Below are 72,089 nucleotides of genomic sequence, written 5' to 3' on the forward strand. Positions count from 1 at the left end.
ATAAGTCTTTTCTTTTCCTTATACTGCTTGTAGCCTTCTTCAATTCACACTCATCTTCTTCTTACTTGTTCACATACTTATTACATTTGGATATGATGCAATGTATTACATATATATCAATCCACTTAATTACCTTTTGGAGTCAGCTATAATACTAAATTCATCATAATTCACAAATTTGTCCCACTACTTTAGCCTGGGTTCTGAAGACAACTCGGTAATATTTTGACACTCGATAAACATTGTCAATAGTCAAAAAACTTTAAAACTTAGTTGACATTGAAGCTGGGTCCATACTAATCACTTTGAGTAATAGGAACTTATTTATCACTATATGACTCAGTGAATACTAAGAAACTTGATAGGTACTAAATTACTCAATTGATACTACATGGCTCAGTCAACACTGAATTCTCTTTGTTAACATTGCAAGCTTGGTAGATACTGACATACTTGGTCAACACTACAAAGCTTGATTAGCACTAAGATCTTCATCACTTATGCTAGAAATCTTGGTAGACTATGGTACACTCAAGAAATACTATAAACTATCTCAGATTCTTAGTAGATACTATGAAGCTCATCATGAAGTGTAGTCTGATTGATTAGCTTGGTGGAAAATGAAACACTTGGTTGACACTACTAGAAGTATGGTAAGCTCAGTAGAAAATGTAGAGCTTGGTAGCAATGAAACCAACTAAGTGTTAAGTTATGAATAGAAAAATTGACCAAAATGTCAACAATCTCCCCCTTTGATATTAGTGACAACAACACTTATCATACCAAAAGTCTAAATTCTCAAAAATTCAAGTCAAAACTCCCTTATCAAAAATTTGAATCTTCAACTCAATTTTGATTGATGTCTACTACCGCAACTCAGTAACCTCTTACTCTATTTTTTTGATTTGTCAAAATTATTTTTGTAAACATATTTTCTACTATCTATACATGTGTTTCCTTTCATATTACTACTCCCCCATACATATATCTCTCCCTCATATATATATATCTAGAGTAAGATAATATTCTTCTTCTATATTGACATTATCTTCTCCTCCTTTTTGACATAAATTCCAAAGGTGCAAAATGTTACAAGTTAATACCAAAATGTGGGAAAAAATCACTATGTACCTTCAAAATAATTGTCATGGCCTTGTCCCAATTCTCTTGCAATATATTATATGTATGCAAGGCTATGTGTACTTTTGTTGAAAGTTCTATCATGTGATCAGCTATGGAGAAATTATTGTCATGGATCAATGTCTTTGCATGTGCCATATGCTTTTGCGGTGCATCTATGTTGGGAAGGATCATGTCTTGAATATCTGCAAGTGTGGCCCTAATCCTAGCTTTTTCCCTTAATAATTGTACTTGAAGATTTTTCAAGTACTTGATCTTCACAAAATGTGTAGAGCTACAACTAGGATCAAGTGATAATTGTTGTGCACTTTCCTTCATGTCCTCATCTATCTTGGATAGTTTATCCTTTATTTCCTTAGTGAAGATAGATGTATCACTTAACTTGAAAAATAAAGAAACACCATTATTTACATAAGTTTCAAGTGTAGCAAGAATAGTAGATAATTCTAATTGGTCAATAGCTATCTTTTGTGCTATCTACTCCAAAAATTTGTTTATAAACTTTCTTTCTGTTAGTTTCCAGAATTTGCTGCAAATGTAATGGAATTGCCTTGTAATTAGGTATATGTTTTCCATATGCAACATCCTCTCATTTATATTGAGCATGGGTGAATGAATAGACATGTCTATTCAATAAACAAATAATTAATAATACAAACTTAATTATGTTATATATATATATACAATAAGCTTATATCTCACATAATAATATATCTCATATATAATTATATGAATAACCATAGAGTTATCCAATAGAAGCTACCAAACATTAACACTCCCTCTTAGGAAAGGAGGATAAACACAAGACAAATATTACACCATTGGTAATATCTCAGAAGATTTCCATCATTAATATCGCATACGATATCAAGAGTATTGATCTCTAGAATATCAACATATGATATTCATTAATTACTCAAACTTATGGTAAGATATCACATTTGATATCAAGAGTATTGGCCTCCTAGAACATTAATGATATTCACCACTTACTCAAAATGTTTAGATATCACATTTGATATCAAGAGTATTGGCCTCCTAGAATATCAATGATATTCACCAAGTACTCTAAGAGTAATGGCCTCCTAGAATGTTGAGACATAAGACATTCACCATTTACTCAATTTATTAGATCTCATAATACAAGTTGATTATAAGATCATCACCTTACAACAAATTCTCCAAAAAAAAAGTGATTATCATTTTGGAAGTCATCACTTCCTCATGATATACATAGGGGATAGGCCCATACATAGCCACAGTCCTCATAATTGTGACAACTTATTGAATGTTAGAGAAACCAGCTCAACATGGTTTACTCCCTCTCAATCAATAAGATTGGGTTCACTAAAGGTGAACCAAATAGCATCCTCAGTCTTCTCCCTCTCTTTCAAGATTTCCTTAAATGAAATTTTATTCTCCTTCTAAATCTCAATCTCCCTTTTCTTGCAATAACATTCTTAGAGGAAAAGATCAAGGCACATAGCTCTTATATATATAAATACAAATAAGAGAGAGACTTTAGTAGTTAAGTAAAATACTCAAGAATAATAATTCTCCATAATAAAATCATTTCAATGTAATATAGATCTACCTTAATCTATATTTTAACATATCATTTTCTTATTAATGCTACATAATAATCTAAGTTGACAAATTTCCCAATCTATATTCAAATATAATAATAATAATAATGGGAATAATCAATTATCATAAAATCATAATAAGGCAATATTCTCTCATCCCTCAAAGTAATACTTATTTTAATGTTCAAGTGACATTTTATTTATAATTAATCATATTCACTATTTATAATTATATTATATATTCTTAATTTGACAATATTAAGAAAGTCATAATATTTATAATAATTCAAATTATTAAATAACTATTAACATAGTTCTACTTACCTTGGTGGTTGATAATTGTGCAACAATATGACAACCTTGTGCATTTAAGATGCTCCATAAAAAATATGTGAGCATTACATATGTCATCAATATGAACTACTCCAATGTTACCCATTGTCAATTCAACAAACTTTAAGGCTTCTTAGTACCATCATTCTCTCCAATTAGGCATAGTATTATTTAGAAAGATGTATAAGTAGACGTATTTGTAAGCCAACATACATCACTTGAACATAATATTTCCAGACAAATTGTTAGAAGTTGTAATATTTCCTTGGTGTATTTGTAAACCAAGATTAGACCTCCTTTATTTATTATTATAATATATTAGGATATAAGCCAAGGTATCCTAATATATTTCTTTTTTGTCCTTTTTCCACTACATCTTATTTTGTCATCTAGTGGAATATGTGAGGATAAATATGTATTGTAATTTCTAATTTTAGATTATTCCTCCTTAAGAGAAATCTGACACTTGGTCTCACACACTTATGAATGGTGGCATTCATAGACATGGGAGTTATATTCTAACTCCTCTCTCTCATCTCTATTTAAGAGATGACCCTCCTCTCTCATTTAACAATGAGGTTTCTTCCTCTTCTGAAATATTGTATGAGTATTGCTCTCTATCTCTCTCTCTCTTCCTTCTTAGGCTTTTCATGCCTCATTCATAATGTCACAAGGGGTTTTCTTTGCTTTCCCCTTTCCAAATATCTTGTCTCATGGTGTTGGAGCTTGAAGCTTTCTCTCTCCTATTTTATGGTAATATCTTTTCATGCATTTACTCACTTAGATTCTTTCCTGGTATTGCTTATTTACAGATTTCTTTTCCATTTCTAACATGGTATCAGAGCAGTTTAATCTTTGTTTTGAGTGTTTTCATGAAGGTACGATTCTTGGAGACTCTTGAGAGAGATTTCACTAATTTCTTCTTTAATCTTTTTAAGATGGAAGAAATTGAATTTTTTTTGGATTTGGTTGGTTTACTGCCAAACCCGTTTAACTTTTATTTGCTCTAATTTGTGCAGGTTACTTCTTATTTTTTTTTATCTAATCCCCTTTGGCAGGCTTGCTGCCAAAAGGTTTTCCTATCTAGATATCAATTTTATTTACTCTTGTTTTGTCTAATCTATTTTGTTTATGGTTATAACATTTACTTACGATGGCAGAAATTCACGCTCAAGTGAGAGAAAGTGTTCACACTTTGTTTTCTAAAACTTTTTGCTTAAAAAAATGACTCTATGGCTGTTACTCTATATTTTCTATTACTCTGTATTTTCTCTGAGAACTCATGTATTTATTTTGGATGTCAAATGTCCATGAGAGAAATTGGTTTCCATGTCTATTGACATCAATCCAATAGCACCCAACTTTCTTCATACTTCTTTGTCTTTCGAAATTTATCTTAGCTTTCTTGATTGCTTCATAGTTCATTGTCTTTCAATTTTTTTTCTTAGCTGTTCAATGTCACTCTTTCTAGAAAGTTTGTCCCAATTCTACATTGTTATATAATATACATCCTCCAATTAAGGAGTTCCATATAGAAACATCAGCCTTTGTTGGCATCTTGTTAATAATAGCAGGTGCTTCATCAATTATTCAGCTCGGGCAAGCAGGCCATCATATAGCTATTGTGACGCATTGTAGGTGTAATGTGGTAATTTTCATACATGCCACTGAAATAGATGTGCCCTTCCTCCACTAGACCAGAGTGGTAGCATGCAAACAACACAAATTGAAGTGACATGATTTGGGTTAATGCCACAATGTTTCATTTGCTCAAAGATTTAAGGGTTTCCTTGCCCCAACAATGAATAGCATATTCGGCTACCATTGCCGTCCATGACACATCATAAGGTTTGGTGCCCCACATCTTAAATTCTGGTTTGTTTGGAATAAATGCTCTGACTTGCAATTTATTAATAGCATGTCTACATGAAAGCAAGTCAGGTCTTCATTATGGCTTTACTAGTTTACATTCCTTTTTCTTTCACAACTGTGATAACAACCCTAGCTTCACAAAGCTTTTCTTCTGCGACATCGAATTCAAGAAGTCCCAAGCGATCTTTGCTTTCATGGGCATGAATTCACTGCCTCATATCCAACTTGTCAGTCCAGGCAATGCTAATCTGAAGGATTCTCCCGCAATGGAGATGTCGAGAGGAGACACGACTGAAAGCATGGCTGCTTTTGTTGAAGGGAAGACTGGCTTGCATGTAGGGGAGATCGAACGCCCTTCTCCCATTTCCAAAAAGTAGCTTCCTAAAAATTGACATGGCTATCTCTACTATTTTTGGTATATCATGACGAGATTGGCAGCTATAACAAATCTTTACTATTCTGAAAACTATTATTTTAGTAACATTTTTTTTGTCTTTTCATTCAAGATTCTTTTCTCTTTTTTGAGCTCTAGACAGAGGTATCTTTTGCTTTTATTATTGCCTTTTGCCAACCTATTTTTGGCATGAAATCATTCATTGTCAGACAAGTGCAATATTCTATTTTAAATCTCTCTTTCTCATTACAAACTTTTATTAAAACTTTTTTTAGAAAAGTTTTTAAACTCTTTTTAGTATATTCTTATCTGCCAGATCTGACCTCTATCATTAATTACTAAATTTTTTTTAGTTATATCTTTCTTAATGTTTTATTTCAAAAAATTCTTTTTGAATCACTTTCCATCTTGAAGGCATAGTATGAGAAAAATGGGGAGATCTTTTTGCCCCATGCCTTTATGTTCTTATTACTTTGAGGTTATGTTTTTGAACCAAGGTAAATATTGTGACTTTTTATTGTGACTTTCCAAAATATTAAGTATGGAAAGGTGATTATTTTCTTTAACCAATCTATTTTTGTATATTTATTTGAGTATATATGGGGGCCCACATATATGCCCAAATAAATATATAATTTATGACTATAATATTTCAAAAATTAATATATACCTTTGCAAAATGAATTAAATACTCATGTTTACCCTTAATGGAGTTTTATACCTGATATCTATATTTAGTTGATCTTCCTTAAATCATTTTACTTAATTGGATTATGAGTAATCTTATACATTTGCCTTCATTTTGATATTTTGATGTGCCCATAGTTTCACTTTTATGCTTTTATAGCATTGTTCTATACCGGTGTTGGCACTTTATGGTTTTATACCATTGATCTACATGATTTATATGATATTTGTTTTGAGTTGCATAGGGAGCCAATTTTTTCAAGGATAACTATGTAGGTCCCCTCAGTATAAATGATACATAGTTTCCTTATCTAGCCCATGGAGTATCCCTCCATCCTATATTGGTATGCACTCATTTATATGGAGTTTCCCTCCATTTGATCCTATCTATTCCATTTTGATAGAATAATATTTTATGGAATTTCCCTCCATGATTTTGTTCCTCAATGAAGAGGATATTATTATTGGAGTTTTCTCTCCAAATTCAAATGATTTGATCCAATTTGAAGGCAATATGTTGTTATATCCTCATAATCCATTCTTTTGATAATTCTAATTTGATCAACATGTCTCTCCTTTATGTTATTTTCATATATTAATGTGATAATGATCTGCATACATTATTGCTTAGATCATGAGTCATGCATGTTATGGAGGGATGCCCCCATTAACTTGCAGTGAGATGATTCATTAAGTGGACTGTCTATATCCGCATGATTGATGCAAGATTGATGCAAGTATCATTAGTTGGCCTTGTCCGTGGTCATTTGTGCATTATTATAATATACTTTTCATGAGAGCATTGATCAAGCTTTTTACTCAAATTATCCTTGTTGACAATTTTTGAGCATATAATTTATCTTGATATCAGGTTATCTCCATTGTTTTGTGGTAACATGTTTTACTCATTGTTTCTCTATGAGAGTTTTATTATCCTTATTCAAAAGGATTTCTAATTTTCATATATGATGACATTCTACTTGTGGATATTTGTCTTCTTGTTCTCTTTTTTTTTCAGGTAATCCATCAAAGAACCTTCTTGGAGATGTGTCTATGCTTCCACATTCAAAGGACTCATGTGCTTCTCTTGGCCCTAAAAATGGCTTGAAGACAATCAAATTACTTCATATTGAAGATTAAATTGCAGATTTTTGTAAATTATGGGTTTAATACCCTTTGATGTAATTACCCCAAGTAAAGATTAAAGGGGGGTGTTAGAAGTTGTAATCTTTCCTTGGTGTATTTATAAACCAAGGTTAGACCTCCTTTATTTATTATTATAATATATTAGGATATAAGCCAAGGTATCCTAATATATTTCTTTTTTGTCCTTTTTCCACTACATCTTATTTTGTCATCTAGTGGAATATGTGAGGATAAATATGTATTGTAATTTCTAATTTTAGATTATTCCTCCTTAAGAGGAATCTCACACTTGGCCTCACAAACTTATGAATGGTGGCATTCATAGACATGGGAGTTACATTCTAACTCCTCTCTCTCATCTCTATTTAAGAGATGACCCTCCTCTCTCATTTAACAATGAGGTTTCTTCCTCTTCTGAAATATTGTATGAGCATTGCCCTCTATCTCTCTCTCTCTTCCTTCTTAGGCTTTTCATGCCTCATTCATAATGTCACAAGGGATTTTATTTGCTTTCCCCTTTCCAAATATCTTGTCTCATGGTGTTGGAGCTTGAAGCTTCCTCTCTCCTATTTTATGGTAATATCTTTTCATGCATTTACTCACTTAGATTCTTTCCTGGTATTGCTTATTTACAGATTTCTTTTCCATTTCTAACACAAACCACCAAATATTATTACCCTTCAATGGAAAATATAATTTTATTCTTGAGCATATTTGTGTGCTAAAATAAAATATATGGTTCGCAATACTCAACAATTTCCTCTATTGTTTTTACTCCTCTTTTCCATAATCTTGTGCGAGGCTAATAAATTTGCATGCATATTTCATTTTGTCCCAGCTTGGACACCCCTCTTCAACAATGTTTTTGCGGTCCCTTATTATTGACAATGTGTAGGCCACTAGGTTGTAGGTTCTTTCCATTCACCCAAGCCCTAATTTCATATGTCTTGCTTCATCTTCGGTGAATGGCTTCAACATCTAGATATCGAGCATAATGGTAAGTTCTATCTTCGTTCATCACATGGAAATGATTGCTCTATCACACAGCTACATGATGGATGCCTAAGAAGCATTTGGGGACTGGCTCATCCTCCCTTCCTGCCACTCAGGGTCCTTTTCCATCTAATTCTAGTGTGCCTTGTCCATGCAAGGAGATGTGAGGACAATCTGCTCTATCTTGCTCCAATCATGATGCGAATGGTTGGTTCCTTAGTAGACCACATTGGCTTTCCAATTCAATTCAACAAAGCACAACAAAATATCAAACTAGAGGTTCTAATGATTCAGTGGTCAATTGCTTCAATATACATGTATTTGGGATACTTCCATGCTAATACAAAGCCTTTTCAATAAGTATTATAAGTTGCTCATGTGCATCAGCTGTACATGTATTCTCTATGATCAATACAAGTGTTTTGATCTTCATTCCACCACCAATTTATTGTTCTCTCTATTCCTGCTTTGATACCATGTTCGTTTCCAGGATCTATTGCAAATGTAATGGCATTGCCTTGTAATCAGGTATACGTTTTCCATATGCAACATCCTCTCATTTATATTGAGCATGGGTGAATGAATAGACATGTCTATTCAATAAACAAATAATTAATAATACAAACTTAATTATATATATATATATATATATATATATATATATATATATATATATATATATATATATATATATATATATATATATATATATAATAAGCTTATATATCACATAATAATATATCTCATATATAATGATATGAATAACCATAGAGCTATCCAAGAGAAGCTACCAAACATTAACACTATCTACCCTATGTAGTACTTTTTCTTGTCCATTCAAATCCTTATTATACTTGTGAACAATTTCAACAAGTTGTTCCAAAATTAGTTGCATCTCATCAACCTCAATACTTAGTGCATCAATGAATATGCCCTTGATATCTTCAAGAACTTGATTTTCTTTTTCCTCTCTTCTCTAAGATTTTTTAGTTTACCCCTTTTTCTACCATAGCTCACCCAAGGTATCCATTTTATTAGAAGTTAGATTGGAAAGATCCCAATAGATGGTATTACAATGTTCTCCTCTAGATCAATTTCTTTAGTAGATGCTTCTACTTTTTACTTTTCCTTCTAGACAACAAAGGAACAATTTCTTTTCCTTTTCTAAAAGAATCTTTGCTCGGTTGAGGATTGACCTCAACTATCATTGCATTTATTATGGATACGCTCGATATAGAAACAATAGTTGAATTAGTAGAAACAACAACAAAAGTAGAAGAAATAATACTAACAGTAGGAACACCTTGTTGTAGCTCAATAATGCCTGATGCTGGAGTGATTGGAGCTTATTGCTCAGTAGATGAAGTGAAGGAAGCTTCATTCACCATGATACTCAGTAATGTTGCTGCAAATATTGGTTAAGTGTTTGGTAATGAAGCTTTTTCCTCAACCAACTCGGTAAAACCCTTCGTAGAGCTAGGTTGCACTAAGGATTTTCTTAAAGGATGAGGAAAGGAGATCATAACCTTAGCTACTATCTTCAATACATTAGATTTGTGAATACTTTGAATCTCAAGAAGATCTTATCCTATAACTTCCTTATCATCTTCTTCTTTAGCATCATCTACTTCTACATTTTCTATTTCCTCATCTTGTGTTTTGACATTTCATTATCTTTTATCAAATCTTCTTCATCATCATCCTTGTCATCAATCTACACAACTTCATCACTAGGTTTTTGCATCCCATAGATGTTCTTCCATGCTATTGTGTTCAGCTTCACAACTAACTCAATATCCTTTGATAGGATCAACAATGCATTAAATTTTGGTGTCATCTTTGTTTCATTTTATTTTAATGATTTATTTACCTCTTTATCACTGAGACTTGACATGAGTTGTCTCAAGGTATATTATTTGATGTCTCTTGCAACATTTACTACATTTTCCCATACTAGTGCAACTGCCTTGACAATCGCATTAGGAACTTGAGGTTTCAATTCATCAGGAGAGTATTTCCATTTTACCATTTTTTCCACTAGGGCATTCTCAATCTGTTTCTTCTCCTCTACACTTCTAGTGTCATGCTTAAGAATTTGAAGTATGCCATGCAACCTCCTTTTAATCTTTTTAATCTAATTACAAATGTAGGGGCAATCTTCTAAAATATTATTGGTTCAACTTCATCTTCATCATCTCCACACTTAAGTTTCCTTCTTGGCTTGGTTTTCCTAGTGAATATTGCAGGGGATGATTTTGTAGGTTTTTCTATAATTACCTTCCCTTTCTTCTTGGGAGGCTCTTCCTCTTTAGGTTCCCCTTCCTCTACATCTTCTTCCTCACCTTCATCTTCTTCAAGGTCATCACCTTTTCCTTTAGTTTGCATGAGAGGGGAACTTGATGACTTGGTGTTCTTTAATATTTTCTCTACCTTCTTCCTTCCTCTTTTCATTTCTTGAGGTATCTTGATTTCAAGTTCTATTTTGGCCTTAGCCTCCTCATAGGTGGAAAAATAAGGTGCTTTGGGGTCTACTAGCTCATTCAAGAAGCCTGAATGATGTCCTTGGTATCATCTATGTTAACCTCATACCTTAGAGGTTTAACCCATGCTATGTTAGGAGTTATTTCCTAGATATAAACCTTGTCACAATCACCATAAAATAGATGTCTTGTTCATAGTCCTCTACCAACTTCCTTGGTATTTTGAATTTTTTTTTCATTTTATCTTTAAAGGTCTCAAAGTAGTTATCCATTATACTTTCAAAATTTTCACCCATCTCTACTATAAACTCATTGATTTGATATAACACTAGGGTATCATTTTTCCACATCATAGTTCCTTTTGAAGGGGAAACATTTTGTACATATAAGCATAAACAAGTTAATAAAGAACCAAAATTATATGCGTTGTTCTTCAAGACTTGAATGCTCTCCATGTTCTTATTGAATTGGTTCAACATTATCTCAACAAGATCAAAAGATAGGTTATTCTTCATCATATTTAACGCTAGGTCAACAACTTCCATGATACACTATTCAAATGGCTCGAGCCGTATATCTTATGTGATATCACATGGATGCCAAAATTTAGCTCCATGTCTATGACACCATTCAACTTCATTCCTCTGCCATCCTATTCAACAAGAGTTCTTTTAACTAGTTCAACCTGACCTAGGGGTTTTTTGGTCTTCACCTTGTTCAACATTAGTAGCCCAGTTATCTTGTGGATCATCTTCTTTGTAATGTGGATAGGGTGATACAACTAAAAATGCATTTTTTGGACTTGATTCAAGATGGATCTAATATATATTCCTTGAAAATCCCTTAGCATATGTAGAATATGCATCAAACCCTTCATCTCCAAAATTTTATGTTCTAGTTTCAAAACACCATCCACACATAACTCATTGTATGCCTAGTTCATCTATAGGGTTCCCAATTCTTGAATTAAGCATTGGTAAAATGACCTAGTGTCATGAATGAGAAGTACCTTTGTTGGAATATGAGATTACAATCTAGGAGTGTCAAGTGTCTCTACAATTTCTAGACTCAACTTGAATGTAGGAGCCTTGCAATCAACTCTATGAACCAACATTTTTGAACCCTTTTTCACCTTGCTACTAGAAGATGCCATTCACTTGGTAATGTTTCAAACATGAGAGAATCTCCAACAACAATCACTTGAATTTCTTGAGGGCTCTAAAATCACTCTTTTCTCTAAGATCTGAAAATCTATGGTCAAATAATACATTTAATTTCCTTCTTTTAATAAAAATTAGTCTTTACTATCACCATTAATGTTGAGATATGATTGAAAAGATCATTTCTGAAAGAGATTATTAAAAGAGGGAGATTGTTGATGACGAATATGTGTTTCAATCTTTGTTTTGTTACTAATGTCAAACTTACTATTTTCTAGTAAGACAAGTGCTTATAATATTCAAGTACTATCACTTAGTTGATTGATGAAGAGGATTTGATCAACAAGAGGTAACAAAAGCACCTAAAGGAAAGGTTGAGTTATGATTAAGTAATGAAGTATAAGGATCAGTTAAGACACTGATGACATTATGTATTCACAATCTACTTAAGGTTACAAATGTTGGCTACACAAAGAATCTTAGAAGAACAAGTTACACAAAGCTTGTTTGCCAAACTTGACTGAGTGGATAGTAGGAGCCAAGAAAAGTTAGTGAAATTCGAGCAAAAAGTTAGTTGGAGCCAAGTAAAAGGAAAATATCATGGATGTACAGCAAGACAGTTGATGCTAAGTAAAGTTTAGCTGATGTCGGGCATCGGTAAGCTTTAATTGATGCTGAGTGATTTCATAGTTGATATCGAGCAACACAATATGTGTCGTGCATCAAAAGGTTAATAGTGTCAAGCTATTGTATTATGTCAAAGATTGAAGATTTATCAAATTGAAGCCAACAAGTTTATTTTATTGAAACTTCTGAACCAGGAGAAAGATAAGGTTGATGAGCTAGTGGTATAGAAATTGATGTAAATCATTTTTGAGGTGAATTCAAATAGAATCTGGGAGAAGTTTCTAGAAGAGATACAAGATATGGGATAGATACATTGTATCCTACCTAATTTTTTCAAGCCCTAAAATGGATGATGGAAAATGACAAAGTATCTTAATTTCTTATTTATAGGAATATTTGGTCATAAAGTAAAGTGTGAGAGTGTAGAGAAGGGAGAAAAAGGGTTTGCTTCATCAAGTGATGTAAAAGGAGACTACATTGGCATGCTATGTAAGAAGGCTTAAGGAGATGAATGCTTGAAGGGTGAACAAGATATCAGAACTAAAAAGTACAAAAGCCAAGAAAAATTGAGGAATGAATAGAGATCTGTAATCTACAAGAGAAGTTGTAAGTTATATCAGATCAAAGATCTACTATTACTCTCTAACAATTGTATCAGTCTACGGTAAATCCTTTGGATTAAGGTTGACCTAATAGTCATTTGAAAATCCCTTAACCGGGTAGAATTTGAAGTGAATGACACAAATTCCTCTAACAAGGCTCACTTCTAACAAGGTGATTAAAATCCCTTAACTGGGTCAAATTTAATAGTGTGTATTGTAACCTTTAATAGGGTTGGCTTTTCATAGGGCATCACTTTAGAAGAACGAAAAGGAGTAGCATGTTACTGGTGGTTTTTCCCAAATTGGGTTTCCATGTAAATCATTGTGTCAAGTGTGTTAATGAATCTGTTATGTTTCATTCTTTATATTTCTGCAAGTTGATTTGACAATAACCTACAAGTTTAGGTAATTGCATATTCATATGGATGCCTGCATGAATAAGAATGTTTTATGGGTTCACTAAGCTAAGAAAAGTTTTATTTCTTCATATGGACCTTGAATAACTAATTTAGTCCCCCCTCTCTATTATTCTAAAGAATTCCAACAATTGGTATTAGAGCCATTTGCTTAAGAGGACTAGTTTGAAGGTACTAGAAATACAAAGATCAAGATGTCGAAAAGAGATGTGCCCAAGTTTAATAGAGATAACTTTCCTAGATGGAAAACTTTGATGAAGCTAAAACTTGGATGACTTGGAGATCATGCACAATCTACCATCTTAGTGAAACATGTCGATCTAGTTGAAGTCCTACTACTGAAGATATGAAGAAAAAGTAAGAACACAACCAGACAATGTTGGAGATTGTCTCTTATCTAAGCTATACCAAATTTGATGATATCAAAGGATGTGACACTACAAAGAAAATGTGGGATTACCTACACACTATCTATGGAGGAGACAAAAATGTTCAAAGAGATAAATCTAAGAGTCTTAGAGGTAAGTTTGATGATGTGAGAATGGAAGAAGGTGAGAATATTGCTCAATATGTTGCTAGAATAAAAAAAGTTGTTAGTGCAATAATATGAGCTACTCATCATATAGATGGTGATGCTATGTTAAGAAAAGTCTTAAAAACACCACTACCTATTTATGCTATTAGATTTTCTACAACCCAAGAATTGAGATGTATTCTAGGAAATAATCTAACCCTTGAAGGTATGATAGGTAGACTCACTACTTTTGAGCTATCTAACTTTGATAATTACAAACCTGAGAGTCTTGAATCTACTTTCAAAGCTAAGTTTTCATTGAAGGACTTTGATGAAGTGAAGCAGAAGAAGAAAAGAAAGATAAAACATATGTCTAGTGATACTGATACAGATCAAGAAGATGTTGAACAACTCAAAGTACTATTGGCAAGAAGATTCCATAGAGGTAAAGAAAAGTTCAAAAGAAATTTATCTATCATTTTTTTCAATTGCAATGAGATTGGTCATATTGCTACTAGATGTCCAGAGAAGAAGAACTAGAGAGCAAGTGATAAATTCAAAGGTAGAAGAAATGAAGACAACACGAATTTCAAAGAAAAAGGAAACAAATGCTACATTTATAAAGAGGATGATTCTGATGAACATGATGATGAAGTAGTTTATGTTTCAATGAAGGATGAATTTGATGAAGATGAGGCAACTACACTTGTGACTTATGTGAACAAAAATGATAGATGTATCATTGACAAATGATGCTCACATCATGTGATTGAAAAAAAAAAGTAAGTTCATTACCCTAAATTGTTATGATGGAAATTGTGTAAGATTTGGTAATGATGCACCATGCTTGATAAAAGGAAAAGGTTCTATCAAACTCATAAACAAGATTTTATGTGACAATACTTACTATGTTGAAGGACTAAATTATAACTTGTTGAGTGTGTCACAATTGAATAATTTGGGATGCAAGGTTGAATTTGAAAACAAGACTACTAAGATATATGACACAAATTGAAACTTAATTAGAAAAGGTGATCAAACTAGAAATAATCTATTCTATCTTGATATAGAGGATGCTACTTATTTTGTTGTAAATTTTGATGATGTATGGCTTTGGCACAAGAGGTTTTGTCATGTTAATTTTGATAACTTGGTAAGTATCAGTAACATGAAGAAAATTAGAGGTTTTCCTAAGTTGAAAAAGCCTAATAATATGATATGCAAATAATGTTAGCTAGGCAAAATGACAAAGTCAAGTTTTAAGAGTAAAGCTTATACCTCTAAATAAATATTAAAGATTGTTCATACTAAATTGTGTGGATCAATTGATGTGCAAAGCTACAAGGGAGATAAGTAGATTATGTTATTTGTTGATGACTATTCTGGAATGATGATAGTCATGTTTCTAAAATAGAAATTTGATGCTTTTAAAATGTTTAAATGGTACTTAGCAAGAGTTGAGAAGGAAATAGGTAAAAGTATTAAATTCTTGAGATCAAATGGAGGAGGAGAATTCACATCAAATGAGTTTGAGATGTTCGATAATGGAAGAGGAATCAAAATATAGAAATTTTCCCCTAGGACCCCTCCACAAAATGGAATAGCTAAAAGGAGAAATAGGTCAATAATAGACTGTGCTAGAACCCTCATGATAGAAAAGAATGTTGCTCTAAAATATTAGAGAGAAGTTGTTAGTACAACTATCTATACCCTAAACTATGTGCAAATCAAGAAAGGTACTCATTCAACACCTTTTGAACTATGGTAGGGATACTCACCCAATGTAAAATACTTTAAGGTATTTGGTAGTAAATGCTTTTTATTAAGAAAAATAGGTTTTATAGGGACCTGAAACTTGAAAGTTTTATAGCATAAAAGTTAAGACATTAAAGTCTAGCAAAACACAAAACATCAACCAACAACCAAAAAGAAACAAAAGGCCAAAGGCCAGGAGGCAAAACCCAACCACTAGATCGACAAGGAAAACCAAACCAAATGGTTCTCCTTATCCAGATCCTAGAGAGTTTTTGTAGCTTCATTATCCTTGTGCTTGTTTGCTCCTTCTTGGTTAATGCTCTAGGCTTCCTCCTAGTCCAAATGATCCACCTGGTCCCTGCCAGCATTCAGATCGGCCTCTTCCTTACCAATGTTTTGGCTAGTCAGCTTCCCTATGTTCCCCTTGTCACCAACTCTCATAAGAGTATCCCCCAGGTTGACAATTTTCTCATTCAAAGTGTGTAGAGTGTCCACAATTTGATTAGTTAGAATTTGGATGATGTTGTCTAACCTCTAGACTTTCTGTTCAACCAAGGAAAATCTATCCTTCTGATCATTTTTGGAGTCTTGGCTACTGCAATGCTTCTCACTGTCATCCTAGTCATTCATCCTAGTCATTCATCCTTTCAATGTTCTCCTGGACTTTGCAGGGGCTCTGGCTGCTATCCTGGATAATCTTTTCCTTAAGAGCCTCAATTTCCTAAAATAACCATTTGATAGATCGAAAGTTATCTATCAAGCTATTCTTCATGTTGTTTAGAAGGTAAAAGCTAGATTCTTGCATGTTATCAGACAAGACTAGAAGAGTAGGGTCGATGAGCTCATCATAATGGGTTCTACCATCGAGGTCCTCTAGCACTTGGATGTTCATTGGCTCTCTAACGATTCCCAACCTAGCAGTATCCATGTTAAAATTCATCCAAGCCCTCCTCCTATCCTTTCTTATCACCTCTTTACTTTTTCCATAGTCTTCTCCTCAGGTAGGGAAGATGGTGAGATAGGACCAGGGGTCTCGAAGGTCAAGGTGATGGGGTCTTCCTAAAGCAGGGCTTGGTCCACTTTTCTTTTTCTAGGGTTATCTAGGGGAGCATTGAGGGTATCGAGGGTTTCTTCCCTATCTCTCTCCCACCCCTTTTCCTCATCCTTCATAGTATCCTTCCCCTTCACCTTGTCCTCATCCTCAGAATCAGTCGCAATCTCCTCTTCTTCTTCACTGTCTTTTTTCTCCTCCTGGGGCTCAAGCTTGGGAAGAATGGGGGGGAGACCTCTAGGGCTCTTTCTGCTAGGAAAGTAAGGGTTGTGGGTAGTAGAGATGGCTTTGGTGGAATAATCCCTATCCTCAAATTTAACAACTTGAACATCCTTAGAGTTCAAATTGGTAGTGTCCTATGAAGCATTACTCACCAAGGGATTTTACCTTAGTTTGAGCTTTTAAAAACTCATAAACCAAGAGGAGAAGGCCTTAATGGAGGGTAGGATTAGTGATGGGCTCTCTCTTGAAACCCTCAATATTCTTAGACATGGAGGTGAAAAGAAAGAAAGAAAAGGGAATTTTAATAGCATGCCTAAAGTGGTTAAGCAACACAAAATAGTGTGTTCTTATCCTATTGAACCTAGAGTCAAGAGTGATATACTCAATGAGAATCCTGAGAACATACCTCCATAATTTTTTGATGGATTCCATCTCATAGTAAGTTTCTATCTTGATAAGTTTGTTCCTCTCAGCATCATCCTTTTCAAATTTGCTAACAGTATTGGCTGACATCTTTTTATCCTTGAAGAAGTTTATGCCAACCTAAGGGATTTTTGTCACCTCTATTATCAAGCCCTCAGTGATTTGATGGGTGACACCATCTATTTTGACTTCTTGTTGTTCCATGTTTCCACCATCCCCTTGGTAACCCCAGCATCAAAGCGATAAGGCTTCTCCATGAATCTGGTTATACCCCCTTTTTCAAGCTTGTGCCAAACCTTCTCCTTCCCCTTCCACTTCTCTATTTCCCCCCAAGGCTCTCTTTTGATCCTTGGACTTTGTCTCTGTAAACCCTATTCCTCTAGAAAAAATTTTGAGCTCATTTTTCCTTGAGATGCTAAAAACAAAAACGTAATTATGATTTTTGGTGGTTCTATTCACGCCAGCCCTCAAAGCCTACCATCCGTATGAGTGATTATGACTTGAAAAGAGCTCTACATGACTTCTAATTACACCCCTTCTGATGTGTGATTTGGTCTATCTTTCCATAATTAAAAAGGGTTGTTATTAATACCCTAGATTTGATCCTACCAGAGTAACTCAATTGCCGCTGTCCAGATTTCATCTTCGTTCATCCATGTCATCATCAAGTTTCTAGTAATGGCATCATTGGTGAACCAATCAGCAATTGAGTTGTCTTATTGGTAAGTGTGGTTGATGAAATTCCTTTTGAACTTTCCCAAATCAGATCTAAGGTCCTCAATGATATTAGCAATCCTCTAAGAGGGTAGGGCATGTCCTTTGATACAATTGATAATATTTAGGGAGTTTCCCTCAAGCTATAGGCTCTTGATCCTGGAAGCCAGGGCCAACTTAACAATTTTTCTGGCCAAATTGGCTTTAGCAAAGTGATTGGTCTAGTGACTAAGAGGGAAAGAAACAACCACAATTCCTCCTCTCAAACAATTTCTAATGATGCCACCACTATCTACTAGTCTAGGATTCCCCTTAGCCACCCCATCAAAGTTGGCTTTGTGCCAGTCCTCAGGGGGGAATGACCATCTTGTTTCCTATCTTCTATTGTCCCTATCTTTCTTCCTGGCTTTACTGTTCCCTCCTTCCTTGATGTTTCCTCCCTTTGTAATGAAAAAGTTCTCCATAGTTAGACCTTCAATTTTCTCTATAATTATGAACTCAAGAGCCTTTCTATCTCTAAAGATTCAGTTGTTGCACTCTTTCCAAATTCCCCAACAAAAGTGTGGGAGAATCCAGGAGCTAAAAAGCTGAGTATCCAAAATAGAGTGGTGGCTTCTCCACTGGCAAAAGAAGTCCTAGATGTTGGCAGGGGGGCACTAGCTGAAACCAAGATCCTTGGTTAGAAGATTCCACACCTTAGAGGAATAGGGGCAGAGGATGAATGGGTGATTTATTGATTCTAGGTTAAGCTTGCAAAGGCTACACCTATTGGGGATGAATTGGCCTTTCTTGGCTAAATTGTTTAGGGTAAGAATTTTGTCTTGTAGTAGCAGCCAGAAAAAGATATTAATTTTGGGAGTGAGGCCAGAAATCTAGGCATTGGCCCACAAAGGCTTCTCCATTCTAGCCCATAAGGAGAAGTAGCCAGAGGCAATAGAGAAAATCCCATCCAAGTTATCACCCCAAATGATAGAGTCCCTATTGTTGTTGATGGGGGTGGCATTTAGAAAAATCATCAGAGGGATAAGGTTTGAGGATAGCTCAGAGAGGTCCTACCAACCTTGACCAGTTCTATAATCACTTACTTGCATACCATAACTTTCAATGCACTATTCTGCCCATCTTCCATAAATGGTGTGGTTGATAAGAGGTCCTTGACTAGTCCAGTTGTCCTACCAGAATAAGATATTATTCCCTATGCCAACTTTCCATTTGGCCTTTGACTTGGCCAGGGGTCTATCCTTTGAGATCCCATTCTAGATATAGGACCCCTAGGGAATCTCGGTCTCTTTTATCAGGAAGTTAAAGAATTGTCTTCTTAGATATATCTCGGTTAGGATATCCCTCCAAACACCTGTGCTTTGAAAGATACGCCATAACTATTTGGCCAAAAGGGCATTGTTGAGGTGTTTAATATTTCTAATACCTAGACCTGCATAGCATTTTCGGAGATAGACAAGGTCCTGGATGATAAGGTGATATCTCTTATGGTCATCAGCCCTTGACTAGAGGAAGTCCCTCTAAATCTTCTCCATTCTATCTGCATGTTTGGTAGGGATTCCAAAGAGGCTTAAAGCATAAGTGGGGATGTTGTAGAATATGGATTTCACCAGGGTACACTTGCCAACTTGGCTAAGGGTGGCCCCTTTGCATCTAGCAAGTTTCTTATTGAATCTATTAATGATGCTATTCCAAAAGGAGTCCAAGGGTCTGGAGCCCAAGGGTAGGCCAAGATAGTTGGCTGACATGGATCCAATGCCACTTCCCAAAATTTGAGCAATTTTCCTCTATCTCTCAAAAGGGGTGTTGATAAAGAAAATTGAGCTCTTCTCCCAGTTAATAGCTTGGCCTAAACCCCTAATGTAGGTGTTTAGAATGTCCTTGAAAGCTCTGGCTTTACAAATAGAAACTTCTCCCCCCAAGATGGTGTCATCCACAAATTGTTGGTGAGAGAAGGTTGAGGGGCCCGAAGAGGGCTTGAGACCCTGCAGACTCCTGTCCTAATGTTTCCTCTAGATGAGTCTTCCTAGGAATTCAACTAGAATGATAAAGACAATAGGGGAGATGGGGTCACCCTGCCTCAGTCCTCTCGAAGGGAAGAAGAAATGAGAGGGGGAGCCATTAACCAAAATAGATAAAGACGAAGATGAGACAAGTTGAGATATAATCTTGCATACCTGAGCATCAAAACCAAACACCTGAAGGACCGCCATGAGAAAATTCCAATCCACCCTATCATAGGCTTTAGACATATCCAATTTTAGCAGAAAGCCTTCCTTCTTGTAGGCTTTCAGAGAGTGGATGACCTTGTGAACCATGACAATAGAGGCAAGAATCTGCCTGCCAAGGAAAAAACTAGTCTACTGAGGGGAGACAATCAGGGGGAGAATGTTGAGGAGTCTAGTTGTAAGAACCTTAGAGATGATTTTATAAAAATAATTACATAGACTAATAGGCCTAAACTTGTCTAGCGTATCAATCCCCAAAATCTTAGGAATGAGAACCAGGAAAGTGGCATTGAGCTCTTTCAAAAGATTTTTGGCCCCAAAGAATTCTTGGATATCCTTAGTAACATCCCTTTTGACCACCTCCCAATAGGTCTAAAAAAAGAAAGTCGAGAAACTATTCGGGCCAAGAGCTTTGTTCCCTGGAAGAGAGTTGAGAGCCTGGAAGATTTCCACCTGGGAGGGGATAGCTTTCAACATAGAATTGTGGTGTGATTGCAGCAATGAAGGGATTGTCAATAGAATTTTAGCTTGATCAATCATTGATAGAGAGGGGTCCTTGGAAGGAAGGGATGAGAAGAACTGAATAGCTTCATCTGTAATCTCATCTTCCTTGGATAGAAGGTCCTAGCCTTTCTTAATGCTTGTGATCCTATTGTTTGCAAAATGTTTAAGAATGTTCAAATGGAAGAAATGAGAGTTCTAGTCACCTTCTGTCAGCCAACTAACTCTAGATCTTTGTTTCCAATAATGTTCTTCCTTAGATATTATTTTGTGGAGGTTAGAGAGGATGGCTCATTCTTCTTTCCTATTCTTGTCATTATATCCATTGTGTTGAATTTCTTCTTAAATGATACCGAGCTGGTCTATCTTTTCATCTTTATCTTAGAAAATGTGACCAAAGTCAGACTTGTTCCAAACTTTAATGTTTCTTTTCACATTCTTCAATTTTTGGGAAACCCTAAACATTGCAATGCATTCAACCTCAATATTCCACCAGGAAGTTATCTTAGATTCTAGATCTAGGTGTGAAATCCACATTTTCTCAAAATGGAAGGGGAAAGTCCTTTTGACAGCCAAGGGGCTAATAGAGAGAGAAATAGGAGAGTGGTTAGAGCCAACTCTGGGGAGAAGGGAGAGTCTACAAGAGTGAGTTTGTAGCCACCTAGGAGAGATGAGAGCTTTGTCAAGATGGAACTAGATGCATTCCCCACCAACTCTTCTGTTAGACCAAGTGAATCTTCCCCCCAAGAGGTCTAGATCCATGAAAGCTAGGTTGAGGATGAAGTTGGAGAGGTCAAGCTTACTGTCCTAATCTGGGGGAAGACCTCCACTTTTTTTGCTATCTGTGAGAGGAGAATTAAAATCTCCCATAACTATCCCTTTGTTAATTTTGTAGTTGGCAAAGAACACTGAGATCTTGTCCCATAAAACTTTCCTTTCCCTTTTTGTATTAGGGCATACATGTTTAAAATGAACCAAGAGGCATCACTATGGATATGGGACACCTTGAAAAGGAGAACATTCCTTGCAACAAAAATGGGGGACATCTTGAATGCCCTACTATTATAAAGAATCATCACCCCTCCTGAGGCTCCTTCCAAATTCGTGGCTTCATTCTTCATGGATTTACTAAAAAAAATCTTGTTTACCAAATCCCTTTTCATCTTAGTTTCCTAGATCAGCAAAAAATTGGGTCTTTGATCTCTGATCAAATTTCTGATGAGTTCCTATTTATGAGCCCCATTAAGGCCTCTAATGTTCCAATAAATGACCTTCATTTCTTGCTTCTTGAGAATTCCTTGATGGTTCTCTAGCTCTCATCTGCTAGGTTTCTTTTGGTTTCTTCTTGCAATAGCTGGTTGGATTTCTTCCTACCAGGTTGCTTGGGAGTTATCCCAACATTAGCCTTTACCTTGCTCCTAATTGTTGCTAGGGACAAAGGGGGGGGAGGTCACAAGGTTGGTGCTTCCTATGATATTTTTTTTCATACACCAGCCATCTAGACTATCCAGAGAGTAGTTGTCTATCCACTCTTCCCAATGAGGAACCTGGTCAGGGTAAGAGTTGTTGATAAGTTGAAGGAGCTTTGCCTCCAATCCTTTAAGAGCTAGCATAGTCTCTACGTGATTAAAACCTGGACCTAGAGGTTGGGTCAGGGGGACCTTGGGCCTTGGGAAGATCTTCTAAGGAGAATCCAACCTACCATTTGAATAGGGGGACTCAGTCCTCTGGCCATTGTTCTCTTTAGAGAAGGGTGTCTCCTACCTCTCACCATTTTTCTCTAACCCTACCACCTCAGGACCTTCCTTTGCATCAGGGGATTCCACAACAGGATCAACATTAAGAGATTCAATGTGTGCTTGATCCTCCAAAATGGTATCAATCTGCCTGGGGGTATTTTGCTTAACTTCCTTGCTAATTCGCATCTCTGAAGACCTAGAGGGTTTACTCCTTTAGATCTGTTTCTTCTTCCCCTTGGCTACTAGGAAAGGGGGAGGATGAAGCTTCTTGGAATTGTCCAAGTTAATAGGGACCATCATCTTCTACTTGTCCACCTTAGGGCACTAGTTGGCCTTGTGACCTACCTTTAGGCAGAGAAAGTAGGAAAAAGGAATAGTTTCATAAATTAGTTTTTGAATGTGCACTCCAAGTCTAGAATGAAAGGCCATAGATGCAGGCATGTATTTGCCTTGCCTGACTCCTATACAGATGTGAGCATAGTTGAGGTAGCGCTTGGAGGCAGTGATCAGATCCATAGATAGGAGTTCACCAAAAGTCCTTGCAAGCCCCACAAAAACATCTTCGTTCCAAAATTCTAAAGGCAACTTAGGTAAGCTAACCTAGACAGGGGCTTGGACAAAAAAAGAGTCATTCAAGTTTAGATTGGAGGTCCACTTCTGAAGCATCAGGGTGGAGTGACCAATAGCCCACTGTCCCTCATAGAGGATGTTGGACAAATCTTCCATGCATGAAAAATAAAAAGACAAGAAACCCTTCACCATTGCCATGACTGAGACTTGACCTTTCAGACCCCAATGCTTCTTGATGAAGGACCTTACATCATCTACGTTAGGTCTCCACCCCAAAAATTTTCCAACCACAGTAGAGTCCATAGATGGAATGCTATGATCCACAATTTCATCTGGGATGGTGATAGCATAGGTACCCTTCTCAGATTCAAGAAGAGTATTAAAAGGCGAGAAATATGACTTACCTGAAGGTTTGACCTCAAATAGAGAAGACCAATTTGTTGGCAAATTTTCTTTGGGAAGTGAAGGAATCTTGACCACCTCCTTGGGGGGGATAATTGGGTCCCCATCCATGATCTATTATTGGTCCCCAGTGCCAGAAGATGCTTGACCATCTCTCGCCTATGACCCGTGTTCTAGACCAGGGATCTGATCTCGACATTCTTGCAAAATCCCACCCTTTCCTAAATTCAAATTTTGAAAAACATCGCTCCCTTCACTCTTGCTTGCCATTGATATCTTATTTGGCAGTAAATGTTACATTCTTAAAGATGTTAGGAATAAAAAACTTGATGCAAAAAGTGAAGAAGGTATATTCCTTGGCTACTCCACAAGAAGTAAAGCATACAAGTGTTTGATAACTAACACTAAAAAATTTGTGAAAAGTGTAAATGTGAATTTTGATGAATATACAAAGTACATGATGCTAAACCTATGAAATAACTAGAAGGATACAAGTCATTTGTATACTTCTATGAAGGAATTACTTCTAAAGACGATGCTACAAATCAAGTTGAAAACCAACAACAAGTTTTAGTGACTGCTAAGTCAGATCCTATGAATGCTGAGGTGCATTCAAGAATTGAGTTGCATTCAGATGTCGAGTTACAAAATGAAGTAGATGTAAATTCTAATTCTAAGGTTAGTGTACATGAAAGAGATGATGAAATACCTAACAAAGATATACATAGTGACTTTCAAGCAGCTAAAAGACAAAATGAAGAAATAAAAGTTGAGCCAAGATTGTCCAAATATGTCAAAAGACATCATCTTGCTTATCAAATCATTGAAAACAATGATGCTAGGCCAATGAAAAGGAATATATTGAGAAGTGAATCATGTTTGCTAAGCATGAAGGAACCCAAGATAGTGAAAGATGTTTTAGAAGATAAGGATTGGTACAAAGCCATGGAAGAGGAGATTGAAAAAATTGAGAAGAACAAAATATGGAGCATAGTTCCTAGACCAAAAGACAAGAATGTGATTAGCAACAAGTGGGTATTCAGAAACAAGCTAGATGAAAATGGTGAATTCATAAGGAACAAAGAAAGATTATTCTGCAAAAGATATGCACAAGAAGAAGAAATTGACTATGGAGAGACATTTGGCCCTGTTACTAGACTGGAAGGAGTAAGAACTCTAATTGCTTATGCTACATAAAAAGGATTCAAAGTTTATTAGATGGATGTTAAATATGCATTTGTTGAATGGCATATTAGAGGAAGAAGTTTACATAGAACAACTAAAAGGATTTGTTGATGACAACAATAAGAACATGGTATGTAGACTCCATAAAGCTCTATATGGATTGAAATAAACACCAAGAGCATAGTATGAGAGACTTCATAAGTATCTTGTGAAGATTGGATTTGAAAGGACTATTGATAATACGAATCTATACATAAAGACAGAGAAAGGAAAAGGTATTTTTTTATCTGAAATATTTGTTGATGATATAATATTTGGAGGACAAGATGCTTTATGTAAGGATTTTGCAAATCATATGAAGTATGAATTTGAAATGTCTATGTTTGGAGAGATCAAATTCTTTTTGGGATTGCAAGTATATCATATGAAATATGGCATATATACCACTCAGTCAAAATATATCAAGGAAATATTGAAATTTTTTAGACTAGAGGATTCAAAACCAATAAGCACACCTATGGTGATATGACACAAACTGTTAAAGAATGATGATTCTGTTGAAGTGAATCAAACAATGTATAGGTCTATGATTGGAAAGTTGCAATATGTTGTATAGATTAGACCTAATATTGCATTATTTGTAGGGATAGATGCAAGGTTCTCTATGAATCCTAGGGAGAATTATTTAATGGTTGTGAAAAGAATAATGAGATTGAAATATGGAATATATATTACTTAGTCAAAGTATATCAAGGAAATATTGAAAACTGTTGGAATAGAGGATTCAAAATTGGTAAGAACACCTATGATGACAGGACACAAACTCTCAAAGAATGATGATTTTGCTAAAGTGAATCAAACACTATATAGGTCTATGATTGGAAAGTTGCAATATGTTGTACATAGTATACCTAATATTGCATTATCTATAGGGATAGTTGCTAGATTCTTTGCAGATCTTAGGGAGAATCATTTAATGCATGTGAAAAGAATAATGAGATACTTGAAAGGAATAAAAGAGTTTGGCCTATACTACAAGAAGAATGAAATTTTTGACTAGAGAGCCTACACTAATGCTGACTAGGTTGGAACCATAGATGATACAAAGAGCACCAATGGAGGAACACTTTTCTTAGGAAAAAAACAAGTTACATGGATTAGCAAGAAACAAAGTTGTACTTCACAATCTACTACTGAAGTTGAATATGTTGTTGCTACTATAAAATACACAAACACTGTATGGATCAAGTAGCTACTCAAAGGAATGAAGGAAGAGATCACAAAACTAGTGATACTTTATTGTGATAATACAAGTGCTATCAATATATCAAAGAATTTAGTAATGCACACAAAGAAAAAGTGTATTGCAATCAAATATCATTAATTGAGAGAGCTAGTTCAAGATAAAGAGGTGAAGATGGAATATGTTAACCAAAGGAGAAAATTTCTAATATCTTCACAAAAATATTACCTAAGGATGCTTATGAATATCTAAGAGGTAAATTAGGGGTGATACTCCTATTAAAGGAAATCTAAGTAACAAGAGGACTACTCTGCATCAAACAAGATAATTGCAAAATGTTAGAAATTAATGTAGAGGATATTACTTTAGGAGCTACCTAAAGTAATCAAAATGTTGAAACTCCAAAATAATCACAAGGTGAAAAAGGGAGAAATCAGAGAAACTACAAAATTCCATATTTGCATGTTTTAAAGATGACAAGTTTTTGGTATATGTCTTTGGCATTATTGTCAAAGAAGGAGAAAATACATTAAACTAATCAACATCAGATAGAGAGATCTATTGATTAGAAAGAGAAAAAGCACATCAAAAAGAGAAAAGTATATTAGAGAAAGATATCAAGAATTGAGTCAAAACAAAAAGGGAGAAATTGATCAGAGAGCCAAAATATATAATTACAAAGGAAGATAATTTGTTGATCAATTCAGTACAAAAGAAAGAGGGAGAATTCCTAATGTACTTAGTAAGAGGGAGTTATGAAACTGAGAGGGAGTTATAAGAAATAATTTTGTAACCCAATTAGAAGATGGAAGTTCCTTATAGAGGGAGAAATTTTGACACAAGTTTTCTTTTTGGTATTGTCTTACTATTTAACTTAGTCAGTTTGTAGATAGTAGTTTTCCACAATCCATTAGAATTCTTAGCTGTCTTTTCTTGGTAGATTGTGTTACAATTTTTTTATTTTTTTTTTGCATCAACATTTCGGATCACACTCTATGATCCATCATTAGGATGAGAGAGCTGAAGGAAAAAAGTGAACAAGATGTTCATCATTTTATTGACTTAGTTGATCACTTTGGTTTGCCATCAATGCCAAAGAGGGGGATTATTAAGATTTGATTAAAAAGATCATTGCTGAAAGAGATTATTGAAAGAGGGAGATTTTTGATGAAGCATATGTATTTCAATCATTTTTTTGTCATTGATGTCAAAATTTCTATTTTTTGGTAAGACAACTGCTTATAAGATTCAAGTACTATCACTTAGTTGATTGATGAAGAGGATTTGATCAATAAGAGGTAACAAAAGAACCTAGATGAAGGGTTGAGTTATGATTAAGTAATGAAGTACAAGAATTAGTTAAGACAATAATGACATGATGTATTGATAATCTACTTAAGGTTACAAATGTTGGCTACACTAAGAAAGTTTAGAAGAACAAGTTACACAAAAAAAATTTGCCAAGCTTGACCAAGTAGATAGTAGGAGCCAAGCAAAGTTAGTGCAAGCCAAGTAAAAGTTAGTTGGATCCAAGTAAAAGAAAATTCTAGTGGATGTTGAGCAAGACAATTGATGCCAACTAAATTTTAGTTGATGTCGAGCATCAGTAAAATTTAGCAGATGCCAAGTGATTTCATAGTTGATGTCGAGCAACGCAATATGTGCCAAGCATCAAAAGATTGATAATGCCAAGTTGTTGCATTATGTTAAAGATAAAAGATTTAGAAAATCTAAGAAAACAAGTTTTTTTTCTTGAAACTTGTGAACCAGGAGAAAGATAAGGTTGATGAGCTAGTGGAACATAAATTGTTGTAAACCATTTTTGAGGAAAATTCAAATGGAATCTAGGAGAAGTTTCTAGAAGAGATACAAGATGTGGGATAGATACATTGTATCCTGCCTAATCCATCCAAACCCTAAAATGGAAAATGGAAAATGATAAAGTATCTTAATTTCCTATTTATAGGAATATTTGGTCATGAAGAAAAGTGTGAGAGTGCAAAGAAGGGAAAAAAAGGTTTTGCTTCATCAAGTGACCTAAAAGGAGACTCCATTGGTATGCTAAGCAAGAAATCTTAAGGAGATGAATGCTTGAAGGGTGAACAAGCTATCAAAAATGAAAAGTTCAAAAGCCAAGCAAAATTGAGGACAAAAAAAAGATCTGTAATCTACAAGAGAAGTTGTAAGTTGTATTAGATCAAAGTTCTATTGTCACTTTCTAAAAATTGTATTAGTCTAGGTTAAATCCTTTGGATTAGGGTTGACCTAATAGTCATTTGAAAATCCTTTAATTGGGTGGAATTCTAAATGAATGGCCTAAAGTCCTCTAACAAGGTTCACTTCTAATAGGGTGATTGAAATCCCTTAATCGAGTCACATTTAACATTGTGTGTTGTAACCTTTAACAGGGTTGGCCTTTCATAGGGCATCACTTTAAAAGAGTGAAAAGGAGTAGCATGTTACTGCTGATTTTTCCCAAATTGGATTTCCACATAAAACATTGTGTCAAGTGTGTTGATGAATCTATTATGTTTCATTCTTTACATTTCTACAAGTTGATTTGATAGTAACCTACAAGTTTTAGGTAATTGCATATTCATATGGATGCATGCATGAATAAGAATGTTTTATGGGTTCACTAAGCTGAGAAAAGTTTTATTTTTACATCTAGACCTTGAATAACTGATTTGCCCCCCAGTTATTCTAAAGAATTCCAATAATTAATGCTTCACACAAAACATCTAATTTCCTCTACTTGGTTTTTTTTTAATTGCTTGGAAGACACCTTCAACTATGTAAAGTCTCTTGACTCGATAGGAACTTCTAACTCATAGAGAAATTCAAACTTGGTAGGGTTACCACCTTTTAGTCTAAATTTGGCAGTTGGTAGAGTCACCAACTTGAAATCTTCATCTAGAACTTTGTAAGGTTATACATCCCAACCTTTCTCAGTAAGGTCTTGCAACCTGACCTTGCTTGGTAAAGTCTTCAACTGTCATCATAGCTTGGTGATACTTGTGCATCTTCAATGTTGATATGTATCTTTTGCTTGCTAACTAGAACTAGTATGGGATGTCTTCTTCTAAATATTAGTTCTAGTAATCTCCATTGATGATTAAGTTGAAATGGTTGAGTCACCCAACTCATTGGCTTAAGTATCAACACTTTCATTACTTTGATTTGCATTCTTAGGATATTTCCTTACCCATTTCTATCTCATCTAACTTCTAATATTGTCAACCTTAGCTTTCTTTTCATTTTCTATTCTTTCTTAGTTCATATAGTTATTGGCAAGATGTTCAAGTTCTATACATACAAAACATCTCTTTGTGGTATCTCTCTTCTTTGTATGACTTTTTATACAGTTCTCTCCAATGTGCCCAAACTCACCACAATAGTGACATCTACACCATGTATTGTAATCCCAACCAAATATAGCTTTGACAATTTGTTCTGCTAGGTTCCATTTCTTGGTCTTGCACTTTAAAGATTTATGTCCTTTTTTGTTTCAATTGTGACACTTTCCTTCAAAGTTAGGTTTCTCTATGCATTCATTTGCTTATGTCCTAGTTTATTGTAACTATAACACTTTCCACTAAACTTTGATTTATCATTTCTCCAACACTTTTTTGATGCATGTCCTATCTTTCCACAATAAATACATGTAGGCCTTTTTTTCTTTTGATATCCTTGTTGAGAAGATTCACTTTCTTTTGTATATCCTAATCCAACTTTGCCTTTGTGTCTAAATTGAGTGTGCTTATCCAACTGATTCATGCTTTCTTGTGAATTCATTATCATCTCACTCATTTGGTTCTCTATGTTGTGATCATTCTTCAATCTTCCATTTTCTATTCTCAAGTTGATAAGGGTAAAACCACAAACCTGTGTCACCCTTTTGTAAAGGAAAAGGCTAACAAAAGTATAACTGTTCACCTTAAATGACATAAAATTGGTATTATTATTTTGAATTTGAAAATGAAGTAAACTAATAAAATGTGTAGAAATGGATGAAGTTTGGGATTATAATTTTTAATAATTATTTGGAATAAGAATTGATATATTTTCTTAAGTTTTATATATAATTTTTTAGCTGCTGAAAAATATTGAAAATTAAAGGTCTAGTTCCCACCACAAAAATAGATGGAAATAAACTTATTTCCCTTTGATATTATACTATTCTATAGATAAAATTTATAGCTAGAAAAAAAAAATCAGCTTTAGACCTATATTTTCTCTTTTGTAATGATTCAAATTTCAACTCACTTGAAATTGATAGTTTTCATCTCCGGCCACATTTTTCAAAACAAATCTATTATAAATAGAAAAAAAATTATACATTCTAAAAGAGAAATCTCTCCTCTATAATGTCATATAATTTTAATTTTTTTGATATGACTTAATATTTTTTTCTTTCTCAAAATTGACATCTTTTCTAGTGTTAAACTACATGCTTGTATAAATTTCTAATTATAATATAATATATCTAATTAAAAACTATAAACTCTATATGATAATTTTCTTGATTTTGAGCTCTATAAAATGGTGTTTATATATTATTAAAAATATCATAAAAAATAGTAAGAGTTATTGAAACACCACTTTTCTAAAATAATTGTATTTCTTTAGTAATTGGATACAAACTAGTACAAAGTATGCATTTAATAAACATTTCCAATTGGAAAAGTGTAAGACCATATATAACTTAGCTAGAATAAATTTACTTAGACCATATGTTTGGAAAAAAAATATTTTTAGATAGAAATACTCAAGTTAGGACATTCTAATAAGTTAGTCTAAAAAGTGACACAACTTTGTACTTTTATCCATAAGCTCTTGATTTGCATCATTGATTTGATCAATCAAATCTACTTGTTGAAGAGATAGTTGATTAATTTCATTATCATTTTATTCTATTTATTTTTTGGCTTTGTCCTTTTATTCAATGAATTCACATAATTTGACTAATTAAATTTCTTGTTCTCTTTTCAAATTTCTAACTTCATGAAGAGTAATATTCTTGTCAAGTAGATTTGTGATTGTTGCATCAACTTCGTCTGAATTTCTTTCTTGACAAATGTCTTTGATTATTTCTTCAATGTATAGATTATCATTTATTTGTGCTGCAAGATCTTTTCTTCTTTTTAGGTATTGAGAGAGTTTCTCCTTTTCTTTCTTGAGTTGATCCATGGCTAATTGTAGATCCAAATTTTCATTTTCAATAGCTTTCTCTAGTCTATAAACTTCCATTGCCTCTAATATTTTCTCAAGTTGTTAAAATCCTAACGTGAGAACCAAATGCTTTGATATCAATTGTTGGAAATGTAATATAGACTAGGTTACTAAGATGGGGGGTGAATCAGGAACCAATAAAACTTTAAACTTAATTCACCAATCAAACCATCACCACATAATCTAATCTAGTTGCATGCATGTAAGGATGAAAACAATAAAACATTCATAAAAGTTTGACACAATATTGGCAACCCAAATACCTTCCAAAATAGAAAGTAAAACTAGGGTGGGGATGATACCCATAAGCCTTATGACTGTAGTATAATGTGGGCATGTTAAGGCTTATAATTGGTCACTTCTAATGACCTACCCTATTAGGAGCAATAAGGACTATTAGGTCTACCTAGTTAAAGGATTTACAAACATACAATGAAATATGCACTCTATTAGGAGATTTTAAATAAGACTGTTAAGTCCACCTTATTAAAAAAAATTGACTGATGCACCTATTAGAATGAACTAGTGATTGATCTCTTATCTACAACTTTGATTTACCAAATGAGATTCCTTGAATTAAAATGAGCATTTCACTATGATAGATAAGTCTCTATTTTCCTTATACTACTTGTAGCATTCTTCAATTTGTACTCATTTTCTTCTTACTTGTTCACATACTTATTACATTTGGGTATTGATATAATGTATTACATATATATCAATCCACTTAATTACCTTTTAGAGTCAGCTACAATACTAAATTCAACATAATTCAAAAATTTGACCCACTGTTGTAGCTCAAGTTCTGAAGACAACTTAGTGATGTTCTGACACTCAAAAAATAGTGTCAACACTCAATAGACTTTGGCACTCGATTGATGTTGAAGCTCGATCCACATTGATCACTTCGAGTAGTAGGTATTCAATCAATATTGTATACATTGCATGACTTGGTCAATACTAAATTCACTTTGTTAACACTACAATCTTGGTAGATACTAATATGCTTGGTTAACACTATAGAGCTCAGTTGACACTAAGATCTTCATCACTTACACTAGAAAGCTTGGTAGACTATGCTACACTCAGGAGATACTATAAACTATCTCAGATGCTTGGTAGATACTATTAAGCTTGTCATGAACTATAGTTTGATCGACTAGCTTTGTAGCAACTAAAATACTTGGCTAACACTGCTAGAATTATGGTAAGCTTGGTAGCAACTATAGAGCTTGGTAGTAATGAAACCAACTGACTAAGTGTTAAGTCACTAATAGACAAATTGACCTTAATGTTAACACATTGCCTTTTCATGATCATATATCTGTTCAAATCTCCTATAAAGTATTTAAAAGAGAAATTCATATTTAAAGTACACATGAGGAGGGGTCTTACAAGAAACAAGTGAATCCTCAATGTTCAAAAAGGCTAAGAATTTATTAATTAATGTTTAGAATTTTTTTTTTGGAAATGTAATGATAAGAAAGTGCTGGAGGGGGGGGGGGGGGGTTGGGGGTGTGGGGGGGTGGAGGCGGTGAATTAGGAACCACTTAAACTCTTATTGCTAAGATTACTTTAAGTTTACTACTTTAGACTATCTAATCTGCTTCCATGCATAAACATAAAGCAATATATAAATCAACACTATAACACATTCACACAAGATATGGACCCAAAAAATCTCCAAGTAGAAGGTAAAAATGGGGTGGGGATGATGTCCACAATGCTTCACTACTATAGTAATAAAATTGGCATGTTAGATTTTACAATTGATCACTTATGGTGATCTACTATGTTAGTAGTATGAAGGACTATTAGGTCCACCTTGTGAAAGGATTTTACAATAAAATGAAGTATCTACTATGTTAAGAGATTTAGCAAAGGACTATTAGGTCTACCTAGTTAGAGGTAGAAAATTAGGTCTACCTATTAGGATGAATCAACAAGATGATCTTTGGTTTATAAATTAATTTTTTGAATTAGATCCTTTGAATAATATGATCACATGATGCTGATGTATGTGTCTCTTCTCTACACTTTATATTACCTTGTAGCTTGATTACTTAAAATGCTCCATATTTTCTCCTTGTCTTCATATATGTCTCATATTACACTTCTTTCATATTTTTTACTTTTTACTTTAGACAAATGATTTTTATTTTTCCTTACATACCCTTCAAACAATAACTCTATAACAAGTCAACACCCACAATAGATATCTTCATATGAATCAAATTATACCTTTAGGTTGGACCAAATACATATGCTCAATAAATACACCACACTTGATGTTCTACTAATATTCAAGAAATATAATTAGCTTGAGTGACACTATGGCATTCAGGTAGCAATAGATTCTCATGCAATACTTGGAGCACTCAAAGCATATTGACTTGATCTAGATAGCTCAGTTCACATCGAGAGCTTGGTTTCACTAAAAATATTGAATGAATTGATTTATATTGGATCTTGATTAACACAATATACCTTCATCTGCTTGGGCTACACTAAAATCTACTCCTTGATGGAAAAATCAGTTGTAGTGTTGAACAACCTTCCTAGATAGCTTAAGCATTTTGTCACTAATTGACAATATGTCTTTCCATAAGGTCAACAATTTCCCCCTTTAGGATTATTGACAAAAGCACTTACCTTGAGTAGTTTTGTTAGTAATAAAAAAAATATTTTTCAAAATTTCCTGTCAAACTCCCCCTTTGCATGTGCTTGGTTGTGTAACTTAGTTTGAGCTAGAAACTATAGCTCAGTTACAACTTATTTGAATTTTGGATTTTACAAAATTATTTTTCTTTAACTAATCATCTAACCTACATCATATACATATTCCTCTATACATTTCCTTTCTACATTTTTCATATATATATTTCCCCTTAATTACACACATACTATGTTTTACCCTTTGTTTTTGTTATGAATGCAAAAACATATACTTACAAGATAATACCAAAATGTGTAAGGAAATCATTATGCACCTTCAAAATTAAAGACATAGTTTCATACCAATTTTCTTGTAGTACCTTCAATATGTGTAGTTTAATCTAGATTTCAATTGATAGCTCTATCATGAGATCTGCATCTTAGAAGTTGATGTCATGAACTAACATCTTTACATGTGCCAGATGCCTCTGCATCACATCCATGTGAGGAAGTATCATACTCTAGATGTTTGATATGGTTTCCCTTATTCTAGCTTCTTCCCTCAACAAGTCTACCTACAAATCTATTAAAAATATAACCTTCACAAAATGATTTGAGCTAGAATTCAAATCAAGTGCTAACTAACTAGAACCAATCTTCAAATCTTCATCAATCTTGTTCAGTTTGTCTTTGATTTCCTTGGTGAAAATTGAAGTATCACATAATTTTGTAAACAATGAAATAACTCCTTCAAGAGTTCCAATAAGAGAGGATAGTTCCACTTGATCAATAACAATTTTCTTTGCTACATTCTCCAAAAACATTATTCTCAAATATCCTTTCTACCCTTTGTAGACATTTTTCCTATCCATTTATATCCTTATTGAATTTATATACAATATCAACTAATTTCTCAATAAAGGGGGTTTTATTATCTACCTCTATTTGTATAACATTCAAAAATGTCCTTGATATCTTCAAAAACTTTGCCTTTGTCTCTTTCTTCCTTCAACTTTATCTGTTGTTCTCTTTTGCTCCATAGATCACTAAGAATCTACATTTGATTAGTAGTGAGATTGGATTGATCCCAATTCAGAATCACAATATTAGTATCAAGGTCAATCTCATCAGAGCTCATTTCCTTTTCCTTGACTTTTGCACTGGGAGAGACTATGACTGCTTTATCTTTTTCCTCATCCTTCTTCTCCTCTCCACTTGGTTGACTCTTAGTTTCTTGTTTGCCTCCTTTTTCAACCTTGTTTTCATCCTTTTGGTTTCTACTCCGTTAAAGTTTTCCCAGAGGTAGACTAAGTCAACAACTTGGTTCCTACTTGGTTGGATGGAAGACTTTGTTTCTTCTACTCTAGTCTTTCTACATTGGATGTAGCAATAGTTTTTATTGGAGTGGAGGGTAGAGATGCAATCACATCAAATACCATCATCTCTATATTAGACTCTTCTATAGTCTATAGCTCTTTCTCTTCATCCTTTTTCATTTTTCGATCTTCATTAAAAATGGTTTTCCACAAATTTTTTGTGGACTATACAACATCCTTAATATTGTTTGTAAAATTTGAAAAGCCATGAATCTTGGAGTCTACCTATTCTCATGCCTTTTCATGGCATCTTTAATTTATTCATTTAATAAGCTAGGTATAAAACTCTTCAAGGTTTTCTCTCTGATGTCCTTTTCTATTTTCACATCATTTGTCCATCTTTATGTAACTTCCTTTAATAGGACTTTAGGGGCTTGGCCTTTTATCTTATTTGGATCATATTTCCATTTGTCCATATTCTCTACTAGAGCATCCTCTATCTATTGTTATTCTTCTTCTCTTTTGGATTCATACTTGATGTATTCAAATCTTGCCATGCCACTTCATTCTCTTAATCTCTTTACTTGTTGCTCAAGGATAGTTGAGGCTTCTTTATTTGGATGATAGGAGCATTATCTTCTTCATTGCTATCATCATCTTGATGTTTCAAGTTCCTTTTGGAATTTTGTGCTATTGTGATTATAGGGGTTACCACCTTCTTGCCTTCTTAGGTTCTCTTATGATGAATTTCCCTTTTTCTTTGGAGGTTCTTGTTCCTTCTCTTCTTCTTCTTCTTCCTCTTCTTCTTCCTTTTCTCCCTCTTCTTCTTCTTCTTCTTCTTCTTCTTCATCTTCACCTTTACCCTTAGTGAGCATGAGAGGGTCACCTTTCACTTTCTTCTTTAGGGTTTCCATCCTCTTCTTCCCTCTTTCCAAGGCTTCAGGAATCTCTATCTCTAGAGATATCCTTGTCTTTGCTTCATCATAGGTACCAAAGCATACTACCTTGGGGTCAATAGGCTCATTTATAAGAGCCTCTATGATATTCCTTGTATCATCTATATTTACTTCATATTTCAAGGGTTTTACCCATGTGGTCCTGGGTATGAGTACTTGAATGCAAGTATTATTACAATCAAACAAGGAACAAATATCTTGAGCATATTGCTCAATCAATTGTTGAGGTATTCTATACTTGTTCTGCATTTTCTCCTTAATTTTTTCAAAGTATGCATCCATTGTGCCATCAAAATTTTCTCCCAACTCTTGAATGTAATTGTTGATTTGATAGATTATTGGCCTATCTTTACTCCACACCACACTTCATTTTGATGGAAATAATTTTTGAACATAGAATAATAAAAAATGAGGAGAGATCCAAACTTACACATGTTCTTCTTTGATACCCAAATGCTCTCCATTTTTTTCCCTAGTTGGTTGAGTTGCAACTTGGCAAGGTCAAATGTTAGATTATTCTTCACCATCTTGCAAGCCAAGCCAAAAACTTTACAGGGGATACTATTTGGTCTAATGTAGATCTTGTGAGAAATGACTTGAATCTTGAATTTGATCTCCATGTCAATGACATTCTTCAGTTTCATTCCTTTGCCATCCCATTTTGGTAGGGGTTTATTTTCCAGTTGACTACGAGCTAAGGTTTTATTCATTTTGGGTTTATCCATCATAGGGTAGCCTATAACTCAATGAACCATTTTCTTTGTGATCTTTACATGTTGCTCGAGCCAAAAAGACATGTCATGAACTCTTCTCAAAATGTATTTGATCTATTTTATTTTTAAGTCCTTTGACATGTATAGGGCACAAGTTAAACCCTTGATATCTAGATGTCTATATTCGTGCTTCAATACTCCATTATCACATAGGGAATTGTACACTTTGTTCATCTCAAATGTACAAAATTCTTGAATAATTCAATGAAAGAATGAACTAATATCATTAACTAATAGTAACTTTGGTGGAAAAGATGCATTCACTCCCATTGGATCCCTTTTCTTAGCAATTGCTACATAAAGCTTGAATTTGGGTGCCTCACAAACTACATTCTTTACCAATATTTTAGAACCCTTCTTCATCTTCAAAGTGGAGTTGGATGCCATAGTTCTCAATGAAAGATGGATTTTCAATAGCTTAATATTCATTTTGTAACTTCACTTCAACACCAATACACCTTTGATCACTTGCGGGCTCAAAATCACTTTGAATTTTGAATGCAAAGTAAGGATAAAACCCACAATTTTTCCATTTATAAAAAAAAATTCAAAATTTAGGGCCTCTTAAATGCACTATATAGTGGTACATAGAGTATCTTAGTTAATCATTCTAGCTTAGCATGAACTAATCATTGCATAACTTTGTTATAACTAATTTCTAACTTGTCTTGGTCGATGAAAACAAGAATCTTGGTTACAACTAAGTTGTGACTTGGTTAAAACAGAACTCCTCTTGTGCATCATATTATGCTAATTTGAATGTTCTTCTTGCACATCTAGAACTGGTGTAAGATCTTCTTGACTTCATAGATCCAGTCATCTCCTTGACTACTTAGTTGGATGGTGATGGTTCACCCAACTTATCAAATTGGATAATGATACGTTCTTTCCTTGGGATTTACTCTGATTTTCTTACCCATTTCTAATTCCTCTAAATTCAAATTTTTTCAATCTTAGACTTGACTTTGTTTTCTTCACCATTATTAGCTCTATCTCTATTCATATAGTTTCTTACCAAGTGACCTATCTTCTTTCATACATAACATCTTATATTGGTTTTTTTTTTTTTGATGTGAGTCTCAACATAATTTACACCAATGTATCCATAATCTCCATAATAATGACATCTTCCCCATATATTGTAGTCCCAACCAATAAATGCTCTTTGTTTGGTTCCATTGTGTTGATTATTTGGTTTAGATCATCTACATTATGAATATTTATGACCTTTTTTTTGACATGTGAAACAATTCCCTTCAAACTTTGATTTGGTTCTGCATTCATTTTCCTTGTGACCATATTTGTTACAATTGTAGTAGTGACCTTTGAACTTGGGTTGTAAGGTATTTGTCCAACAAACATTGGATGTATGACCTATTTTCCCACAATTTTGCATCTAGGCATTTTTTTCTTTTGTGTTTCTTGTTGTGATGAATCTCCTTGATTAATATACCCTAGGCCAATAGTGCCTTTGGGTCTATTTAGGGTCTTCTCATATTGTTGATTCACACTTTCTTGTGACCTCAATCTTCTTTCATTTAGTTCCTTTTTAGATCTAAGTTCATTTTGAAGTCTCTCATTTTCTATTCTCATATTGGTAATTCCTTGATTTGCATAATATAGTTGATTTTCCATGCTTGTTTGATGCTGAAATAACTATTGAACTTCATTGATCCTTTCTTCTAGTCTTTTAGCAAGCAATCTTCTATCTCCATCTACCATTTATGTATCATTTATTGATTTTTTCTTTTGTTCCATGATTTCACATAGATTAATCAAGTGACTTTCTTGTTCTCTTTTCAATTTTCTCACTTCTTCTTGTAGAGTAACATTTCTCACTAGTAGATCTTCCATGGATGCATCTACCTCTTTTGAACTTCTTTCTTTGTATAGATCTTCTATTGTTTCTTCTATGTAGAGATTTTCATTCATCTGTATAGCCAATTCTTTTCTTCCTTTTAGAGAGTGAGTTGATACTTGATTTTCTTGACTTGCTCCATAGCCATGTGTAGATCTAGTTTTTCATTGTACATAGATTTCTCTAACTTGTACACTTCTATTTCCTTAGATATTTACTCTCAATATGTTAAGCCTCTAATAGGAGAACCTTTCTCTGATAATAATTATTGGAAATGTAATGATGAGCAAGTGACTAAGAGTGGGGCAGGGGGTGAATTAGGAACCACTTAAACTCTTCTCACTAAGATTACTTTAGCTTTACTTCTTTAGATTATCTAATATAGTTTTAGGCATGAACATAAAGAAATCAAAAATCAAAACCATAACTCTTTGACACAAGATATGGTAACCCAGAAACCCTCCAAGTAGAAGGAAAAATTGGGGTGGGGATGACACCCACAATGCTTCTCTACTGTAGTAATAAAGTTGGCCTATTAGGGCTTACAATTGATCTCTTTTGGTCATCTAATCTATTAGGAGTATCAAGGAATATTATTTCTACCTTGTGAAAGGATTTTACAATACAATGAAGTATCTACTCTATTAAGAGATTTAGAAAAGGATTATTAGGTCCACTTGGTTAGAGGATATGACTAATGCACTTGTTAGGATGAATCTGCAAGATGATATTTCCTAAATTAGGATCTTTGAATAATATGATCACTTGACTATGATGGATGAGTCTCTTCTCTTCCCTTTATATTACCTTGTAGCTTGATTACTTAAACTACTCCATATTTTCTCCTTGTCTTCATTTATGTCTCATATTACACTCCTTTCATATTTTTCACTTTTTACTTTTGACAAATGAATTTTTCTTCCTTATATATCCTTCAAATAATAACTCTATAACAAGTTGGATCCCACAATTAATATCTTCACATGCATTAAATTATACCTTTAGGTTAGTCCAATTATTGATGCTTGAATAATATAGTGCACTTGATGTTCTACTAATGCTCAGGCAATATAGTGAGCTTAGGTGACACTGTGGCACATGGGTAGCACTGGATGCTTAGGAAACACTTGGGGCCCTCTGAGCATATTGACCTAGTCTGGGTATCTTGGTTTAAATAGAGAGCTTGGTTTCCACTAACAATACTGGATGTTTTCATTTATAGTGTGGGATCAGTTAACACAATATACCTTCATCTACTTAGGCTACACTAAAATCTACTCCCTGATAGAAAGGTTCAATTGTAGTATTAAAAAACCTTCCTAGATATCTTAAGTGGTTTGTCACTAATTGACAATATGTCTTTCCATAGGGTCAACATTGGTTGTCATTGTTGTCTCATTTGGGGAATGCCAATTTAGGATTTACGTCTAGGGGAGGTGACTTAATTTTAGTAGTTGGATTATAATGAATGGTTCATAAGAAACAATGCTTGCTGAAGGTTTTATAAATGGGGTTGCAAGAAAAGTGGGTTTAACTATGGAGGAATACCATAGTTAATTTCATTCAAGCTAGAATAGTACTAGGATAGGTGACCTCTTGAGACGTCTTGGTGCTCACCTCTATAAACATCACTTAGATACAATGAGTGTTAAGTATTCCATTCATTCTAATGAGAGATGAGTTCTTTGAATTGCTATTTATGAAATATGAGTCAATAAGTTTGACTGAAAAATTCTACATAGTTAAATCATGATAGCAGTATTACAATTTGACTTATTGTAGAAAATATCTCCTACTTAATAATTGATGAGATTAAGGGACTTTCTAGTTAATTGTTCATAAGCACAACACTTGGTGAAGGTTTTACAAATGGGGTTTCAAGAAAAGTGGGTTTAACCATGGAGGAAACATTGTAGTTAATTGCACTTGAGATGGAGTATTCAACATCACCTAGATCCAATGAGTATTAACTATTCAATGAGAGATGGGTTTTGTGAACCACTACTCATGAAATATAAGTCAATGAGTTTGACTCAAAAATACTACATAGTTAAATCTTGATAGCAATATCATAATTTGAGTTTCCATGGAAAATATCTCTTACTTATCAATTAATGAGCTTAAGGGGTTTTCTAATGAATCGTTCATAAGGCACAATACTTGGTGAAGGTTTTGCAAATGGGGTTACAAGTAGAGTGGGTTTAATCATGGAGGAAACTTCATAGCTAAACATGCTTGAGGTGGATTAGTATAAGGATGGGTGACCTTGCAAGAAGTCCTAGTGCTTCACCTTTGTGAGCATCACCTAGATCCATTGAGTGATAAGTGTTCCATTCATTATCATGAGAGATGAGTTTTGTCAATCACTACTCATGAAATACAAGTCAATGTGTTTGACTGAAAAAAAACTACACAATTAAATCTTGATAGCAATATCATAATTTGTCTTGTTATGAAAAATATCTTCTACTTATCAATTCATGAGCTTAAAGGGAATTATAATGAATGGATCATAAGGCACAACACTTGGTGAAGGTTTTACAAAAGGGTTTTCAAGAAGAGTGGGTTTAACAATGGAGGAAACTTTCTAGTTAAGTGCACTCAAGCTGGAGTAGTACTGGGATGGGTGAACTCCCAGGAATTTTTGGTGCTTTGACTCTATGAGCATCACCTAGATCCAATGAGTATTAAGTGTTCCATTCATTCTCATGAGAGATGGGTTTTTTCAACCACTACTCATGAAATATGAGTCAATGAGTTTGACTCAAAATAACTATATAGTTAAATCTTGATAGAAATATCATAATTTGACTTGCTATGGAAAATATCTCCTACTTATCAATTGATGAGCTTATGGGGTTTTATAATGAATGGTTCATAAGGTAAAACACTTGGTGAAGGTTTTTCAAATGGGGTTTAAAGTAGAGTGAGTTTAACCATAGAGGAAACTTTGTAGTTAATTTTCCTTGAGATGAAGTAGTATTGGGATGGGTGACCTCTTAGGAAGTTTTGATGCTTCACCTTTGTGAGCATCAACTAGATCTAATGAGTGTTAAGTGCTTCATTCATTCTCACAAGAGATGGGTTATGTAAACCACTAGTTGGGAAATATGAGTCAATGATTTTGACTCAAAAAAACTACACAAGAAAGGGGGGGAGAGAGAGAGGAAATGGATCTTATTATGTTATTTATAAAAATATAGCTTAGAGATAGAGGAAAAAGAGGGACATGATTGTGAGATACAGGAGAGGAGAGAGTGAGAGAGAGGTAGAGTAGGGTTTATATATAGAGAGAGAGTAAAAGGATACAGGAGGGAAGGGAAGATTGAGAGAGAGATGGGGAAGGGATAAAAAAGAGAGGGGGATAGATGTTATTGTAGAGAGTGGGAAGGGGGAGAGAGGGGGAAAGATGGAGGGGGGGTGAGGGAGAGGGAGATGAGATCAAGGGAGGGGACAAGATAGGGTTACAAAGAGGGATAGGATGGTGAGATAAGGAAGAGGAGAGAATGACAGAGAGATTGATTAGGAGGCATATATAGAGAGAGAGACTAGGAAAGGATGGGTGAGAGAGATAATGGTGAAAATAAGGAGAGAAGAGAGTGAGAGAGGGTGATTAGGGCCATCAATAGAGAGATTGAGAGAGATGTCAAGAAAAAGAGAGAGAACACAATTAATGGCCATATCTAGAGATATCAAGAAGGGAGAGGTGCAAGGGATCTTATTATATTTTTTCTTAATAGAAGAAGAGCTTAGAAATAGGGGAAGTGAGAGGGATTAGGGGAATATAGAGAGAGAATAGTGAAATGAAGAGGAAGAGTGAGAGGGGGTAATTAGAGGGCATAACTAGAGAGAGAGAGAGAGAGAGAGAGAGAGAGAGAGAGAGAGAGAGAGAGAGAGAGAGAGAGAGAGAGAGAGAGAGAGAGAGAGAGAGAGAGAGAGAGAGAGAGATCTTAGAGATAAGGATAGGTAGAATGATATGATGGTGAGATGAGGGAGGGGAGAGAGATAAAGGTTTATCAGGGGGCATATCTATTGACAGAATGAGGGGGGGGGGGTGGAGGAGGGGTTGATTAGAGGGTATATATAGAGGGAATTGATAGTAGAGGGTTGAAGATTACATGAAAATATGTGCCTCAAGAAGGATTACTCTTAGCATATATATATATATATGTATGTATGTATGTATGTATGTATGTATGAATATATATACATTTATATGTGTATATATGTATGTATATATATGTATACATATACATATATGCACACACACATATATACATACACACACACACACACACACACATATATATACATATATACATATATATAATAATAATAAATGGATCATCCTGGTCATACTATACTAAAGACATGATTCATAGGAATATCCCATGTTTAAGAATTGCATTGGTAGACATGTTTACAACATGTGGAAGCATAGAGAAAGCATCTATAATGTTTGGCAAGATGCCTCAAAGTATGTGCTCCACTAGGGTTACATAATTTTGATTCTTTTCTATTTTAGTGTTGCAAGATCTTCACATTGAATTTCAAATATATATGATTTGCATTTTATTTTGTGATCATGTTTTCATTGTAAGGAGCACCCAAAAATATTTTAAAAGGACCTTATTTTTATATGGAGGTAGTTAAATCAAATCATGTCTAGGTGTAGGCTAACAAGGTGGTGCTTGGGGTGGCCTATTTGTAGGAGCTTTTGAGCTCCTATAATAATGCCACATATACAATAGCGAAAGTGCCATCAATTTTTATTTCTATCAACCACACTCTTCTTTGTGCATGCATTTCCTTTGCTCATCATTCTTAGAATCCTTTGTCCCAAGCTCCTTGTCACTCTCCTAGTGGTGGGAATGATGGTTAGAGTGGTCTCTCATCCTCTTCACTATGGCACAAGTCTAGATGGTCTCCAATTTCTCTAGTTTTTGGTTGGCCCACTCCTTGTGATGGCTCTTCATGGCCTAATGCTACATTGTCCAAATGGTTATTCCCTTTCCTAAAATTGGTCATTTTTCCTTCTAGGATATTGATTCTTTCGGCCAATACACAAAACATATAGTTTCCAACCATTACAACTAACTAATTAGGCCTCTTTTACAAAGAAAATACCTTAAGATCTTATCTCCAAGACTCCAACTATGAAATAGTCTTTTGTTAAGCTCCAAAACTAAAAATTTAATAGGTTTTAAGAGGTTGTTGTCATCATCATTAGATACCAAATCCTCCTTAATATGACTATAAACTATGAATTTATCAAAATCTTGCCTCAAAAAAATTCTAAACCAATCAATGGATCTAGCACCACATTTTTTATCCCACTAAACATAATCTATCACAAAAATATGCTATTATTCAAAAATGATACACAAACCAATACATGGCTACCTAGGTTCGCTAGACCAGCATCTAACTCTTTACCCTAGGTTGTTAACTTCACATCTCTATGGTTGTCATCACACTTCCAAAGTTAGATAAACATATAATTAATTTCCCTAGATCCATTCCACAAGAAAATCACAAAAAACCAAGACATAAAATAGAATGGGTTAGTTTCTTATTGTGACCCTCAAAACCTTTATGAAACTATCATTTATAATAGTTTGTTGTACAATCAATATGGAATTAATAAACTTCAAAATAAACACTACATGAACATCAAGGAAATACTCTACCATATCCAATTCCATTCCAATCAATATGAAGTTCTAAAACCATAAATACTCACAATTTTCAATCAAAACAATTAGGAAAATCACACATTTGTATTATTCACTTTGTTATTTATATAGATTAAGCATCTCCAACTTTAACAATTACATACATAACCTCTTTTTGGCATGTACATGAGGTTTTAAATATTTTTCACCTCTTCCAATTGATACCAAATGTGATATCCTTGTCGAAATAAAATCCATATAATTAAGTCCATAGGTGTCTTCTCCTAGAAAGGCTTTCATCAGATTGTTAGGAAAATTTGACAATCTTATGCTAGAGAATTTTCAAACTATATGATGGAGCTAGAAAATGATTAACAAGTCAAGATTTTACAACATAGTCATTAAGAATGATGGGAGTGGCATCACCACATTACAAAAAGAAGAACAACTGAAGATAGGGACAAACCACAAATTCAAGAAATTCATGAAGGACCCCATCAGCTATGGCATGGTTAATCACAAAACACATCAAATCATATCAATTATTGACCCTAAAATATTTTCACAAAAAGAAGCCATTTTCATCATGTAGTTTTAGTTCATAGTAAAAATGTTAAATTTTTTGTTTGATGAAGAACTTTTTGACTTTGTATAGTTGATGGAAAAGGCTACAATAAAATTAACATGTGTGCTAGGAATGATTAGCATGTTTGCAGATTTAATGACATTGAATCAATCAACTATGTATTTTCTTGAGAAATAATCCATCACTTGCATAACAATACAAAAATTGAAGTATATTAAATTTCAATCTAATGGTACACTGATTCAAATGATTGAACGATTGAGATTTCATTAAAAAACATTAGATTTTTTGTACCAATTGACACATTTTATGACAAACCTTGTGCCAAAAACAACACTTCTAGCAGAGCTAAGGAAATGTTGGCCATTGGATGATTTGGTTTGAATACCTACAAATAGAAATACTCCATGCAATTTAAGTACTAGGTTTTTGAACTAGTTACTATTCATATTCAAATTGATCAAATGCTTTAGACCCTTCCAATAGGGCAAGTCATGTGCATTCTTAATTTTAATTATTTATTATATACAATAACATCGAGAGATATTTTTAATACCTGAATAATAATAGCAGTTTGAGCCACAAAAATGCCCACTCGTTGCAATACAAGAAAATTTTTAACACAGGTTATAATATCAAACATTATATTTTGGTGGAATGATTAGTTATGAGTGTTGACTGACTCTATGTTATTAGCATAGGGTTTTCATTGCACCAAGCACTCAATTTATAGTACATAGAAGCTAATTAAGCCCTTGTCATAAATCTTGAGGTGAGTGTTGAACATTTTTCCAACAATCTCCCCTTAGTGTTACTCAAGGGTTTGAGGATTCAAATTTGTGACTAGGATTTAGTACCACTTGTTAGAATGAGGTTTCCATTGCACCAAAAGATTGATTTGTTAGTGCCTGATACAACCACTTAACTTATAGTACATAGGAGACAATTAAGCCCTCATCAAAAATGTTAAGGGGAGCACTACAAATTTTTCCAACACTTTGGTGAGGACAAGAAAAAATATTTAAAATACCACATTTAAAAAAAAAATCTCACTATATGTTTTGACAAATGGGTATGTGTAGGATAATGGTGGGAAAAACTTTATCCTTAAGTGGTAGTGTAAAATTAAAAAATAAGGTTTATGTCAATTTGATGTGCAATTTTCAATTAGTTATGAAGTTTATATTATTAAGTTGTAAGAGTAGAATCTATAAGAAATTGAGTGTAGTTTCTAAACACTAGATCTTATCAAAAAATAATATAATCTAATCAATCAAAAATTCATATTTTAATACAATATTACAAAAATTTTAGGACAAAAGTAATAAGTAGGTGTATGTCTAATCGCCTTAATCATAATAAAATAATAAGACTTTTTAATAGGATTTTAGATATCACAAGTAGACTCATGATCGGATATGACACATTTTTTGGGTGTATTTATTCCAAAGAAATGATTAATTATGATTTTTCTACTACAACATTATCAAGAGAAAAAGACTTGTGTCTGACCACCTTAACTACTTCAAAATATTATCAAATAAGACATAGAATGTGATGCATCTTTTAGATTTCAAAAATGTTTTATGGTTTGAAAGTTATAGTTATTTTTTAATGAGTATCTAAGTCAACATCTTATAGATATCTTCATTTGAAAATAAGTAATAAATACTTATTGAACTAATATCTTGACAATAATTATATTGCTATAAAGTTGAGAATTTTTGCTACAAATCCTTTTCATTTCAAAAATTTTTGTTAGATTAGAAGTCATCGAATACCTTGTCGAAGTCTATAACACCCTTAAACACTAAAAATTCAAGTTTTTTGAGTTGACCAAGAAGGCTTGGCAATTACCAATCCTAATTGGATACTTGATATATCTGGTATCCAAAAATTTTGATACTAAATCTTCTCCCGCCTGAATATGTCTAAGAACATGAAAAATGGAGGGTGTGAATTAAAAGCTAAGGAGTGGACCTGATTATCTCTTCCATGATCCTTATGATTTCCAAGTTGTGTGTTTGTTATTGTTATAGATGAGGTCCCAATAAAACAATAATATATAGTCCTTTTAATTAAAAATTATGATATTTAATATATATAGTTTATAAGATATAAATTTATAACATATTATATTATACATAGTAAAGCATATTATACTATAATATATTATATTAAATTTTTAAATATATTTTATTATATGATATGATATTGTATTATATTACAATATATTTTAATATATTATATAAAATTTTAATATATTACATCATTTTTTAATATATTATATCATATTATATTATATTATATTATATTATATTATATTTTATGATAAATGTTAGAGTGAAGGATTTATTTTATTTTATTTTATTAAATTACCTTTACTCCCTTCTTAAGATTTCCCTTTATGCACATGTATTCCCATTTAATAATTAAATATTAATTATTAAATGTCTTTCATTTCTTAAGGTTTCCCTTTTAGGTTTTATGATCTCCTTCTATAAGCATTGATCAATTGTATATTTCAATTCATTCTCTTAGTCTGATAATATATTCTTGCATATTTTCAGAGCCAAACCCTTGCCTTCTCTTGTCTTTTTCTCCTTTGTTATAGGTTCTTGCATGTCTGTGTTCTATTCGATCTATGGATTTGTTCTCATCAAATCCTTCATGGTATTAGAGTCAAATTTGTTGTAGCTTGTTCATATTTGAAGAAAAATAGGAATCAGGGTTTGACATAATACATCTAGCATTTTTTTGGGAAATAAGGGGGCCTCTTAAATTTTGAGCACTTTGAGTCCAAATAGACCTCATGGTTGGATTCATAGGATGTGAAAACCCTTATTTCCATATTAAATACATCATGATATTTTCTTTTGTGGTTGGCCTTGTCTCTCAATTTTCACATGATCCTCATGAGAATCATTGGCCAGCTACCAAATGTATTTTTAGGTACATTCAAGATACTACATGTTATGACATTCACTATAGATTAGGGGATCCAACCATTGTTGGTTATATAGACTCAGATTAGACTAGAGATATTGATCAAAAGTCTACTTTTGGCTTCATTTTATGTCTTGGTTCAAGTCCTATCACATGCTCTTGTAAGAAACAACATGCTCACACATTATCATCTACAAAGATAGAATATAAGGTAGCTGTGCTATCTAGCTAGGAGGTTTTATGGCTTTAATAGTTGATGAAAGAGTTTGGATTTCCCCTAATAGTTCCACATTTCTTTGGTATGACAATCAAAGTGTTATACACATGTCCTACAACATAGTTGATTATTAGTGGACCAAGCACATTGAGCTTCAAATGCATTTGATCAAGCATTTGAATCAGGTTGGCTCTCTTAGATTAGAGTATATTCCCACTACTAAGTAGGTTGCAGACATCTTCACTAAACCTTTTACATCCCAATGGTATCTTCAACTACATTCTATGCCTGGGGCAAAGGAAGTTGTCCTTGGAGGGTCTAAGTGATGAGTCTTTCATTCCTTCTTTTAGTTCTAGGATTTTTATATCTCTTTTTGGGGTAGGATTTTTCTCACGTGGTTTTCCCTATTTCTTCATTTTTTTGATATTTGGTTGTGTTGGGTACCTTAGAAGGCCATGTTGTTGGAACCGTTTTATGCTTTCAATATTGTAGCTTCCTTTCTTTTTCATGCATTATTTATAGCTACATTGTTTCTCATCTTAAGGGGGGTGTTAGAGTAAAAGATTAATTTAATTTCAGTTTATTAAATTACCTTTACTTCCTTCTTAAGATTTCCCTTTATGCACATGCATTCCCATTTAATAATTAAATATTAAATATTAAATTTCTTTTGCCTCTTAGGGATTCCCTTTTAGGTTTTATAGTCTCCTTCTATAAGAATTGATCAATTGTATATTTCAATTCATTCTCTTAGTTTGATAGTATATTCTTGCATATTTTAGAGTCAAATCCTTCCCTTCTCTTGTTTTCTTCTTCTTTATGATAGGTTCTTGCATGTAGGTGTTCTACTGGATCTAGGGATTTGTTCTCATCAAATCCTTCAATATAGTATATAGGATATTTGTTCATATGGGTCAAAATGGATTATAGGATCATAAAATAGGATACCCTATGATCCTTTTTGCCACATTTCATGACAACATATACCCCTATAGCGATATATTTCATTTTTTCATATGGGTATCCTATGACCCCTTTCAACACATTTCATGATAATATATGTCCTTAGGGGTCCTAGGAACCCTAGGGACATATTTTATTTGCTCATATGGGTCGAAAGGGGTCATAGGATAACCTATGACCACTTTTGACACATTTTATAACACGGGTCAAAAGGGACCATATGATAACCTATGACCCCTTTTGACACATTTCATGATAACATATGTCCCTAGGGGTCCTAAGATCCCTAGAGACATATTTCATTTGTTCACATGGGTTGAAAGAGGTCATAGGATACCTTATGACCCCTTTCAACATATTTCATGAAAACATATGTGCTTAGGGGACCTAGGACCCCTAAGGATATATTTCATTTGTTCATATGGGTCAAATGGGGTCATAGGATACCTTATGAATCCTTTTGACACATCTCATGACAACATATGTCACTGGGGGTTAGACCCCTAAGAACATATTTCATTTTTTTTTATGAGTTGAAAGGGGTTATATGATAACCTGTTATTCCTTTCAACACATTTCATGTTAACATATGCCCCTAGGACCCACAGGGACATATATCATTTGTTCATATGGGTGGAAAGGGGTCATGGGATAATATGTGACCCCTTTCAACACATTTCTTGACAACATATATCCCTAGGGATCTTAGTGTTGACATTTAAGTCAATTTATCTATCAATGACTCAACCTTTAGTTGAATGGTTACATCACTACTGAGCTCTACAGTTGCTACCAAGATTATCATTCATCCAATAGTGTTAACCAAGTGTTTTAGTTACTCTTGAGATAAGTAGCCCGAATGTAGTGTCTACTGAGCACCTGAGTCAATTTACAGTGTTTACAAAGTTACATAGTGTATGTTGAGCTTCAAAGACTATGTACAATGCAAACTAAGCATAGCATAGGCTAGCAAGCTATTCAATAGAGTGAAGAAGATCATAGTGTTAACCAAGCTCTAGTTTGTTAACACAATTGCACTATATCTACCAAGCTCATAGTGTTAGCGATGCAAATATAATGTTGACCGAGTCATGTAGTGTCAACCAAGTGATTCAACTACTATTGAGTTTCTTAGTATTCACTAAGTCATACAGTACTAACCAAGTTTGAGATACTTGGAAGAGATTAGCATGGACTAAGGTTCAAGTTCAGTCAAGCGCTAGAGTTTTTTGATGTTGACAATTTTTTTGTGTATCAGAGCATCATAGAGTTTTTCTTCAAAACCCAAGTTATAGTAATTGGGACAAATTTGTGAATTATGATGAAACTGGTATTGTAGCTAACTCCAAAAGGTAATGAATTGGATTGGTATATATAAAGTATTGTATCATATCCATGTATGTAATTGAAGAAGAATATGAGTGTGAATTCTAAAAGAAATATAAGGGACAACAAAGATTTATCTATCATAGTTAGGTGATCATTGTAAAACAAGGACTCTCATTTAGAAAATCAAAGTTGCAGATCAAAGATAAACCACTGGTTCATCCTAATAGGTGCATCAATCAAATCCTTTAACATGATATACATAATATTCTCTTACTAAATCTCTTAATAGAGAGTGCACTTCATTGTATGTTTTTAAATCCTTTAACAAGGTGGACCTCACAATCCTTATTGCTCCTAACAAGGTAGATCACCGAAAGTGGCCAATTATAAGCCTTTACAGGTTAACTTTATACTACAATACTAAATATTGTGGGTTTCATCCTCACCCCAATTTTAGTTTCTATTTGGAAGGTTTCTTGTTCACCATATCTTGTGCCAAAGTGTTATGAATGTTTTATTGCTTCCATTCTTTCATGTATGCAATTAGATTAGAATAATTTATTATAAATTAATTGGTGAAGCAAGATAATTTTTTATTTTGTTAATTCATAATTCACCACTCCCCTCTTAGTAACCTAGCTATCTTATATTTCCAATAATTAGTATTAGATCTCATTGGTTCTCACATCAAAAGTTTAATAACTTGAGATAAGCTTAGAGGTAATGGAGGTATACAGGCTAGATAAGGCTATTGAGAATGAAAAGTTGGATCTAGATTCAAGAATTGGAAGAATCAAGAAAGAAAAGGAGAAACTCTCTCAATCATTGAAAAGAAGGAAAGATCTTGTAGTACAAATGGACGACAATCTCTACCTTGAAAGTATAATTGAAGACTTATGTCTTGAAAGAAATTCAAATGAAGTTCATGCAGAAAATAAAGACCTATTAGAAAAGAATTTCAATATTCAAGAAGAAGTTAAAATGCTAAAAAGAGAACATGAAATCTAATCAATTAGAATATGTGAGGTCATGGAACAAAAATACAAAGCCAAAGAAGTGATAGTAGAAAAAGACAATGAAATACATCAACTACTCCTTCAATAAGTAGACTTTATTGAGCAACTCAATAATGAAAATTAAGAGCTTATCAATCTAAGGAAAGAGAATGAAGGACTACAAAATGATCTTACTATTGAAAAGAAAACTAATGAAAGAGATCAGCCACTGGTTCATCCTATTTGGTGCATCAGTCAAATCCTTTAATAGGGTAGACTTAATAGTCTCTTTCTAAATATCCTAATAGAGTGCATACTTCATTTTATCTTTGTAAATCCTTTAACAAGGTGGACCTCATAGTCCTTATTGCTCCTAATAGGGTAGATCACTAGAAATTATCAATTATAAGCCTTAATAGATTAACTTTATGTTGCAATACTAAAGCTTTTGGGTATCATCCCCACCTTAGTTTTACTTTCTATTTGGAAGGTTTCTAGGTCACCATATCTTGTGTCAAAGTGTTATGATTGTTTTATTGCACTCATTCTTTCATTCATGCAATTAGATTATAATAATTTATGAAGGATTAATTGGTGAAGTAAGATAAATTTTTGATTTTATTGGTTCCTAATTCATCCCTCCCCTCTTAGTAACTTAGCCTATCTTATATTTCCAACTCTTAGGACCCTTAGGGATATATTTCATTTGTTCAGATGTGTCAAAAGGTTTCAAAATATTTCATTACTATATCTATCTCTATGGGTCCTAGGACCCCTAGGGACATATTTCATTTGTTCATATGGGTTGAAAGGGATCATAGAATATCCTATTACCCCCTTCGATACATTTCATGAAAACATATGTCATTAGGGGTCCTAGGATCCCTAGAGACATATTTCCTTTGTTCATATGGGTTGAGAGAGGTCATAGGATACCCTATGACCCTTGTCAACACATTTTATGAAAACATATGTCCTTAGCAGTCTTAGGACCCCTAGGGACATATTTCATTTGTTCATATCGGTTGAAAGGGGTCATAAGATACCCTATGACCCCTTTCAACACATTTCATGTCAACATTTGTATTTCATTTGTTAATATGGGTCAAAAGGGACCATAAGATGCCTTATGACCTATTTCAACACATTTGATGCCAACATATGCCTCTAAGGGTCCTAAGACCCTTAAGGACATATTTAATTTGTTCATATGCGTGGAAACACATTTTATGACAATAGTCATCCATAGGGATCCTAGGTTTCCTAGGGATGTATCTCACTTGTTCAGATGGGTTGAAAGGAGCCATAGGATACCCTATGTCCCCTTTTGACACATTTCATGAAAATGTATTTCCTTAGGAGTCCTATTGTGGTACCATAGCACACACCTCATTTTGAATCAAAAAATGGGGAACCCCTAGTTTCAAATTTCTCTATGAGGCATCTAGTTTAAAGCCTTGACCATTTAGGACCCTCCCCTTGGTCAAGGTCAAGCCCTAGTCCTTGATTGGGTACATGAAAATAGGTAATAAGGCTAAGAAAATAAATTTCTACGGGATTTTTTTGTTTACAAGAGCTAAAAAGTGCACTTGTGCACCTTTGAGAGGTTCACACTTGTGAATTCTTTAGAGGTGTACAATTGTGCACCCTCTCAGGGTTCACACTTGCATTGGAGTCTATAAATAGAGCTCAACCTCCTCTCTACTTCTTACTTGTCTTTTGCTCTCCCCTCTTCAGTACACCCTCACACCTCTTCAACCTACACTACTCTGCCTCTAATATCTGCAACCCCTCACTTCCAACCTAAGGTAAAAAACCCTCTTGGAGGTGTGCACATGCACACTTTCACATGTGCCCACCCTCAAGAGGTGCACACATGTGCACTTTTTCATGTATGCAGCCTCAAGAGGTGCACCCCATGAAGGAACAATGTACACCTTGTGAAGGTGTGTAGGTGCATAATGTGTACCACTATTTACTTTTCTAGAAAGTGCAAAAAAAAAAGTGCACTAGTACACCCTTTCCACTTGCATAGGTGTGCTAGGTCCACTGGTGCACAAAATAATCTTTTGAGGGGGAGGGGGGGAGGGGTTCTACTCAATTTTTGTTAGTTTTGATTTGTTTTTCTCTCTTTTTTCCACAGTCTGGGTTCTAGTTGACTCTTATTTTGGGCTTCCTACATTAGATTACTAATGTTTCCTCCTTTTTATAGATATAATGGCATCATCATCATCCTTTATGGTGGAAAAATGACACCTAAACCTGTATCATTCAAATATCAAGGAGCTCCTAAGAAGTCTAGAACCCAAGATGAACATATAGAGATCTGGGATTAATAAACATGGCCATATTGACTAGAAAAATTCCTTAAAACTCTACAACAAACCCAAGGGAAGATAAAAAATGATACCAAATTTGATCTAGAGTGGGTTAGTGAATGTTTCTTCACACCCTACATTAGTTCAATCCTTTGAACTAATCATAACACTAGCTCAACACTATGTACCAGATGAGAAGGTTGTAAAGAGTGTCATGGGAGGGATAGTCATCAACCTTAGACCTCAAAATATTGAGAAGGTTTTACACCTACTGAGGAAAGACCAATACCTCTAGATATCTTATGGAGGTTCCAATAGATGGTATGGGGAAAATGAGAAAGAGGCCAAGGAATTGGTGCAATCCACATTCTTGATTGATAGGACACCCTTGGTCCAGAGAGTAGGAAAGGTGGACATGACCTAGGGGTACGTGAAGGATAATATTAGGTATGTTTTTGTTTCCTTAGCAAAGCCATGGGCTTCCCTATAGAAGGTCACCTAAAAACATGGATAATGCACTTCAATGAGACCATCAGAACTACTAAGATGCCTATTGATTGGGCCACTATCCTAAGTGACAACCTAGATGAGAAACTAATCTTAGTCAAGATTGACTCACACTTCTACATGATATCTTATATGGTGTATCTACTGGTAGCTAGAGCCATACACTACTCAGGGTTGTATATGAAGGGAAGCATGGAAGATGCAAATGCTTGGCCCTATGTGGTATACCCACAACTAGTAAGGAAGAAGATCCCACTATAAAGTGTTCAATATATGGTAGTGAATTATGGATTTATATTCACTGTCATCAAATTCATTAAAGGTGATTACACCAAAACGATGTCAATAGAGGCAGCACCGAGGATAACTAAAGTAGGAGGATACTACATCCAACTGAAGACTTTTACATATATTTGGGTAGAAGGTACTCTCTTATCCCCTAAGAATCTCCTAAGTTATCCTTTTACAAACTAATACTATTGGAGATATCTTGCCAACTAACTTCTTTATATGACAGAGTGAGGAAATAACACAAGAAAATATGGATTTGGTTGATCACCATTGGGGTGTTTGAAGTAAAATAGAAACAAGATATTTCCACCTTCAACTTAGAGTTGGATCAGTATCCCTTGGAATACTATTAGGCTCCAAACCCATATTTTGATAATATTGTGATGGTTCAACATCTGGTAAGAAAGAAGTTCGTACATGAGGAAACCCTTGAGGACCATTAGAGAATGCATTAGATGACTATGATATTTGTATTAGGGACTATTTTAGGATGATTCTACAAATGGCAAGTAAATTTCTTAAGATGGACATACCCTTGAAGGTTGGGAGTAGGATTTCCTTGAGATAATGGATCCCTTGTACAATAGAGATAAAATATATGATACACCCATTATGAATTTAGAAATAGGATGTAAGAAAATTTGACATTGATCATTGGGGAAGACATGTAGTAGAACTGATAAGGGAATGGATTAGTAAACCATTCCGAATGGATCCAATTCCCTAGGCTATACCTCTTCAGGCTACAACCAAACCCCAAAAAGGAAAAGAAACCAAGGTCACCATACTAATCTACCCTACCAAATCACCCGTGAGACCAGTTCTAGTACATCATCATGAGTGAGAGGTTGAGTATTTCAAGGTTGAAAAAGAAAAGGGTAAGAGGAAAAGGAAAAACCCTAGGGAAAGGAAGAAAGTGTCCAAGGCCTAAGTAACTAAATCCCAACATGAGCTAAAGCTAGCCAAACAAGCTCAACTAGGGAAAAAAATAAGAGCAACAACTAGAGCCAATTTCAAAAGTACTAAAAGAGCAAGGTTTCCCAACTCCAAGAGCCTCAGAGGAAGAAGCCTCCCCATCGATGTCTAAAAAATCCAAAAAAAGAATAATAGTGGTAGGGGTCAAAAGGATAAAATTGAAGAAGAGTACTCCCTCACCATAGGTGTTGGAAATTATTTCAAAAGAAGAGGATGAAGAAGAAGGGGAACAAATTGAATTTGTACCCTTAAATAAGAGAACTCATTTGGATAAGATAACAGAGAAGGAGAAGCTTGACTCAAACACCTCCATCTACCCCTAGGGAACCTATCTAGGTTGAAACTATAGAATATGATAAAAAAAAGGGGATAATTGAAATGGAAGGTGAAGGTGCCAACAATTTTTATGTCTCATATTTATATTTCATTCTAATAGGCATCGAGATGGTAGGAGATAACATAAGGGACACTCCAAAAAATGAGCCATTCGGAGAGGATTGGAATCATTTTCCTCATCTACCTAAGGGACCTTTTAGAATTCCTCTACCACCAATATAGGACATGGACACTATAATGGATAAAGGTTCAATAGCTCCACCTCCTCTAACGATCCAAGAAGTAGAAAGTCAAGACATAGAGGAAGGAGAATATCAATAGTTACATGCTGATGAAGTATCTGAAGAAGAAAAATAGCAGAAGAAACTCCACAACTTCCCTCAAATATAAAGGCCATATCCTTACCCAAAAAAGAACATAAACCCCTTCTAAAGATCTTCCTCAACATGAGAAGACTCCAAAGAGGATTAATAGGGGAAAGGAGCTTGCTTTGGAACTAACTTATTTATCTAAATACATGTCACCAATGGGGAATACACCATTATGGCTAAAGAAGGAGGTTTTTTTTGATAAAAGAAGTAGATGGAACTAATATAAGAGGAGGGAACAAAAAAGTTGATAAAATAAATAAAGAGGCCTGAGCCACGTAAGGGTGATGCTAGAACACTTGCCTTCATCATGAAGAATCAAGATCATGACCTTCTAGCACATATTATCATTCCTCCTGCTCATGCCAACAATGAAGAACTTACTCCAAAGGATTACCAAATGAAGGAGGTGATATTGGGAAAGCCCACAATTAATACAAATAAAGTGTTGATCACTACATGGATAAGGAGGAATCAAAATTGATAATGTTATAAAAGAAGAACAAGCTATTAAGAGGCCACGTGAAAAAAGTGGTAGAACCTATTGACTTGGATAATCCTATGATTTTGTTGGCACAAAAGTTTGCACCCTTGTACAAATTTTTTACCTAAGGAAAACCTTGTAAAAAATGGAAATAACCTCCAAGTTGTGGGACTTGAGCTGTGAGGTTGAGTCTCCAAAGAAGGTTGGCTTCCTTTGCTAACAAGATGTACCTTACTACTCTTGAGAGGAAAAGGGAGAAGGAGATGCAAAAAAAAAAACCTACTTAATATATTCTAAGGAGGTGATGCACCAAAATAAGACATTGAAACCAATCTATACCCATCTATGCACTTTTGAACCATTATGACACCAAGAGATATACACATCCAGACTTGTTTTAATCAAACAATCACATACAGATCAAAAAACCCAAATAAATGACACAAGGAAGGAGAGAATTCACTTATATATCATTCATAGGCCAAAAAGAGATATAGTCATGAAAGATTGTAGATATCCACAATACACCAATGAGAGGAAAATAATTCTTGCACAATACATCAATAGCTAAAGGAGATAAGGAAAAATGTCATATAGTTAAGAGTCCAAGGAGATTTATAGTAGCAAGCTAGAGAAATAGAGAGGGTCCAACCTTTACAAAAGATTACAAAATCTACTTTTATAGCTCAGGCATAACTGAGATATTGTTTTCCCTAAACCTAAACCCAACCACTACCAGTTAAGATTTTGGAGGAAAATCCAACAATTCTAGATGCAATAGTGATATAGAGAAGACAAAATCAATGCATCTAGTTGTGAGAAAATAAAATCCAAAAGATCTAATCACTGCATATAATAAAGAGGCATGGAGATGCATTAAACATTTGGAATAGGGCCCAAAATGTTGGTTAGCATTGGAGAAATAATCCTTGTAATGTGTCATGGCAACAATAAATAATTCTATACTACTATTAAAGAAAACAAAAGATGGGATAACACCCAAGTTAACCTGTCAAAAAATAAAAGAGTTGACCTGCATGGAATAAACTTGATTTTCATAGAAAAGATGTGAACTATTGATGTAGATATTCATTTGAAATGAATGACTCAGACGTTGCAAAAAATATCCCAACTGATGAATAAAACACAATTGTAGATGAAGATCTTTCTTTATAACTATGGACAATTGAGAAGTGTGGAATCTTGAAGAATACACCTAACTATGAAAACCATTGTATTTTCACAAAAGAAAAGGGAAGCAATGTGATAGTACAACTATCATCTGATTAAAAGTGACCCAACATAGGAAGGACCCACCACTTGGCATGCAACCTGGATCTAATGGCCATCACATCTTTGCAAGAGAAAAGGGAAAAAATGTGAAAATATGACCACTATCTGATTAAAAGTGACCCAACAAGGCAAAGATCCACCACACCATGACCAATAAAAAGGAAGGACCCACCTACCATGTTTTAATTCATCTCTTTGTTGATATAACTAAAGAACAAGCAACTCCTCAAAGCAACAATATGACCACCCTTGATCTATTTGCATCAGACCGTAGAAGCTATAACATAGAACATGTGGCCCACAACCTTAACATGTCAGCATAGCTAGAAGATGACCCACCAAAGAAACTCAGACCCACACAAACATTTTGCATGATGTTGCTATGTTGCATGAAATAATTCCCTTGCATCTCTGTGTAGAGACATAATGATGGCCGTCGATGATACTTGATCTGATAGCAAGTAATGTGCACCAAAAGAAGTGTCCCATCACCTATCACTAATTCATTTGTTGGCACATTTCCCAATACATGGTAGAAGAGGTAGCATACAATTTTTCAATTTTGCAAAAGTAGAAAAAGTCACTTCTTGAAATAGTGAAAATGGTTAGTGCAAACTGTTAACCCTAACAAAGAATGCATATTAACCCATGACACGTGAAGAGAAAATGATCCAACTTGGCACAAGAAGGAATTGTACTAGCTTAGCACATGAAGGAATTGAGCTAGCTTAGCACATGAAGAAACTACATTAACACGAGATGTTAACTTGACTGAAAAGCTTTTTAACCCACAGCAAAGAATTTAGCCCATTGAAGATCTCCTAGATTGGTTATCAATGATGGGTTGAATGAGGAAAAAATTGGCCAATAGATTTCTCTTGGAGCTGAACTTGGAAGAAAATAGATGGGGCCATAGATGGATCCATTTTTGGATGCATGTTAGCAATGGTGTGACATTTTTGAGGAGAGGGGAGTGCAAATAATACTGGGAAATTTGAACCTCTTGCACCATATCCAAACTAATGCCAAAAAATTGGCTTCCATTATAAATAGATATTTTGGGCTGATTGATGAAGTTCATACCTAGGCTAATGATCTACAAGTAATCATATCAATTAAGTAAAAAAAGGTACCAGATGTTGATGGAAATATACTTAGTAGAGGAGCTAGATAAGCTAGATGATTGGATAGAGAAGATATCCTTAGGGATTAAGGTTATGGAAGTACTACACAAAGGAATCCAAAAAATAAAAGATAAAGCTCAAGAGCATTTTTTGGAAGTGGAAGAGTATTATAATGCCACTAGCCTTGAGATATTTGAAGATGATTGAAAGACCAAGCTTTCCTTGGTGCAATCAATAGTTCAAAAATCCAAATAGACATTTTAAAATTCTTCATCAAAAGATGATGTATAACAAGCATTCAAAACTAAAGAATAATTATTGGACCTAGATACCAAGCTTGAGGATTTTACAAAAATGAGGATGTAAGTAAGCAATTACTAGCAAGTAGTTAAGAATGAGTATGATTGATTAGAATTATCAAATGCTAGTGAATTTGCAAAAATAATAGAGAAATTCAAGGGAAACATCAAAACATCATTTTGGTATAAAGGGGAAGAAAATCTAGATGCTAGAAATTTAGTATTGACACTTAGAAGATTTTTTGGTTTTCTGGAACATATCACCAAGGTGCACAGGTGCACTTTTCTTAGAGGTGCATTGACAGTTTTAAAAAGAAGCAATACACTGAAAGTTAACAACCAATTTCTATTTTAGAGCATTCCATGCACTAGAAATTTATTTTGATGACAACTCAACTCCTAGAAACACCTAGAGAAGTCTAAGCTTCCATTTTTAGAGCTCTTAGAGACTTCTAGATCATCTCATAGCTTCTATCTTCTTATCTTCTTATTCTTTTATTCTTTTATTTCATGTAAAGGCTTAAACACCCATTAATCAATATAAACAAGGGCTGAAACCTACTTAGCACCATTTAGCGAGTCAATTTGTATATACCTAGATTTGTTTTATTATTTTTTAGCATAAGTTTTCACTAAAAGAGCTCTTTCTCCTAAAAAAAAGGGAAGATGAGATTCTTTTAAATACATGGATGTAATATGTACTCCAAGCTGTTATTTTGATGCAATAATATATGCTATTGGTGCTCTCATTCTAAGTGAAGTTATTATTTTTGGAGTATGTTAATTTTGTGAATTCATGTTCATGAATAATAATAGAGCCAAAGTTTTTATTGTGTTGTTAGGATTGTGTGATCTTTTAGTTCTAGTGTTTGCCTTGTGTTAAGGAATTCTACTATTGTGATGAGTTGGAGAAAGGATCATCTTTGTTCTTATATAGCATTTTGTCTCATGTGAGCACACTTTCTGTGGGCTCAGGATTTGATGAAATGTGAAACATCTTTTAGTTATTATTGAAACTCCCATAGAAAATTGCATCAATGGAGTAGGGGAAGTGCTGCTCCAAATTTCATTGGTTTCCTATCAAATCCTTTTGATAATTTAGTTCACAAACTTATTGATACTTTGGCTTATACCTGTTAGTAATTTCAATTTCAACAATTTTCTTAAAATACATTGTTACTCTATCATTGTTATTTTCTTTTCAAACACTTGGTTAAAATAGGAATTCATATAGTTGCATTGATAAATTTCATTCATTATAATTATAGAAAATACAAAAATATATCTCTTTATGGTTACATTTTAGTAGAAAATATGTAGATTGGTTAAAACCAGTAAAGACATCCTCATGAACATACACATTTATCTTCAATTTTTCCCAAAAACCATTTTGTCCAAAAATCCAAGTTGTTGTTTGAAAATTTTACACTTAGCTGACATTTAGATAATTTTCCAATTCTGTCATTGTCAAAAGGTGCATAGGAGCGCCATTTGCAGAGGTAAATTTTTTCATATTTAATAAAAACTAGAAGATCTTGATACACCATCTCCATATCAATGAGCTTTAAGGTCTTCATCGGTTGGACACGAGTTCCTAGAACCCAGTCACTTTTGCAAGCCTCCCAGTGATAAAGGGATACCACAAACTCTACCACTTCGATTCCAAATTCATTATCTTCCTCAATTCCACCTCCAAAATTACCTCCAACTATCATTCTACCTAATCCTCCACTGACCGACTTCTTTACAAATGCACTTGATGCACCAATCAATTTGCAAGGTTCACTCAAGGACCTTCTCAAGAACCCTAAGAAATTCTATCCAAGGTTCATTTATGGAGAAACGAGGACAATTGATGATCACATCAAGGTTTTCAAATAACTATGCAATAAAAAATAGATTCAACAAGAGGATGTGGTCCTTCATTTTTTCCCATATACATTGGGAGAGGTTGAATTTAATTGGTACATGAATATACTGATGAGATCTATTCAAAACTGGGTATCTTTTGAGAGGTTGTTTTTAGATGAATTCAAAACATTCATTAATCTAGCTATGATACACCACAAGTTCATATCTATGAAGAGGAATCCAAAAAAGACCATTTCATGTTTCAATTATCGCTTTCATATGGCATACCACAAGTTGGAAACACCTTACACTATACCAATTGGGGCTACAATTCAGATTTATCTAAATGCTATGAACCAACTCATTTCTATCTTCCTAAGGATATTTCCTACTACAAATATTAATAAAATAGACAAGGTATTCAAAGAAGCTACCACTTTCACTAAATAGGATAACCCAAATGGAGGAGGGATGATGGTTCCACCTCAAGCCAGTGCAACAACACCAACATATCTTGCTAGAGCACAAGTGATGCCTAGCCAATTCATTCTAATAACTCAGATCTCATTATAACAGGCACCAACTATACCATCTCTAGCAATTACCTACCTAGGATATCAACCTCCAAAAGCTACTTTCTTTGATAAAATGACAACACCATCAACTAAGGTAGAAAATGACATCACAACTGAGTTAGGTCAAATAAAGAAGACCATGTCTTAGATAACCAATGAGCTAACCCATTTCAGGTTGTTGCAAGGGTAGAATAATAATTTCCAAAGAACAAATGAAACCCCTTACAAAAGCAACTACGGTCAAAATTAAAATAATAATTTCAATAGAAATAACAATGCAGGGAATGATTTCAACCCTCCAGATCACAACTATAGTTTCCAAAGGTAGAATTGAAAATGGAATACTCATCCAAACAATGGGAGTATCCCCATAGACAATAATAAAAATGCTCATTTTTTGGAAATCAATCAACATGACACTGGTCAAGATATAACCAATGATGTCATCTCATATTTCAATGAAAATCAAGAAAGAAACTAGAATTCACAATACACTAGCAATGATCCCCCAATACAATTCAATGCTATGTTATTAGAATATTATGATTGTCCATAGAATAGTAAAATGGGAGAACAAGTTAATGAAGAATTTATCTTTACATTCAATTAGGAATCAGACCCTAAACCATCTGAGATATTCTCTTTTTGAATGACAACTAGAATACTTACAACTTACAAAAATGAAGGGAACCCATGATAGATGGGATTCCTCCTACATTGCAACCAATGCCTCTAGATCCAAGAGAGAATAATAACCTAGCACCTGCAAGAGCAATCTATGTTGGACAATAATTTCAAAACCAAGGAAATATACATACTATATTGAAGACTCCTACTTGGTCAATAAAAAAATATAGTGCAGTTGAAGATTTAAAAAGAACAAAGGCCAATATATCCTTGTTTGATATACTACAAAGTTACCCTAATCATAGGGAACCACTACTAAAAACTCTTGATCATACCAAGATAAAACCTACCACAATCAATCAAAAGATAGTATCCTAATAGGTTAACACCTCTAAAGATACATCCACTATGTATAAAGGCAAGGCCATAGTGCCCCCGTTCTTGCTCAGACTTAGAATTTTCAAAAGGAACCATCATAATTTTCTCATAGATTTAGAAGCTTCTTGCAATGTCATGCCACTTTTTATAGCTAAAAAGTTGGGAGTTTTTGATTAAGTAAAATAGGTTTTATAGGGATATTGAAACCCAAAAGTTTTTACAACATATTTAAAAAAGAAATATTAAATAAAGTCTAGCTACCATGCATCTGCTTTTTTTTAAAAGCCAAAACCAAACAATAGGCCTACGGCCAAAAGACAAGAAGCCAACTACCCTAGTGAAAGATGAAACAAAAAAGAAGACACTAACTATTAGTTGTCCTTATCAAGAACCTACAAGGTCTTTGGAGATTCATTAGCCTTTTAGTTGTCTGTGCCCTCCTTGTCCTGGTTCTAGACATCCACCTAATCCCTATTCTCTTTTAGATCATCCTCAACCTACCTAATGTCCAAGTTGGCCTTCTCCATCATTTACCTACCTAATCCAACACTCATCAGTGATTCCCCAAAACTATTAATATTCTCATTCAGGGTGTTCAATGTAGCAATCACCTGATTAGCTAGATTCTGGTGGAAGAACTCCATCCTTTGGACTTTTTTTTTGAACCTTGGAGATTCTATCCTCCTAGTCAGTATTGTGTCCCTAGATGCTACTATGCCATTGTTTTCCATCCTGGCTTCTCTTCTCTTCATTGCACCCTTGGTCGTTGCTCTTTCACTAGCTTCCTTCCTGGCTTCTTTTCCCCTTAAGGTCTTCAATTTCATGGATGAACCATTTGATAGACCAAAAATTGTCTATCATGTTGTTCTTTGCATTGTTCAAAATAATAAGCCTAGTTTCCCTCGCACTATTAGAGATTACGACTAGTGTGATATCAATGAGTTCATCAAAGTGGGCATTACCATCATTGTCTTCCATCACTTGGATATTCATCAGCTCCCTTACTATCCCCATTTTTTTTGGTGTTTGTGTTTAAATTCCTCCAAGGCCTCCTCCCATTTTTTGTTATCACCTCCACACTCTCTTCTACTAGTATTTCTATCTTCTCTTTAGATGGAGAAATAGAAGGGCTAGGGCCTAGAGTCTCATGAATATGGACATTGGTTTCTTCTTGTAGTGAGGCCTCATTTTCTTTTCTATTCCTTGGATTCCCTGGCAGGTCAACTAAAACCTCCTCCTCTTTTTCACTTTCCCTCCCCTTCTCCTCCTCCTTCTCATTATCCTCCCCCTTCTTCTCTTTCGCTGATTTTGTGTCCTCTTCTTCATCATCATCCTCCTCCTCCTCCTGATGTTTAGGCTTGAGGGGATTGGGGGGTAAGCCTTTTGGGATCTTTCTGTAGGGGATGTGGGTAGTAGGAGTGACATTCCTTTTTGCCTTAGGGGTTTTACCTTTAGAGGACATATTATGTAATGTCCCCTTTTAGGACATTCGATAGTTTCTTCCTGATTACTGTAATTTTTGATAATATTTTCTATGATGTCCTCTTCAACGTGCAACATCTCATATTTATATAAGTATTTCATAGAGTTGTGTCTTTTCATCAATATCAATTTAATAAGGTAGTTATATTATGTCTTATTTAATTATATATAATTATATATTATATATTAATAATATATTAATATTAATTATATATGATTAGATTATAATAGTATATGATTATATATATTACATATAAACCATTTTAATTAAATATTATTTTAATATATAATAAAGATATAATGTCATATACTATTGTCATATAGATATATATTAATTATCTATGACATATAAATACATAGTTAAATATATAATAATATTCATATATATGTATACTTAATATATATAGCAATGTATATGTATAGTCTAGTTTAATTATAATATTTCATATAAATTATTGATTATTAATAATATATACTCTATATATTATTATATGCCGAAATGGGGATATCACATATTATCCTCTTCATTAGATTTTATGCTATGTACTTCCCCAGAGTCTGAACACCCAGTTTCCTCAGATGCACAACCAGCATCACTAAGGGATTTTCCCCTAGTCTAAGTCTTTAGATACTCATAGACAAGGAGGAGTAATCCCTCATGAAGGGCTAGGTAAAAAGATAAAAAAAGAAAAGAGATTTTGATTCCATGCCTAAAATGATTAAGTAGAACGAAATGATGTGTTTTAATCTTATCAAATCTAGAGTCCAGTGAAATGTATTCAATGATAACCCTTAAGACATACCTCCAAAGCTTTTTAATTGACTCCATCTTGTAATACATCTCCACCTCAACAAGTTTCTTCCTTTCATCTTCACCCTTCACAAAATCTTTGATAGCATTGCCCAACATTTTCTTATCTCTAAAGAAGTTGATCCCTTCCAAAAGGATCTCCATAACTTGGACTATCAATTCTACATTGACATGGTGGGTGACCCCATCGATTATGACTCTCCCATTTTTCTAGGAATCCACCATTAACTTAGTGATCTCCACATCAAATCGATGGAGTTTCTCTAGAAATATAGTGATACCACCCTTCTCTAGCTTATGCCCAACCTTCATTTTTTTCTTCCAGTTCTTCACCTCCCCTAATGGTTCCCTTCTACTTCTCTCCCCTACCATATTTTTGTCTGGTTCAAAAATCACCCCTCTTCTCATAGTTTTATAGACTTTGACCTTCTTCAAAATAGAAAACTTGAAAACATTTTTGCATTTATCAATTTTAATGTTTCTATATAAGACAACCCATAAATCATGTAGTATGTATATGCTATAATGATTTGAAAAGAGCTTCACATGATTTTAATTAACTCCTAGTTTGATGTGTAATCTGGCATATCTAAGCATTATTAATTTTGGATTATATTGGTGCTTCCCTGGATGCAATGCTATAGAATTAAATCATTCACTACCACCAGAAAGTTGTCGCCAATATGCCACATCATTGCCAAATTTTTGGCAACCACTTCATTTGTGAACCAATCTGTAGCTGAATTGGCCTCCCTGTACACATGGTTGATATGGGTCTTGTTGAATTTACCCAAGTCAAAATTTAACTCCTCTATCAAATTAACTATAGTCCAAGAAGGCATAGAATGAATTTTTAGGAAATTTATAATATTTAAAGAGTCCCCCTCTAGCCAGAGGTTCTTGATCCCAGAAGCCAAGGCTAGTTAAACAATGTGACTAGCCACACTGGCTTATATGAAATGATTCATCTGATGTCCAAGAGGGTAGAGGAATGCCACAAAAACTCCTCCATCACTATTTATAATGATGCCTCCACTTCTAGCAGGGCCAGGGTTCCCTTTGGCCACCCCATCAAAATTGGCTTTATGCTAATTTTCAGCGAGGAAAAACAACCTGGCCTCCTATCTTTTCTTGTCCCTATCCTTTTTCCTTTCCCTACCATTTCCACCTTCTTCAATGTTTCCTTCCTTTGTGGTGATGAAGTTCTCCTTCATTAATCCTTCAATTTTCTTAGCAATAACAAACATGGGGAATTCCCTAGCTCTGAAGATTTGATTATTTCATTCTTTCCAAATTCTCCAACAGAAGTGCAGATGAGACTAGGAGAAAATTAACTGGGTTGTCATACCAAAGTGTAATCTCTTCCATTGGCTGAAGAACTCTTGGAAGTTAGCTAGGGGATACCAGTTGATCCCAAGGTCCTTGGTTAGGAGGTTCCAAACCTTGGAGGAATAGGGGCAGGGAATAAATAAATGATTGACCATCTCCAAGTCATGCTTACAAAGCTACACCTATTGGGGATAATTTGACCTCTCTTAGCCAAATTGTCCAAAGTAAGGATTTTTTTTGGAGTAGAAGCCAGAAGAAGATGTTAATTTTTAGGGTAATGACAGGAGTCCAAGCCTTAGCCTAGATGGGTTTCTCCATTCTATCCCAAAATGAGAAATACCTAGAGGTGACAAAGTATTTCCCATTCAAATTATCTCCCCAAATGACTTCATCCCTCTTGTTATTAATGACTATAGCATTCAGGCTAATCATCAAAATATTGAGGTTCAGGGATATCATAGCCAGGTCTTGCCACTGACTTTCAAACCATATCTTCTTATGCAAAGCTCTACCCATCTTCCATAACTAAGGTGATCAATTAGATGTCCCTGGCTCATCCAATTGTCCTGCCAAAATAAAATATTTTCACCTTTGCCAACTTTCCATTTAGCTTCGGACTTAGCTAGGAATTTTACCTTTAGGATCCTATTCCATATGTGAGATCCATGAGGAATCTTAGTCTCATGAAGTAGGAGGCTGAGAGACTGCCTTTAGAAGTATTTCTCAATCATAATTTCCCTCCATTCCCCTATGCTTTGAAAAATGTGCCAAATCTGTTTGGCTAATAGGACATTATTGAGGTGTCTAATTTTTCTAATACCAAGATCCCCATAGTATTTGGGGAGGCAAACTTGGTCCCAAGAAACTAGATGAAATCTCTTCTTCTCTTCAACCCTTGTCTAGAGGAAGTCCATCTGGATTTTCTCCATTCTGTCAACATGCTTAGCCAGTATCCCAAAAAAACTTAAAGCATAAGTGGGGAGATTTTGGAATATAGATTTCACCAAAGTGCATTTGCCTACATGGATGAGGGTAGCACCTTTCCAGCCAGCTAATTTCTTGTTGAATCTATCAATGATGCTATTCCAAAAAGAGTCTAGGGGTTTGGACCCCAAAGGCATACCAAGATAACTTGCTAGACGGGTCCCAATACTAGTTCCCAAGATTTGAGCAATTTTCCTCTATCTCTCCCATGGAGTGTTGATGAAGTAGACCAAACTCTTATCCTAGTTAATAGCTTTGCCAGAATCCTTGGTGTAAGAATTCAAGAAACCCTTAAACAATAGAGCCTAGAGTCTCCTAGACCGAAGCATCTCCCCCCAGAATAGTATCATCCACAAATTGTTGGTGAGTGAAAGAAGAATGACCAAAAGAAGGCTTGAGACCTTGTAGACTCTGGTCTTGTATTTTCCTTAAAATTATCCTTCCTAAATATTCAACCAAAATGATGAAGAGAATAGGGGATAGGGGATTAGCCTGTCTTAGCCCTCTCAAGGAGAAAAAGAAATTTGAGGGGGAACCATTAACCAAAACTAATAAAGAAGAGGAAGAGACAAGCTAAAGGATAAGATTATAGACCTGAGCATCAAATCTAAAAACCTAGAGGACAACCATTAAGAAATTCTAGTCTACCCTGTCATAGGCTTTAGATATATCCAGCTTGAGTAGAAAACCTTCCTTCTTACTAGCTTCAAGAGAGTGAATCACCTCGTGCATCCTGATAATAGAGTCTAGAATCTGTCTCCCTAGGACAAAACCAAATTTTTTTGGGGAGATAATCAAATGAAGAACACTGAGGATCCTAGTGTTTAGGACTTTAGATATGATTTTGTAGAAAGAGTTACAGAGGCTGATGGGCTTGAACTTGTCCATCAAATCTACCCCTGGGATTTTCGGTATGAGAACTAGAAAATTGGCATTGAGCTCTTTCAAAAGGTTTATGGCCCAAATAATTCTTGTACATACTTCACAATGTCCCCTTTGACCACCTCCCAATAGACCTAGAAAAAGAAGGTCGGGAAGCCATCTGGGCCAAGGGCCTTGTCACTCAAAATGGAATTGAGAGCTTCAAAAATTTCCTTCGAGGATGGGATAGCTTTCAACATAGAGTTGTGGTGGGCTTGCAATAGTGAGGAAATAGTAGATAAAATGTCCTCTTGATTAGGCATTGAGAGAAAAGGATCCTTGGTGAGAAGAGAAGAGAAAAACTACACAACTTCATCTGCTATCTCATCATCCTTAGATAACAAAGTATATCCTTTCTTTATGCTAGAAATCCTATTATTAGCACGATGTGTAAGGGTAGATAAATGGAAAAACCTGGTGTTTTGGTACCTTTCTTTAAGCCAATTAACTCTCAATCTTTGTTTCCAAAAATGTTCTTCCCTGGAGATGATGTTATGGAGGTTAGAGACAATAGACCTTTCCTCTAGCCAATTTCGGTCATTATAACCTTCTTGCTAAATCTCTTCCTTGACTATACAAAGTTGATCAATCTTCTCATCCTTTTCTTGAAATAAGTGGCCAAAGTCCATTTTGTTCCAGACTTTAATATTTCTTTTCACATTCTTCAATTTTTGGGCTACTGTGAACATTGTAGTACCTTCCACCTCAATGTTCCACCATGAAGCAATCTTGGTTTCCAAAGCTGGGTGGGTAATCCACATTTTCTCAAATTGAAAAGGAAAATTCTTTTTGATAAATAAAGGGCAAACAAAGAGCGATATTTGAGAATGGTTTGAACCAATTCTGGGTAGAAGGGAGAGTCTATAGGAATGGATTTGCATCCAAATAGGGGAAATAAGGGCTCTATCAAGATGGACCTGGATGCAATCCCCACCAACTCTCCTAGTAGACCAAGTGAATCGACCCTCCAAGAGATCAACATCCATAAAAGCCAAATTGTTAATCAAATTTGAAAGGTCTAACTTACTGTCCTAATGCAGGGCAAGTCCTCTATATTTGTCATCATCAGTAAGGGGTGAATTGAAGTCCCCCATTATAATCCATTTTTTTATGTTATTAATGCTAATAACCTCTAAGATCTTAGCCCAAAAGGTCTTTCTCTCCCTTTTAGAGTTGGGAGCATATAGATTTAGAATAAACCAAGAATCATCACTATGAATATGAGACACCTTACATAGGAGGGCATTACCTACATTATAGATGGTAGAAATCTGATAAGCCTTGTTGTTATAGAGCATCAACACCCCTCTTGTAGCTCCCTCCAAATTTGTGGCCTCGCTACTCATGAATTTATTGAAAGAGAGCTTGCCTACCACATATTTTCTCATCTTGGTTTCTTGAATCAATAAAAAATTTGGTCTTTGATCTTTGATCATATTCCTAACTATCTCATGTTTATGAGCCCCATTTAGGCCCCTTATATTCCAAGATATGATCTTCATTTCTTACTTCTAGAGTATTCCTTGATGGTTCTTTGGCTCCCATCTACCGGGTTTTTCCTAGTCTCTTCTTGCAATAACTGATTCAATTTTATCCTTCCTGGAGTCTTAGGTTTTATGCTGACATCAGCCTTAACCCTACTTTTGGTTGTTTTTGGCGATAGTGGAGGGTGGTCACAATTTTGATTCTTCTTTTTTTTCTTACCAAACTCCAACCATTTTTATTGTCTTGAGAATAGCTATAAATAGAATCTTTGCATTGTGAGATTTGATATAGGGAGGAATTGTTAATAAGCTCTAGGAGCTTTGTCCCCAAACCTTTGGATGTTGGAAAATTCATGAGAGGAGCAGCAATACTTCTCTTCTAACTAGATCCATTACTAGTGAGTCCATCACATAGATTGTGATTAGTGAGTCCATCACATTGATTGTGATCCTCCATCCTCAGGAGATCAATATCACCTCTATTCGAGGATCCTAAGTTAGAGACCCTTGTGATCTCCATCTGGGGGGTCTCCTACCTTCCTTCATTTAGCTGGGGGGTCTCCTACCTTCTTTCATTCTACTCTTTCTCAACCAACACATTCTCTCCCACCACAACTATGGCATCAATAGTTGGGCCTTCAACAATAGGCTCCTTTGGTACTATATCACTACTCTAGACTCCATCTAGCTTATCCAAGATAGGGTGGTTAGGACCATTACCTTCTTCTTGAACTCCATCCTACTTGATAGCATTCTTCTTAACCTCCCTACTCTCTTGGATCTCTGACTACTTAGAAGTTTTTTGTCTCCAAATTAATTTCTTCTTCCCCTTGATAGAACTGCCAATGGGCTTGGATTTCTTCTTTGCTTTGGTAGAAGTATCAATAGCCTTACTTTTCTACTTCTTAGCCCTAGGGCATTGATTTTTCTTGTGACCAAACTTCAAACAAAGGAAATAGGAAAAAGGCACTATTTCATAGATCAATTTTTGAAAATGCACTCGAAGTTTGGAGTGAAATGCCATAGTTTCTAGCATGTTTGTACCTTCCCTTACCCCTATGCAAATGCGTGCATAGTTGAGACATCTTTTAGATGCTATGATCAGATCAATAGATAAAAGTTCTCCAAAAGAACTAGCTAGCCCCATAAAAACATCTTTACTCCAGAATTCTAATGGCAGCTCGAGTAGTCTAACCCACATAGGGGCTTGAATAAAGAATGAGTCATTAAAATTCAAGTTAGATGACCACTTCTAGAGAACTAGAGTGGAACAACCAATAGCCCACTATCCTTCATAGAGAATGTTAGAAAGGTCTTCGATGCATGTGAATTCAAATGACAAAAAACCCTTGGCCATAGTCATGATTGAAACATGACCTTTGAGAGCCCATTTCTTCTTAATGAAAGTCATGACATCATCTATCTTTGGTCTAGGCCCCATAAATAGGCCCCATAAATTTACCAATCAAGGTAGAAGCCATGGATCAAATGCTATAATCCACGATTTCATCCAGGATGGAAATGGCATAAGTACCTTTCTTATTCTGAAGGAGAGTCTTAACAGGTGAGAAAACTAACTTACTTGAGGGCTTAACCCCAAAAAAAGATGACCATTTTAGCTGACCCACTTTGGGAACCAAAGGAATCTTGACCAATTACTTGGGGGGAGCATCTGGGTCCCCATCAACATTCTTTGATTGATCCCCTATACCAAGAGATCCCTCACTATCCCCCATCTGTGACCCATGTTCCAAACCAGGGATTTGATTTTGACAAAAAATTTTGGAGTTAGCACATAGCCCACAAATTGAATAGTGACTCAATTTGAAAATATATAAGTGAAGGTTATTGGGGTATAGAAATATTTCCATATATAGTTGACTAAAGACCCCTAAATTCAAGGTATCATAGAGATTCATGTGGTGGAAATTCTAGAAGCATACGACTTATTTTTGAGTGGAGAATGAACCCTGTGCCTAAGAGGATGGTTCTCAACTGATTTTACTCAACTATGGATACCTTGGAAGGGATTGAATAACCAGATCAAGATAGAAATTGAGACAAAGCTAAAGACAATGATCATAGAGAATAATTCTCTGAATGAAGTTATAGGGTAATGGCTCTTGACATAACTTCAGTTGAAAAATAAAACAATCCAAATGGAGAAT

Source organism: Cupressus sempervirens, chromosome 4, assembly GCF_028749045.1.
Source record: "Cupressus sempervirens isolate cs-2001-9-10 chromosome 4, ASM2874904v1, whole genome shotgun sequence".
Taxonomy (NCBI): Eukaryota; Viridiplantae; Streptophyta; class Pinopsida; order Cupressales; family Cupressaceae; genus Cupressus; species Cupressus sempervirens.